The 72,089-nt window shown below is 44.0% G+C and overlaps 1 long non-coding RNA gene across 1 annotated transcript; it reads right to left on the bottom strand.

Moving 5' to 3' along the window:
- Positions 1-19,684: 19,684 nt before the first annotated feature.
- On the bottom strand, positions 19,685-55,633 carry LOC121292778. Its single transcript, XR_005946328.1, has 3 exons — positions 55,576-55,633; positions 28,572-28,800; positions 19,685-20,158 (listed from the first exon to the last, which is right to left on the bottom strand). It is a non-coding gene; the product is annotated as an uncharacterized LOC121292778 (long non-coding RNA).
- Positions 55,634-72,089: the final 16,456 nt, after the last annotated feature.

Genomic DNA, 72,089 nt, shown 5'->3' with positions numbered 1-72,089 from the left:
AGACTTTCATTATGTAATGAATATTATTGAATATAAACTGAATATTCCTCTGCAGTTGAATATGTGCATATTTATAGTCTAGGATAGTAAGGTGTTAACTTTGAGTGATTTGTCTGATAAGCCTTTAATTAACATTGAGCTGTACTATTTGAACTGTTTGATTCCTGACAGACCTCAGTGAGGGATGTTCAGTAATGGTATCACTTTTTCTTCCATTTCTCAGAAGAGCTCAATACCCTCCCAACACAGAGTATATAGGGAATCCTTGGAAATGAAGCTTGAGGACTGGAGAAGGACGAATGTTGATAGAAGGATGCATGAATATAACCCACGATTAACAGGCTCAGTAGGCCCAACATATCCAGCAGGTAAAACATTATGGGGCATCCTGAAAGGGAGAATGATGTAGTACCTAAAGCAACATTCAGCATGGCTTTATAGAATACATATGGTAATGTTACAGGATTTTAAAAATAAATAATACAGGACCATATGGGGCAAGAGCAGTGAAGTGGAAATAGTTGGATAGCTCTATCAAAGTGCCAGCCCAGACATGAGGAGCTGAATGGCCACCTTGTGAGCTGTAGGATTCAATAGAGGTAATCATCTACCCATCTCCACATCTCCCCCAACAACATGACTTTGTCATTTCTAGAATCTATTAGAATGTTACTTTGGTCTCAGGAACTGTGGTGAAAGGCTCATTGGCTATAATTTTTGGAAGGGCTCCTTCAACCCAAATATTTAAGTGGTAGTCATTAAAAACAAATGTCCCACCGCCAATGTTCCCTATTACACTTCCAAATTCATCCTAACACACTTCACTTTGCAGACAAGTTAATCAAGTTCACTGAGTGCAACTTTGTTAATTATTTCCCTCCTTTGGCTTTTTTTCCCCAACTCATCACATCACGTTTGGGGGCTTAATTTTTTTGGTGGGCCTTAAATTAACACTATTGCTTGAGATTGCTTGTTAAATTGATTGACCATTAAGGGAAATTGCACTACCAAAAATAACCTACATGAGTCTGCATCTGCAACTCATGTAATTCCAGATGGCGTGAGGTTTTGATGCCTTCAAGTGCTCCTCTTATCCTCAGTGGAATGTCCATAGTGATGGTCCATTCGGAATGTGGCTGTCACAAGTGGCAAGTAAGCATTTAGTTTTTGACTTCTCTTTTCCATATGTGTCATTAGTGCACATTTAAAAGGAGTATATTGAAGTGGTAAATATAATTGCTGCATAGATCCCACTCCTCTCCGGGCCTGGGTTCATTCAAAGCAAAAACAGAAAGTTCTAGGAACACCCTGCAGGCCAGGCAGCATCTGCAGAGAGAGTAATGCCTCAGTCGATGACCTGACACCCGCATTCAGAGTAGTTAGAGATTCAACAGTTTGTAAGTAAGTACAGATCCAGGGTAAAAGTGGGGTGGTGGCAAGGGGTTCATAGGTGGTGGAGAAGAAAGAACAAAAGGGATGATCATGCAAGGCAAAAGGGAGTGGTAATGGGATAATAAACAAAATAAGGACCAAAGGCATCATTCAGCTCCTCCAAGTTCCAGTGTCTCCAGCCTTGGTGACAATTATGGCTTCTCCACCCCCAGTAATGATTACTTAACAGGCGTTAATGCCCAAGGGATCCATCTCCCTTTACCCCCTCCTCCAGTCTATGTAGTTACACTGTGGTTAATTTCAAATTTTGCTGACCAGAACATATCGTTGTCGAACCCACTCAATTTTTATGCTATAAAGACTGGACGATTCTTTTCGTCAGATTACTGCTAAAAGGCAAAGTTGGAAATGCCTGTCACTATTACTGACCAATCAGTCTTAATCTCTTCTCCTATTGTTAATGTCTGAAAGAAATTGTCAACATTTACCCCGGGACGTCCCTCAGGAGAGGCATATAAATAAGTAAACCTCTTTAAAAAACTTATCAGATGTTTTGGTAACCTTGAATTCTTTCGACATAAATAAAATGGACTCGGCAAGTAAAGCACAGTTTTAAATGTGGATGGTCAAAATCTGAATTTTCATATTCACCTTTCTCAGAGTTTATCATGCTGAATATCCTCGTAAATTGGAGTCATGTTCAACTATATGGGTTTGATTAAGGACATTGTAATAAAGATTGGGCTTGTAAACAGATGCCAAATGACAAAACACTTCAGGAAGCATATGGCTCGTGAAGCCTCCCAGGCCATAGTTGGTTTTGTGCAGTGAAATACAACTTTGTCATTGACTAACTTCACAGTCATGGCAGGGAGCCACAACCTGTGCCCTGCAAAGCCCTTCAGGCACTAAAAATATCTGTTTTTCATTCAATAAGCTTGCAAGAGAAAATAAAACTGTCCAAATACACATACGTTTTTCCTTGTGAGTAGGCAGTCACCACATAGACCAATTTTCTGTGAAATCTTTGTGTGGTAAAGTAAGAAGAAAGCATTCCTCTCTCTTTGAAAGACAGACCAGCAAGGATCTCAGGGCCCTGGCAAATATTTCCCTTAATGGCTTGCTGCTGAGAATCAGTTTTATTTGAGTATCCAGCTGAACTATGATATTTAATCTTAATTCTCAAATTTTCTGGGCGGAATTTTCCTTGACTGCTGGTGCCGGGCGTGTTCGGTGGCGTGAGTGGACAATATGGCAAGAAGGCCAAAAATCAGTGAAACCAGTTTGCGATCGTCTGCTCAGCCAGTCGGTGGCAGGCCACATTGCCCACCATCGGACGTTGGGAACCTCATCGTACTGCATCTGCACATCATTGTAAGGCCAGCCCGCGGGAATCATGCCCCCTGCTGGATCGTCCACCTACGCTGGCGTGATTGCAACAGCATAAACAAGGCACTTGGTGGGCTACACTTTGAGAGGAACTCAGAGGTGAGTGCACAGTAATGTTGCGCAGCACTTGCGATGGTTGCATGTTGGACTTCAAGGTTGAGGTGACGTTGGGAGGGTGGGGGGTGCTGGGGGGTGCTGGGGGGTGGGGGTGGGTGGGGGGGCCAAGGGCTGCCCTGCGGTTGAGGCACAGTTCCTAGGGTGTGTCCAAGACTCCTAAATCCTCAGTCAGTCACAGATCCCTCATGTCTTCCAGGGTCCACAGAAGCTGCAGGGATGGCTCCTCGGGAACAAGGACTACCCGCAGAGGCCGTGGTTGATGACACCTGTGTGGCAGCCTCAGGCTGCAACAGAACGAAGGTATAACAAGGCTTATGCTGCAACTCACAGCTTGGTGGAGCAGGCCCATCGGGATGCTGAAAATGAGGTTCCGGTGCCTGGACTGGTCTGATAGAGCCCTGCAATATAGTTCACAGAGAGTTTCATGCATCATTGTCACCATTTACAACCTTGTACTGCAACAGGGAGAGGAGCTGGCTGAGGAGGAGATGGAAAGGCTGGAAGTCTCCTCCGATGAGGATGATGTCGAGGGGGATAAGAATGAGGAGGTCCCGAAAGGCGACGATGTCAGCAATGAGGCCCTCACACTGGTCGGATGAGGCAAGTGCACTCGGGAGGCCCACATAGCTGCTAGGTATGTAGACGGTGATGATGACATGCAGCGAGGAGATGCCACAGACCCTCACATTACATCTATGAACGTTTGAGTCCAGTCTGGCTTATGGCAGCGCAAATACCCTGTATGATAATGCTCCTTTCATGGAGAAGCAGTGGAGGCCCCAGTAGTTGCTGGGTTGCAGAAGGGTGATCACAACATGTAGTGAGGACACTCCATAGATCTTCACATAGCCTCTGTGAATCCTTGACTCCCGTCTGGCTGAGGGCAGCTCACTTGCGCTCCATAAACAGGGTCATATCATGGAGATGCAGCCATGAAACTTTAAGAGCACCTGATCTTTTGTCCGTCTTCAGCAGAGCCCTTCAGGAGCACAGTGTCACTGGTCACAGATGCTGAGGAGATGGGGGCCAGCCCCACCTTAAAGGTGCTGAGAGCACTCAGAGAGAATGACAGAACTCTGTGACACCTGCCCACAGCATTCTGGCCATCGAGGTGCAGGCATCAGTAATGTGTCCAGTGAGTGGGAGGCCAGACCATCACTTCAGACCGAAGGCTACAGAAAACACAAGGAAGAGGTCCTGGACTAAGACACCTGCCCTTTATCTTGTGCAGAAAGGCTTCACATCTGAGTGACATGAACACTGCTCATCAGAATAAGGAGCCATCGGCAGGGAGATGGGAGTTTATTTAGAATAGTGAACGTTATGTAAAAGTGATTCATGCCCTCACCCAGGCTGTACAACTACATCTTCTTAGCCTTCCTAACCCTGCTGCTACGTCTTGGTGCTCCCCGGACATCCAGTGGAGGTGGAGGCAGACTGCTGACTGCTACACCCTGCCTGTAATGACCTTGATGGGCATCACCTGGAGGGCCAAGACCTGGAGGACTGAAGCTGCAGGGGTGACAGGAAGAGGGGATCTAGATGGGCTGGACACACCCGGAGTCACCTGGGTGGATGGGCCAGGGTGTACACCTGCTGATCCTCCTCCCTATGGGTGCTCAAGGGCCTCTGGCTGACTCCTTGAAGAGCAGTGGAAGCTGGAATGTGATCGAACTGCCCTGAACCCCTCTCACATACAACTATGGCTCCAGCGATGGAGTTGAGCCTGCCCAGCAGTGCAGGAGACCCAGGCGGCTGTCATCCTACCAGTGTTGACCTCAGTGCGTTGGCATGCCGGCACTATCACCTCAGCCTGAAGGTGAATGGACTTCTCCATCGTGCCTTGCAATCTGAGGAGTGCTGCGGACATCCTTTCCTGATGTTCCCGAGCTTGCCTTTGCAGCTCCAGCAACTGAGACATGACCGAGTTCAGAGACTCATCACCTGACTCGGAGTCAGCAAATTTCTGGCCTCCAACAGTCCTCCGAGTGCTGGGGACTTGTGAATCAGATAATGCGATGTGCTCACCAGATTGTGATCCTAGGCTACTGTAAAGCAAAGTCCCGCTGAGGTGTGTGTCTCTGCGCTGGTGAAGGGTGTGAGTGAGCGCTGTGACAGGACTTCAATAACAGTGCCTTCAGATTCCTCTTCAGAGGTTTTGTCGGGGTTTGATTGGGGGCCCTGTGTCATGGAGTCCTTTGGCTGTCTCCCAGATGTGCCTGCAGTAGCAAGGGGAGATAATCAGTGCATGGCAGTGGCCTGTGAAACAGGACACATCATACACAGCATGGTTGTCAGATGAATGTGGCACTGATGGATCCTCACTTGGTAGAGCAGCGCCGACCTCAACGCGAGCACAGGAATGGTCCAGATCCTCATCAGCCATCTGGATGGGTCTGTTTTCAAAGTCCAAGAGGACTTTGATTTCAGGCAATCCTCCAGCAGTCAGTTCTCCCTCTTGTTGTGTGCCAACTGTTGTGCATGAAAAGAGATGGAGAGAGTGTAAACAAGATGCCTGACAGGCCAGGTGATAAGTATGCCTGGCTTGTGTGTGTGGTCCCATGGACAATGAAGTTGTGTGTGAGAGAGTGAATGGTGATTTCCCTTGAATTGGGTGTGTGATGGGTTTGTGAGTGCGTGAGTTGAGAGTGATGTGAAGAGTGAACTACCCTGGCAGAACGGAGGAGATCATTCATCCTCTTGCAGCACTGGGTGGCTCTCCTCTTTTGCAGGGCGTTGGCACTGACCACCGCTGCCACCATCTCGCAAGCCAGATTGGTGATGTTGCTGCCCTCCTGTGGCCAGAGCGGGATTAGAGGATATCACGGCGGGCCTCCACTGCATCCAAAAGAGACATGTCATTGAACCTGGGGGCTGCAGTCTTTTTGCCTTCTGGGGCCATGTCTTCCATGTAGCAGTCCTGGGCTGGGAGCACCGAGAGGTGTGCTCGTGGCTGCACTTTTAATATGGCGCCCAGTGTGATGAAGCAGCATGGTGATGACATGGTGGGCAAATGAGATCTCACCCGCCATCGAAATGGCACGTCTCCCGGGAATGCATAATTAATGTGGTGGGATTGGGACAATACAGCGTGAGAAGCCGCCATTGCAGCCGGCGGGTAAAACATCATTTATCCCGCCCACTACTGCACTTAGTGCAAATCTGGGACGATTCCACCCTCTTTCTTTGCTTCTCTGGCCCTTGAATTCTAACCTATGTCTAAAAACCTTAATGCCTACTATCATACTATAGTGATATAGTCAAACAATGGATTCAAAAGGAGAAATAGAATTGAAAAGTGGCCAACCCTGGTCCCTAACTTTCCTTCCTATGGATATGTCATCCTTAATGGTGTTCCCTCAAAAAGCCCTATGTGAATTTTGTTCTTTTATCATTTAATTTAGGATCCCAAGGGGAAATCAATTAATGATGTACTGCATAATATGTTTTATATATAGCTTCATTCCGCAGTCCAGCTGCTGCAAATTCTTGGATCAGATACGTTTATGGCAAGTACCGACATCTAAACCTTGAGGCTTTTGTCAGTCTGACTTTGACCTGACAAATATTGTTCAAAGGCTCCTATTTCTGACAGGTGCATGCCTTTAGGCTCTACCATATCCTTTGCATCACTTCAGATATTCAGTACTTAACACTTATCTTGGGTGGTGGTCAACCATAGGTCAACAGTTCAATTGGTCATAAATTACTTGACTTATGGACTATGCCAACCTTTCAGATTGTTCCTCTCTTTTGCTCCTTGTTTTCCTTGACTGGGAAATTCAGTAGGATGATTGCTCACGATAAGAATGATTGTATTCACATAATCATGACCTTTATTGGTGTTAAATTATATTCCCTTTTGCCTTAGGATAAAGTAACTCAGTTCTGTTTCCTTTTTTTCCATACTCTCTTAAGCTGAAAGTGCAACTGAAATGACCTGCAAAACTTAAAAGGCACTTGAACCTTTTTCTGCCAAGGCATCCCTTGACAGAAGGTTTTTAGGTGGTACTTGCAGTTAGCTGCTTGAGCTCCTTTTGTCCCTTCTATTTAAATGATACCCAGAAGTGGAAATGTGTGAATGTAACTAATTCCCTTTAGCAGCATTAGGGCTCCACTGGAATCCATCAATTATGCCTGGACATAACAGATCTGTGGCTATATTAGAATTCTTGTTCTATTTTAGAGCATTACAATGTCCAAAAATATTCAGGTAGGTAGGTGATGCCAGGAGTGCTAGATCCTGTGATAGATCTTGACTTTGTGCATAGTGTAGAACTGGTGATAGTGAATCAGCAACCTGTTATGCATCTCTCCAAATTTTTATTTCCATTAATTTGGGATCCTTTACACCTGAACAGACAGATAGATTGTTGACAATACAGCTTTCTCTCAGAACTACAATCAAGGGTCAGTATATGTTATATACTGAAGTCTTTGGTGGGGCTTAAGTCAAAATATTCATGACTCAGCTGAGAGCTGAACCAAGCTGATATAGATAGCATACAACCAGTGTCAAACTCAGTTCCTCAAGTCTCCCTTCATAACTGTAGTTTCCCATCTCTGACAGCAACCTGGTGGTCCAACACTGCATAATCTATACTATATGGTTTTAATCTCTGTTCTATAATGGAGCGCCCATAGCTGCACACAATTACTTAAGCTTCACACCTGACATTTATAATTTTATTCACCCTTTCAACAAAATTACTGCCTTCTCCCAACCATCTGATGTGCGATCAGTACATTTCATAACAGCTATGCTATTTCACAGTAATCAATTGTTGATTGGCACTTAATATTTTTTGCAGACATCATCCAACAATAATTTTGTTCTGTCTGGTGCACAGTAGCTTTGTAACTACATACAACCATGATGCTGAGACACCCTTGTCACTCAGAGCAATTCTTTCAATTAGTGGCACTGACTAGTTGTAAAACACATGAAAATAAATCAGAAACTGAAGCAGAGACCTCACTTAAAAATCAACTTGCATATAAATTGGATCGTAAAAAAAAACTTTGAGAGATCTTAAGACTGTGATCTACTGTTGGAGGTTCAGCTGATCATTATGAACTAGCCAGTCTTAACTTGCATCACTTACATGTAAACTGAACCCTTTGGGTGATTACGTCCTTATATACTGGATTGCCGTTTTTGTCTTGTAGTTCACTATCCAAGCAAGCTTTTGTAATAATATACAAACCTCTCAATATGTGAGGTCCGATGTCATACAATGCCTAATCTGTCAGGTCCTTTGTCACTACTGTTATCTTCAAAGAAAGACACTCCTGAGATCAAAAGAAAATGTCAACGCAAAAACAGAAAACTGATTTTATGTGAAGAATTCACCGTCTCGTACGTATTACAAATAATACCAGACGCTGATCATGGAATTTAAGGCAATTATCCAATTTTGAGGTTCATGTAATGAATAGAGACACCTAAGCTTTGTTCTCACAGCTTAAGGCGTCATCTCAAGCCCCTCAATTAACTTATCTCCTTGAGGGGCATTTCATATCTTTTGTGTGCGCTCGCAGGAAATCCATTATTTTTTAGGTAACAAGGAAGGTGTTGAAATTGTCCATAATATACTGTTAAAAATACCAGTCTTAGAACATAATACAATGCAGAACAAAGTCAGTAACAGAACGTTGTTAGATAAGAGCCGCAGTCAGAAATAGGCCTACTGTACTGTTGTCCCAATCCTCTAGCCTGTATTTAGTGACCCTAGTTCCAGAGTCCAGTGTAACTAAATTTGCCCTTATGTTTTGAGTTCCTAAATTTGGATTCTAACTTTTTGTCCTACTCTCTGTTGTGTCACTCTCATTACCAAATATGACTAGAAAACTTTCCTATGAAGCAAAGGGACCCTCAGACTTCACTATATTGTGGTCTAATTAGCATCTTATAATTGATCTATTGGCCATGTAGAATTGGATGACCCCAAACAATTTGACATTGAAGAGCAAATTTATATTTGGCACAATTATTATGATGGCTCCATGTCTTCATCCAGAGAGCAACTGTATCATAGTCCCAGCATCTTTATGTTGATGAGAAGAAAATAGAGCCAGTGCACTAACTATCTAATGAATCTCATGCTGGAATCAAACAAGCTTCCTTCCCCTTCCCCCAAATACGCCTCCATCTCTATTTGGAGTTGACAGAAATTCTGTTCCTCAAACAAGGCACAGGAGCAAGAAGCAACACAGGAGCTGTGCATTCAGGTGACAGCCTGGCCAGTGAGCCTCAGTTCCATCTGGTTTATGGATGAAGACCTGTGGACTTTAAAAGCCATGAATTTTATATCTACAGATCATCACTATTTTTGGATGATTTTTCTTTGTTATATACTTCCGGTGTAATGTACAGCCAAATGCAAAGCAAATCTCTCTGTACTCTACTAACAAAGATTTATTTCTTTAAATTCAAAAACGAGGGACAATTTTGACATGAGCCCTGAAAGCAGTGGCCACATTTGTTGCTCTAATTGTATAGATGGCCAGTTCAGGAGGTCAAAGTTTAACAGTGTCAAGCTGATCTATTGGTTATTGCCAGACTTATACAATAAAATTAGTTTTTAATTGGTATTTTTTAAAAACTGAAGCTAATAAGCTAAATGCCAGTGTTTTCACTGCTAAATAGTGCGATTGCAACAGTCAACATGGATCGTATTAGTTTGTGTTGAGCTGAATTTGGGAGATAGCGTTTCTGGTCACAAAGAGCACGATGATGTGAAAATCGGAAATGATAACATAGAAATTGTGCTGTAGCCATTTTGCGGCTGTAAGGTGGGCACCATAGGGTCCATTATGTCAGGTGGCGTGTGAGTGCTCATTCTCCGTCGCCTACCAGTTTGGCCAAACTTATGACTGGTTGTAACTTTCACATGCCACTGACTATTCTTAAGACATCACCTCTATCCAACCAGGATGTTAGAGTGAAAGCAGAAGAAATCGCGAAGCATCAAGGTAAAGCAAAAGCATACTTTGACAGGTGAGCCACATAGGAGAATTAGGTCAGATGACCAAAAGCTTGATCAAAGAGTTAGGTTTTAATGAGTGTCTTAAAGGAAGAAAGTGAGGCAGAGAGGCAGAAGGGTGTAGGGAGGGTATTCCAGAGCTTAGGTCCAAGGCAGCTTCTTTTTATTCATTCATGGGATGTGGGTGTCATTGGCTAGGCCAGCATTTATTGCCCATCGCTAATTGCCCTTGAGAAGGTGGTGGTGAGCTCTCTTCTTCAACCGTTACAGTCCATATGGTGTAGGTACACCCACAATACTGTTAGGGAGGGAGTTCCAGGATTTTGACCCAGTGACAGTGAAGGAACGGTGATATATTTCCAAGTCAGGATGGTATATGGCTTGGAGGAGAACTTCCAGGTAGTGGTTGCTCTTGTCCCTGCTGCCCTTGTCCTCCTAGATGGTAGTGGTCAAGGGTTTGGAAGGTGCTGTCGAAGGAGTCTTGGTGAGTTCCTGCAGTGCACCTTGTAGGTGGCAGACACTGCAGTCACTGTGCATTGGTGGTGGAGGGAGTGAATGTTTGTGGATGGGGTGCCAATCGAGCGGGCTGCTATGTCCTGGACGGTGTCAAGCTTTTTGAGTGTTGTTGTAGCTACACTCATCCTGGCAATTGGAAAGTATTCCATTACACTTCTGACTTGAGCCTGGTGGATGGTCGACAGGCTTTGTGGAGTCAGGAGGTGAGTTACTCACTGCAGGATTCCTAACCTTTGACCTGTTCTTGCAGCCACAGCATTTATATGGCTAGTCCAGTTCAATTCCTGGTCAATGGTAACCCCCCAAGGATGTTGCTAGGAACGCCCACCAAGCATGTAAAATTGGGGATGCATGGTGGTCAGAATTAGAGGAATGCAGATATCTCAGAAGTTTGTGGTGTTGGAGGAAAATACAGAGATAGGGAGGGGGTGAGGCCATGGTGGGATTTGAAACAAGGATGACAATATTAAAATCAAGACGTTGCTTGGCTGGGAGGTTAGTGACCACAGGTGTAATAGGGGAACAAATCTTGCTGTGAGTTAAGACATTGGCAGCAAAGTTTTGGATGACCTCAAGTTTCAAGGATGGAATGTCGGAGACAGCCAGGACTAGAGGTAACAATGGCATGAATAAGGGTTCCAACCAAAAATGAGCTGAGTTGCGTGAGGCTGAGCAATAATATAGAGGTGGAAATAGGTGGTGTTATTCTGAGAAGAAGGGTATGTGGGTCTGTGTGTGTGTATGTGTGTGTTTTGTGTGTGTGTATGTATGTATGTATGTGTGTGTGGATGTGTGTTGTTTATTGTGTGTAAATGATTTGATTAAGTTGGCGAAAGGTTGCTAGAGACAAGTTATCTGGGAGATTTTAAACAGGAAAGGATAGAGGCTTTAGGCGTGCATTTGTAATGAGATATTATGGTTGGTTTGAGATACAAGTAAATAGGTTGGATCTAACATTTGCATTCTTTAGGTAAGTTAAGAGTTTGTCTGCATATCAAAGAGAGGTCATAAGTGATTAAAAAAAAACATGTTTGCATCTTACAGGAGTTCCATGGTTAAATAGGAAGGTATATTACATTTTATTCACCCAAAAATAGAGACAAAATAAAAAAAATGAAAGATTTTATATTTGGAAGGATTTGAGTTTCAAAGAGATGTGAGAACAATGGAATCTGAGATGAAAGGGGGAGAAATGTATTTTAGAATTACTGTGGAGAGCTTAGGGGTTGACTATTGGCTGTAGTTGGCAGTTGGCTGTTGGCTATGTGAGGAAGATCTCCTGGAAACAGCTCTAGGCCAGGAGAAGGTACAGTTTGAATCAGCCATCCAGTCAAGCCAGAAAAATTTTGGGTTGCAAATAGCAGTCTTGTTCTGAAGTCTTGGATTCCACAGCAGAGTGGAAGAGAGTTTAAGAGATCATGTGGTATGCCTTTATTAAAGTTATAGCAGTTTTCCTTGGGTAATATTATTGGATTTTTATAGTTAAACATCTATGAAGGACTGTTGCCTGGAAGGTGTTTACTTGCATGTCTGACCAAATAGGGAGTTTTTTGGGGTAATGTTTTGTAAGACTAATTTTAACTGTCTAATTGTAATCTCGTGTGCTTAAGTTTTCTCCTCTTCTTGTTAATAAAATTTTATTTTTAATTTTTAAAATCCCAAAAGTGTTACTGGACTTCTTGCTGCTGAGATCAATACATTTTCTTCTCATTTTCAGAGTACAAAAAAAGGGCATGGCTCATAAGCCAAGTTTCCCTCTGACCTTTGAACCAAGTCTCTTTTCCTTTCAATTCTTTCACGGGTGTGTATATCACTGGCTAGGCCAGCACATATTCCCATCCCTAATTTCCCTGAGAAGGTGGTGGTGAGATGCCTTCTTGAACCACTGTAGTTCATGTGTAGGAACACCCACAGTGCTGCTAGGATGGGTGTTCCATGATTTTGACCCAACCACAGTGAAGGAACAGCGATATAGTTCCAAGTCAGGATGGTATGTGGCTTGGATGGGAATGTGCAGGTGGTGGTGTTCCCATGCATCTGCTGCCCTTGTCCTTCTACATGGTGGAGTTTGCAGGTTTGTAAGGGCTGTCAAAGGAACCTTAGCAAGTTGCTGCAGTGCATCTTGTAGATGGTGCACACTGCTGCCACTGTGTATTGGTGGTGGAGGAAATGGATATTCAAGGTGGTGGATGGGGTGCCAATCAAGTGAGGTGCTTTATTTTGGATGATATCAAGCTTCCTGAGTGTTTTTCGAGCTGCATTCATCCAGGCAAGTGGAGATTATTCCATCACACTCCTGAATTTTGACCAGTGGGTGGTGGACAGGCTTTGGGGAGTCAGGTGGTGAGTTACTTGTCTTAGAATTCCCAGCCTCTGACCTGATCTTGTAGCGACAGTATTTATATGGCTGTCCAGTTCAGTTTATGGTCAATGGTAACCCCCAGGATGTTGATAGTGGGGGATTCAGTGATGGTTATGTCATTAAGTATCAAGGGGAGATGATTTCATTCTCTCTTGTTGGAATGGCTATTGCCTGGCACCTGTGCAGCCTAAATATTACTTGCCCTAGCCTGAATGCCGTCCAGGTATTGCTGCATATGGAATGCTTCAGTATCTGAGGAGTTGCGAGTGGTGCTGAAAATTGTGCAATCATCAGTGAACGTCCCCACTTTTCACTTAACGATGGAAGGAAGGTCATTGATGAAGCCGCTGAAGATGGTTGGGCTTAGGATACTACCCTGAGGAACTCCTGCAGTGATGTCCTGGGACTGAGATGATTGACATCCAACAACCACAACCATCTCCCTTTGTGCTGGGTATCACTCCAACTAGTAGAGAGTTTTCCTCCTGACTCCCATTGATTCCAGTTTTCAGAGGACCAATGTGGGCTAGAGCAGAATGCTTCTGAAGGAACTCAAATTGAGCATCGGTGAGCAGTTTATCGTGATTTGATGGCACTGTCAATGACATTTCAACACCTTTCATCATTTTTCTAATGATGAAGGGCAGACTGATGGAGAGATAATTGACCAGGTTAAAGTTTTCCTGTTTTTTATGGACAGATCAGACATGGGGCAATTTTCCTCATCATCAGATAAATGGCAGTGTTTGACTGTGTTGGTTTATACACCTGAATGTGTGTGTGTGAGTGACTGAGTGTTTGTGTGTTTGGGTGCATGTGTGCATATGTGCACTGAGAAAACATAAGGCTGTCAGGTGCTCTGAACAAAGTGAATTTCTGATTTATATGACAATAAAGATTTCTTACAACATCAGTGAAGTAGCTTTGGAGTGACAGGCATAGCAGGCAGATGTAAGTTTCTGCACTTTCCTCTGTATATGATATTACTCATGGAGCCTGGGCTGCTTAGCTTAATAATATACATGAGGGGCTGAATACCTCAGGGACGGTGGGCAGGAGGGTTCCTTCTGGTAAGTACTATTAAGAGGCACAGTGCCAAATAAATGAATAACTAGGTTCCTGAACTGGCAGCCACTGTTTATGAGTTGATAGCACTGTTCAAAGCTTTACTTTTATTTGGGTGAGTGTGGTTGTTCGGATCAGTTCAAATTGGCAATTTTTTTCTCATGCGGTTGATCTTACAGTGAAGGACACTCGCTTTAACATTATGATAGCCTTTGTCTGCTTGTGCATCTGTACTTCTGCAAGTGAAATTGATATTGGCTGCATTATCTTGCTTGAGACTTCTGTTGGATTAGGAGAAACAAAAAGTTCTTATCACCAGTGTGGCAGTCAAAATAAGAGGGTGACCTTTGTAACAATTGACTGACCTGTATCGCAGGTGTCAGAGCCAGGCATTTCTAAGATAGGGGTTGTAATTAAGCTAATCACTTAACAACAATAACAATGGTCCTTTGACGTCACCAGTTTAGGTAACAGACCTCACTAAGGATTGGCACTCTGCCAGCTCGTTAGCCAACTGTTCCCACTTTGAGCCCTGCTTCCCAAACTAATCTGTTTGAATCCATAAATCTGTTTACAGATCAGACCCATAACATGCACTTGTCACCTATGTCACTGCAGCTAGCATATTAAGTATTAGATTCTTCTTCGGCAATCCCTTGGAATCAAGATGACTTGCTTCCACTCTGTCTTGATGGGCTCTGAGATGGCTGATAAGTACAATGCGCCACCTGCAGACTCTGCCAAATGCAAAGTAGTTGGTGCTTGAAGGGTTGGGTAAACTAGTTGTTTAAAGGTTTGTGCAATCCCTCTGACTCCTCGGCTTCACTTTTTCATGTTCCCCACAAAGTTTCACGATGTGTTTGGTCCCTCCCTCGATGTGCTTTCTCCATTTTGATCAATGACAAGTCAGGGTCTCCCATGAGTTGGCAGGCATGTTTCCATTTTTTAGGGATGCTATACCCGCTAAAGAGCTTCACTGTCCTCCTGGGAGTCTCCTGCCATGACTGAGTTCTGAGTAGAGTAGTTGCTTCGGGAGTTTGGCGTCAGACACACAAACAACATGTCCTGCCCAGCGCAGCTGGTTTTGAGTAATTAGCCTCTCAATACTTGGCTTGTTGCCTTGCATTAGGTCCAGTGCAATAGTCCTACAAGGCCATCAACCTTGTATTTTTCTATTATGAGCTTTGTTTACAGCTGGTGAGAGGGGAAAGGAAAGCAGGTTGATGTCTTATGTGCACCCCCTCATCAAAATTTTCAATTCCTGGAGTGGCTCCACTTTGGGGTTGAGTTTCTGAATGGATTGTTCTGATCATTCCACTAGCTCCAGGAGAAAATCCTTAGAAATCACGACAGAAATCACCTACACAATTACACTGGATTTACATGGCCTTCGGCTGATGTTACTCAGCAGAATTTCAACCCTTTTCTCTTTTGTGCGTCATCTTGGTTTAGTTGGTAAACAACTTGAAGGGCTATGTAAAAAGTGCGGTAGAATATGAATTGCTCTTGCAGAGAGCTGGCACTGACAGGATGGGCCGAATGGCTTATTTCTGTGTTGTAACCATCGTATGATTCTAGTAGTGCATTTCTGAGTTGGAAGGTTGTGGTTTGATGTTCAGAAGCAGTTCCTTACACTAATAATTTGATCTGACACTCTACTGCAGTACATTAGGTGACCTGCTCTGCCTTGGGGATAAGGAGTCAAAATTTTATTTGGGCTCATTTTCAGAAGGCAGTGGAGTGCTGGTATTGTCACTGGACTGGTACTCAAGATACCGAAGGTAATCCTCTGGGGACTCGGGTTCAAATCCAACTGCGGCAAATAGTGAAATTTGAATATTTCAATGGAAGATCTGGAATTAAATGTCTAAGGGTGACCATGAAGCCATTGTTGATTGTTTGTGAAAACCCATCTGGTTCACTAATGTCCTTTAGGGAAGGAAACCTGCCATCCTTACCTAGTCTGGCCTACATGTGACTCCAGACCTACAGTCATGTGGTTGACTCTTAAATGCCCTCTAAAATGGCCTAGCAAGGCACTCAGTTCTCAAGGACATTTAGGGATGAGCAATAAATGCTGGCGCAGCCAGTGTCGCCCACATCCCATGAATGAATATAAAAAGAAAGGTACAGACTTGGTGCTGTACAGGCTGCTCATGTTCAAACCAAGAAGCCTAGGCCTGCCCAAAATTGGGCCTCGGGCCTCATTAGCATTTCACATGGGAAGAGTTGGTACCTGCCAGGCTTCCACAGGCAGCCCATGCATAGGATTTAAAGAAAAAAATTTCACGGGATGTGTGCATCTCTGGCTAGGTCACTGTTTACTGCCCATCCTTAATTGCCCTTGAGTAGGATACATAGGCTATGATTACATAGGGTATACAGCACAGCAACAGGTCATTCAGCTCAACCAACCCAAGCCAGCACTTATCCTCTACTCGAGCCCCCCCTTATCTTCTCTCATCTACAGCTATCACCTAACCCTCTATTCGCTTCTCCCTCATATCCTTGTCTTGTTCCCTTTATATGTATCTATCATATTCATTTCAATCACTCCCTGTGGTAGCAAGTTCCTCATTCTCATCACTCTCTGGATAAAGAAGTTTCTTCTGAATTCCCTATTGGATTTCTTGCTGACCATTTTATATGAATGATATCTAGCTATGCTCTTTCCCACAAAGGAAACATTCTCTTTGTACCCACTCATTAAAATCTTTCATAATTTTAAAGGCTTCCAATAAGTCACCCCTTGACCTTTTTTCAAGAAAGAAAGTGTGGTAAAGTGAGGTACCCTGTCCCTTTAAGAAATTGCAAGTGTACTGATCATATAACAACACTGATGAATCACTGTACAGTGTGAGCAACTGGGAACTATAAGTCTAGTTCTGGAGGTTTGTGAGTGAGCACAAATGATCTGGGGCTCTGCCCTATGTCTCAATAAACCATCACTGTTTATTCTTACATCAGGCTCTCCCCATTATTGATTGCAAGCAGCAAATGATGAGAACATAGGAAGGCGTGCAGTTAGAGTTTGGTTGACCAATGAACTCATTTACCCAAGACATAAAAGAAAGAGACCCAGCAAGTTCATCCTTTCCTAAGACTTATACACCACATTTCTGGTATCACCATTGCAAATCTTTTTTTGCACCCTCTCCTGTGCCTCTATATCCTTTTTATAATTTGATGCCCAGAAACACATGCAGCACTCTCAGTGTGGTCCAAACAGATACAGACTTAGCTTAACTTCCCTACTTTTTCCCTACTATACCTTTAGAAACAAAGCCTAGTGCTTGTTTTTTCTTTACAGCCTTACCAACCTATGGTGCAACATTTAGTGATCGATACATTCGTACTCCGAGATCTCTTTGTTCCTGCACCCCACCTATACTCACACCTTCCAGGTAATATTTTGCAAAATGTACTACCTCACTTTTTTTTTATTCGTCCATGGGATGTGGGTGTCACTGACTGGGCCAGCATTTATTGCCCATCCCTAATTGCCCCTTGAACTGAGTGGCTTGCTAGGCCATTTCAGAGGTCATTTAAAGTCAACCACATTGCTGTGGGTCTGGAGTCACATGTAGGCCAGACCGGTTAATGTTGGCAGATTTCCTTCCCTAAAGGATATTAGTGAACCAGATGGGTTTTTATGACAACCAGCAATGGTTTCATGGTCATCTTTGGACTTCTAATTCCAGATTTCTTTACTGAATTCAAATTTCACCATCTGCCATGGTAGGGTTCGGACCTAGGTCTCCAGAGTTTTACTCTGGGTACCTGGAGTACTAGTCCAGTGACAATACCATTTCTCTGTGTTGAACTTCATTTGCCAATTATTTGCTCATTTCTGGAAGTTTTTTCCTGTAATTTGTTGCAGTCATCCTTAGTATTGACTATCACCTCCCCCCGCCACACCAACTACCACCCCCATCCCCAGTATGGCGACGCCTATGGGTGCCTTGCGTGTCATAGATGTTGGGCCACGTGCCTTGATAACTGTAGTCCAAAGGCATAGTCCAGAGTAGGATTGAGGGCAAGGGTGTTATAGTGGGCCCTGGTGACAAGGGTTGCTGGGGGAGGGTTTTGCAATGAATGTGGAGTCATCGAAATACTGATCCTCTTCCTGGTTCCAGTGGATGGTTGTCTTTCACAAATAGTTAAAAATGGGTTAAAAAAAAACACTTCCCCTTTATTGCTTAATGCAAAGAATCCTGAGTGGAACCACCCTGCAGTCATCTGAAACAAATCTTGCAGAGCGATCCTTCAACATGTATTAGATCCCTAGTTACCAAAATGGTTAGTGAAATGAGGAAATTTAGCTAAAAGGTTAAGTTAGAGAAGCTGGGGTTGTTCTCTTGGAGCAAAGAAAATTAAGGGGAGATTTGATTGACTATACAAGATTATGATAGGTTTAGATAAGGTAGTCAAAGAAAAGCTGTTCTCATTAGCTGACGGTACATGGATTAGGGAGTGCAGACTTAAAGTTTTGGGCAAGCATACAAGGGTATGTGAGGAAGAACATTTTAAAGCTGCAAACAGTAATGACCTGGAACTTGCTGCCTAAAAGGATGGTAGTAGATGAGGTGATCAATGATTTCAAAAGGAAATTGGATAGGCGCTTGAGGGAAGTAAACTTGCAGAGCTACAGGGACAGAGCAAGAGAATGGGGCTGTCTGGATTGCTCTGCAGAGAACCAGCATGGATTTGAATGGCCTCTTTCTGTTCCTTAATAACCCCATGGCTGTATGTGATTAGGGATATATGAATGTAATTTTATACTTTTATTCCACTTGTTTAGAATTATAGGATTCAGAATCATTAAAAGAAATTGTCCAATTTAAATTGGAAAATCTGGTCCTCTCTCATAAAGTTTGCTTCCAATGCTGACTCATTTTCTAACAATTCCTATTTGCGCTGAAAACCAGGGCAGCTCTTTAAAAAGGTTAAGTTGTGCATATCCACAGTCATCTTCCACAATGTTACATGTCATAAAGTTTCTTCATAGCCTGAGGCTCACATTGTTCTCAGCCCAATTTTAGATACTTTATTTCTGATTGATGGCCAGGTAAAGGACAATGAACCTGAGCAGCAGATTACACAACCTCAGCATCACCTTGGAAGTGCTCTGAAGGGCAGTATGGAGCTGGTAACTTTCCTAAGCTCTTGCAGAGAATTGTTCTGAACCATTTATCCTGGAAGACTATTACAGTAGTGTACTGCACTTCTGTGCTTTCTGTGGGGAGTATTATTGCCATCTTATTGCTGGTGCATTCTGTAATAACCCTGACCCTGATCATAAGGTGCCATCAGTTGGGTATATGCAAGGCTTATTACTTTCGGTATTGTCCTGCTATTTAGAAAAATGTCTTGCAATAGTGATTAACGCCCTTCAAAAGACATTTCACAGGGGCATGCAGAAAGAAAATGGATGGCTAAGCCAAAGGAGATTTTGGGTGGCTTTGGGGTGACCAATAGTGCAGCCAAAGTGATAGGTTTTAAGGAGTTTCACAAAGGAAGCGAGAGACATGGAGAGGCATAGGGGTTTAGAGAGGGAATTCCAGAATGTGGGGCCTAGAAGGTTGAAAGACCAGCTGCTGACTCTGAGGCAAAGAAAGAGATGATGTACACAAAGACAGGGTTGGAAAAACAGGGACAGTTTTGGGGAATTGAAGAGATTTTAAAGATGACATGGAGTGAGGCCTTGAAGGGATTTTAACATGTGTTAGGATCCCCGTGGATTTTAACTTTTAAAAAAAGAGATATGAACTTCCCAGTGACAAACACAAAGAATTGCATGACAAGGTTTCATGTTTTATGACTCTTACTGTAACAAACAAACTAAAATCAACCTTGACTAAACATTACTTGGTAGGCAACTAATGCACTTAACCACAGAAAAGTACTCCCCATTAACATCTTAACACCATCAAAAACTCCATGCCATACCGTACCCTCTTATTCTGCTGCCTTCAGAATATGCCCTCCTACTTTTCTCCTTCAGACTGTTCATCTTACTCTTCCCCCTTCAGGCTCTACCTTTGTATGCTGCCCTAGCTCCAGCCCATGCACAGAAATTCCAGACGTTGAGATTGTTTAAAGTTCCAAGCACCTCTTGGCTTTAACAGGGTCTCTTCTCCCTGCCCTACCAGGATGAATCATTCAGCGTCCTTACAAAAGAACACCCAATCTTCAGAACATAATTGAATGGACTTCCCTGGGAAAAGCACCCTCTGGAAGTTCCTTAGTCCTTTACTCTCCACAAGCTTTGTTTCTTCAAGCAGGAGTTCTGTCCACACCAGCAGGTTAACCTGAAAACAGTCCTTTTCCTCTATAATAATATAAAAGCAAAATACTTCAGGTTCTGGAAATCTGGAATAAAAACAGAAAATGCTGGAAAAAGCTCAGCAGATCTGGCAGCAGATCAGTGGAGAGAGAAACAAAGTTAATGTTTTGAGTCTGTATGACTCTTCTTCAGAGCTGAAGAGAGGCAGAAATGTCTTCTTCTTCTGCCTGAAATAACAGCACCTGACCTTAGCTTCTTGCCCAAATTTCTCTGTCTGACTGACTGAGCCTGCACGTAGCAAGAAGAGGTGAGGCTAGCATGAATGAGAATTTCAAAGAAGATGGCCAAGGCAGAAATGGAGGCAAGCAATGTTGCGGAGGTGGAAGTAAACAGCCTTTGTGATGAAGGGGCTAGATTTTACACCACCGCATTTAGACAGTTCTCTCTTACACTGTCCTTCAGATAGTGGCCTCCTATGCTACTCCTTCAAACTGGACCCTCTTACACTTCTTCAAACTGTGACCACCTGTACTGCTTCTTCAGACTGAGTCTGCCTACACTGCCCCTTGAAACTGGGCCTTCCTACACTGTTCCTTCAAACTGCATCCTCCTACACTCTTCCTTCAAACTTGGTCCTCCTACACTTCAAACTGGGCCCTCCTTTACTCCCCTTCAAGTGGGGTCCTCCTTTGCTGCCTCTTCACATTGGATCCTCCTGCACTGCCCCTTCAAACTGGGTCCTCTGAGATTCTGCCTTCAAACTGGGTCCTTCCAGACTGCCCTTCCAGGCAATACCATCTTACACTGCCACATCAGACTGTACCATCTTACACTGCTGCCTTAAGAATGTGTCCTCCTACTTTTTTTCCTTCAGGCTGCACCCCTTACTCTACCCCCTTCAGACTCTACCTTCATATGCTGCCATATCCCCTGCCAATGCATGGGAATTCCAGATGTTGAGGTTTTAGTTTCAGATCTGCCATTTAACTTCCCCTCACTTGCCAGGGAGATGTTCAGCTGATGAAAGCTTTGATACTTGTCAGCAAGTATCAGGGCAGGAAATAATTTCCATTCTTTGATGCTGATTGCAAACCATTGAAGATGAGACAATTAATTCTTGGCCAAATACACAGCACCAAGCATCAAACTGGGAAGAGAAGTCTTATAAAGCTTTGAATAGCTTCAATCAAAAGCATTTATATAGTGCTCAAAGAACTCTATAGCCTATACTGTATAGTTACTGTTATAATGTAGGAAACTTTGTTAAAATTAATAAACAATATATAAGGTTCTGTTCAGCCATGAGCTAAGTTTTATGACATGGCAGGTGATGTGTGTGAGAAAGACCAAATCCACAAGGGAAACTTGACCATGCTATCAAAATGGTTTTGCAAATTATATTTATTTCAAGGATATTTGTACACTGAATTCAGAAGTAATGAGTTCCCTGACACCTTTAGAGATTTTAAAAATGAAATTAAAACATTTATTAACAGAAGAAAAGATTTCAAGCACATACATAAGATTATAGTTACTTAACACTATAGCAAATCCCAAAATTCCTAATTAACCTGACCCCCAACTATACACCCCCTTTAAGGCAACAGCCCAAAATAGATTTTAAATTTAATCAACAAGCCAGCAAGTTTACCACAGCACCCACTCAACAGTGAGATTCCAGAGACTTTCCTCCACCTTTGGTTACTGGACACAGCAGGTCTCTGCTAAAGTGGCTGGAGGCTTCCCCAACGTTGTTTTATATGGTCCTTTTAGATCTTACATTGTCCCCCACCCCCTCCAAGCCTTCCATTCTCTTTATATATGTTTCTCTCTCTTTAATCTGTAAATTCTATTGTTCTATGTGTCTTTGGAAATTTACTTTTCCCATAACACAAAAATCTTACATGTTGCCAATATGGTCAGTACCTTTGGGAAAAAATAAACACGTTGTTTAGCCTTGCTTACCTTGTCAGTTTTAAACATCCTATCATCCCTTTGAAACATAAACAACCCCTTCACTTATCCAAAAATGCAAATTTCCTTCACAACCCACATGCTAAGCCCTATTCTGTGTTTACTCATTAGCATTTCAAATGCCTTTTACCCCTAACTTCTTTTGAAACTTTCAACCTTGCAGCCTATCTGACTCTAATTCAACTAAATCAGCTACACAACCATTCACATTCACACCCATAAATCTACTTACAATAAACCACAATAGTATAATGAAAAAAATGTTAGTTTCTTGACTTAAGCCTTTGACTTTTCACCCACTTCAGCACAATTACCACCTACTTACACCTCTGTAACCTTTGCTTCTACTACTATCTTCAGCTGAAATCTTCAATTCATGCCTTTGTGAGCTGTAGACTTGACTATTATCAACCTCACAGAATTGCGTCAACACAGAAGGAGGCCATTCGGCCCATCATATCTGCACCGGCTCTCCGAATGAACAACTCACCTAGTGCCATCTCCCCGTAACCCTGCACGTTCTTCCTTTTCAGACAACAGTCTAGTTCCTTTTTGATTGCTTCAATTGAACCTGCCTTCACCACACTCTCAGGCAGTGCATTCCAGACCCAAACCACTTGCTGCATGAAGAAGGTTTTCCTTATATCACTTCTATTTCTTTTACTAATTACTTTAAATCTACTCCCTCTCGTTCTCTACCCTCTTACCACTGGGAACATCTCTCCCTATCTACTCTGTCCAGACCCCTCATGATTTTGAATACCTTTATCAAATCTCCTCGCAACCTTCTTTTCTCTAAGGAAAACAGTCCAAACTTCTTCAATCTATCTATGTAACTGAAGTTCCTCATCCCTGAAACCATTCCCGTAAATCTTTTCTGCACCCTCTCCAAATGCCTTCATATCTTTCATAAAGCGTAGCACCCAGAACTGGAAGCAATACTCTAGCTGAGGCCAAACTGAAGTGGATTATAACCCTAGCCCTTTTTTGGGACTATCTCAGGTCAGGCATACTCCTTGGATGATTACTCTCACTTAAGGTTGAGAAAGACAGGATCAAGACACTTAACCTGATCTGAAGAACTGATCTAACTACCCCGGAAAGAAAGGACCACCAGAGAGTGTTACCATCATCCAGATAGCCTTTTAAACACATTTAGCTAGATTATAACAAGCTGGACATTATAAGGGTTTAAGCATCTCTCCTCAACAATATACCTCTCCACTGAAGAGTGTAGAAGGATGAATTTTCGAGTTTAGATACAGAAGATTACATGAGACAATACATTTTCCAAATTATGTAAGAGTTTATTAAAGAACTGAACATGCAATTTACTTTTGATGGTCACTCAATTGCAATATTGACAGTTTGAGGAAAAATAAGTATAATCTTGTTTCTAATAGAGAATCCAAGTTTTATTAACGTTACAGAGAGATATTTAAGATATCTATCAATATTTAAAGTCGTATTTACCTTAAATCCCCAAGTAGAAAGCTACTGAGTCTAGCAAGACACTTCACTCCAAATTAAGAGGGAAAACTATCATCACTACACTACAGCAGCTACCTTTACCTTGAGAGATGCTGGAGTGAATCCAATGAATCTAAAATTCCTACTGTGTAGTTCCAATATTTACACCCTAAATGAACTAAACCAGGAGAGAGCATGTTGAGCATTCATGCTGGACAACATCCTTCATTTTTCATCAACATCCTTCATTTTTCATCAACATCCTTCAATCAAACTGGATATTGAGAGGTGCAGACAGTGGTGACTTCTTTGCAGTACTCTGCTTCCTGGATTCAGTTAGCAAGTTATTTATTTTGGGTCATCCTTAGAGTTGTCCATTGTTTGATTGTAGTATTTTACAATTAATCAATGCCTTGCTGAGGTGGTGTAAAGACCAGTTCCTGTTTTATCACTTACTGGTAAAAATGGCTTTAAAATCTACATTTTAAAGCAAGCAGTGAACATTTCAAAATGGCAGAGCAACAGAGGTTTGTTAAGTTAGAAAACTGTTTAATGTATTCTCTGTGGATGAACAGGGAGAAGGAGGTCTATCTTTTCCTAGGCGGACTTTCATTTGCAGAAGAGGACTCGCGCTGATACCTTTTAGCCATTCGGCCCTTCGGACCTACTCCACCATTCAATATGATCATGGCTGATTTGTCTATCTCAACGCCATTCTCGCACTCTCTCCCTATACCCTTTGACACCGTTAGAGTCCAGAAATCTATCTATTTCCTTAAATGTATTCAGTGACTTTACCTCCACAGCCTTCTGTGGTAGAGAATTCCCCAGGATCACCATCCTCTGAGTGAAGAAGTTTCTCCTCATCTCAGTCCTAAATGGCCTACCCCTTGTTCTAGAACTCCCAGCCAGAGAAAACATCATCCCTACATCTAGTCTCTTCATCCCTGTAAGAATTTTATGCATTGCAATGAGACCCCCTCTGATCATCCAGTGAATTCAGACCTAGTTGGCCCAATCTCTCCTCATATGACAATCCTGCCATCCCAGGAATCAGTCTGGTGAATCTCCACTGCAATCCTTCTATAACAAGTATGTCCTTTCTTAGGTAAGGAGACCAAAATTGCACACAATACTACCAGGTGTGGTCTCACCAAGGCCCTGTACAGCTGCAGTAAGACATCCTTACTCCTCGCTAAAGTCCTCTCGCAATGAAGGTCAACATACCATTTGCCTTCTTAACTGCATGCTGCACCTGCATGGTTACTTTCAGTGACTGGTGTACAAGGACACCCAGGTCCCTTTGTACATCAACATTTCCCAATCTATCACCATTTAAATAATACTCTCCCATTCTGTTTTTCCTGCTGAAGTGGATAACTTTATACTTATCCACTTTATGCTGCATCTGCCATATATTTGCCCACTCACTCACCCTGTCTAAATCATCTTGAAGCCTCTTAACACCCTCCTCACTGCTTACATTCCCACCAAGTTTCATGTCGTCACCAAACTTGGAAATATTACATTTGGTTCCCTCATCTAAATCATTGGTATATATCACGAATAGCTGGGGCTCAAGCACTGATCCCTGCAGAACCCCAGTAGTCACCACCTGCCAATCCAAAAAAGACCCTACTGTCTGTTTCCTGTCTGCTAACCAATCCTCCCTCCGTGCCAATATATTACCCCCAATCCCAAGTGCTTTAATTTTACACACTAACCTCTTATGTGGGACTTTGACAAAAACTTTCTGAAAATCCAAATACACCACATCCACTGGTTCTCCTTTGTCTATTCTGAGTCATAGAAGCCTACAGCATAGAACAAAGGCCCTTTGGCCCATCAGTTCTGCACTGGTCAAACAAGTATCTAACTATTCTAATCCCATTTTCCAGCACTAGGCCCATAGCCTTGAATGCCATGGCATTGCAAGTGCACATCCAAATACTTCTTAAGTATTATGAGGGTTTCTGCCTGCACCATGCTTTCAGGCAGTGAGTTCTAGATTCTCACCACCCTCTGGGTGAAAAAAATCTTCCTCACATCCACTCTAAACCTCCTGCCCCTTACCTTAAATCTATGCCCCCTGGTGATTGATCCCTCCACCAAGGGGAAAAGTTCCTTCCTGTCTACCTTATCTATGCCCGTCATAATTTTATACACCTCAATTATGTCCCCCCTCAATCTCCTCTACTCCAGGGAAAATAACCCCAGTCTATCCAATCTCTCCCCATAACTAAAACTCTCCAGCTCAGGCAACATTATAGTAAACCTCCTCTGTACTCTCTCTAGTACAATCACATCCTTCCTATTATGCAGATTCCAGAGCTGCACGCAATACTCTGATAACAAAGGTAAGAGCCCATGGGATCCAAGGCAATTTGAAAAATTGGATCCAGAATTGGCTGAGTGACAGGAAGCAGAGGGTGATGATCGAGGGGTGTTTTTGTGGCCTAACCAGCATTTTATACAGTTCCAGCATAACCTCCCTGCTCTTATATTCTATGCCTTCTTAACCACCTTATCTACCTGCCCCACTACCTTAAGGGACCGGTGGACATGCACACCAAGGTTCCTCTGATCCTCAGTAAATCCCAGTGTCCTACCATTCATTGTGTATTCCCGTCCATTGTTTGTCCTGCACAAGTGCATCACCTCACACTTATCCGGATTAAATTCCATTTGCCACTGATCAGCCTATCTGACCAGCACGTCCATTCCTTCTTGTAATCTAAGGCTATCCTCCTCACTATTTTACACCCCACCAATTTTCGTGCCATCCGCGAACTTACTGATCAACCTTCTTACATTCAAGTCTAAATCGTTTATATATACCACAAATAGCAAGGGACCCAATACCGATCCCCGTGGAACTCTACTGGACACAGGCATCCAGTTACAAAAACACCCCTCAGCCATCACCCTCTACTTCCTGCCACTCAGCCATTTCTGGATCCAATTTTTCAAATTGCCTTGGATCCCATGGGTTTTTACCTGCATTATCAGTCTCCCATGCAGGACCTTATCAAAAGCCTTGCTGAATCCAAGTAGGCAACGTCAAATGCATTGCCCTCGTCTGCACACCTCTTCGAAAAATTCACTCAAATTGGTTAGACATGACCTCCCCTTAACAAAACCATGCTGACTGTCCTTGATTAATCCCTGCCTCTCCAAGTGTAGATTAATTCTGTCCCTCAGAATTGCTTCTAATTGTTTCCTCACCACTGATGTTGGACTAGTTATGTCCTCAAAAAACTCCAGTAGGTTTGCCAAACATGACTTCCCTTGCATAAATCCATGTTGACTTTATCTAATCCTGTTGATATTTTCTATGTGTCCTTTTATCACATCCTTTATCATAGATTCTAGCATTTTCCCTACTACTGATGTTCGGCTAACCGGTCTTTAATTCATTGTTTTATCCCTCCCTCCTTCTTTAAATAGCCGGATTGCTATTGCCACCCTCAAATCTGCCAGGACTGTTCCAGAATCTACAGAATTTTGGAAGATGACAACACAACGCATCCACTATTTCCATAGCCACCTCCTTTAGTACCCTGGGAGGTAGATTACGAGGCCATGGGGATTTATCTGCTTTCAGTCTTATTAATTTCTTCAGCACTATTATTTTAGTAATACTAATTTCCTCATAAAATTCAGAATGCGGCATCTCAAAATCCTTCATTGAGTTATTCCCAAAGTGCAGTGACTGCAAGCTAGGCAAGTGTACTAAATAGGTAACGTGTGGCCTCTTATTCACTATTTTCCAAAAGCCTACCAGTGGGTTTAACACTTGCATTACTAAGGTACAAACTGGTAGCAAAAGAAAACCCCATTAGGCTGCTTTAAAAGTTTTGTCTCCTTTTTTCTTCCTCCATGTGGTTACATCTGTTTCCAATTTTCCTGGAACAAGTTATAAGCTGGTTGCCGGAGACTACGGCCAGGATTTTGCCCTCGTCAGTCGGGCTCAGCAGGGGAGGGCGGGGGCGGCCGGGAAGCCGACTGCAGCCCGCGATCGGGGCCCGACCGCGATTTCACACTGGTGGGCCAATGAAGACCTGCCCAGTGTGAAACGCAGGCGGCAGCACTCAGCGCTGCCTGTCCAAGGGGGAGGAATGCAAATGCACGACTTCGTGCAGAGAGCTGCCTCAGGGAGATGAACGGTTATGAAAATGAAAAATAAAGAATAGTAAAAGGTTAAAAATCATGTCCCCTGATGTGATTCTGTCATATGGAGGGTGCGTGACTGACCCACTCGAGTGTGAAATGACGCATGTTGAGCGTGCCAACGTCAACGCGCAGCTGCGCGATAGTTCATTCAGTGGGCGGGCGCCGGAGTCGGCAGCAGCTCCACCGACAATTAAAAGGTCTGTTAAGGCCATTAAACAATCAATTAAGCTAAATTTTCTGCCTAATGGTTGGCGGGCAGACAGAAAGGCCAAGCAGGCTTTGCATTTTTTTGTAAACCTCATCCACGGAAGGGATGGGGTTTCCAAAAGCAAATAAAAATGAATGTTTTGCAATTGAGTTAATAACATGTCCCTGCTCATGTGACAGAGTCACATGAGGTGATGTATTTTATTACAATCTTATTTTCTTTATTAATTTTTTAATATCTCTTCATCTCCCTGAAGCAGCTCTGTGTCTCAGGGAGATTATGACGTGCTCACTTGTGTACGCGTGCAAAGTTCACACTCAGCCTGGTGACCTTCCTCCTCCCCTACCAACCCACCCCGCACAGGCAGCACTGCTTGCCCGCTTACCAAAATATCGCGAGTGCGCGATGACGTTGGGACGTTTGCTCAGTTTCATCTTGCGCCATTTTACGCTCATTCAGGTCCGGCGTGCACCCGCCCAACAAGTGTCATATTCTGGCCTACAGCTTGAGGGGTGTCACTCTGCATCAAACATGGCTAACCAGGAGACTCTTTCACCCTAACCACTTGCCACAGGCGTATTGGAAGGATTTACATGTTGATAATCAACCTGCTTGGTCATGTTATGAATGTACCTTCAGTGGCCATCAAGTCCTGGAGCGGGACGTGAACCTGAAGCTTCTGGCTCAGAGTCAGGGATGGTATCCAATGCGCCACAAGATCTTCCCATGTAAAAATATCCACGGGGGACATAAGACACTCATTTGCTTTTAAAAGAACCTGCTGCTTCCTTTCGTATCAACTGTGGCTCAATGGTAGCTCTTTTGCCTCTGGATCAGGAGGTTGAGGGGTCAATTCCAACACCTGTGAGTCAAGCACAAAATGTAAGTTGACACTCCAATGCAGTACTGTGGGAATGCTGTATTATCAGAGCTGCTGTCTTGTGGATGAGATTTTAAACTATGGATGTGAAAGATCCTATGTTACAGTTTCAAAGAAGAGCAAGGGATTTTCCTTGCTGTCCTAGCTAATTTAAATCCCTCAGCCAACCTCACCTTAATGGATTATCTGGTTAATACTTCATTGATGTTTGTTCTGTGCACAATTTTTGGCTGCAGTGTTTCTTACATCACAACAGTGACTACACTTCAAAAGTATGCCATTGGGAAAGGTGATGATAGGTGCCAAATAAATGCAAGTCCTTTCTTTTCTTGCTCTCCCTTTAAACAAATCAGCAGTGCTAACTTTCATTGCACTAATCACCTAAAGGTTTTTCACACATTAATACTTAGAAAAGTCAATCAGTCGCAGTAGCTGCTAACAACATCAAATTGTGCCTTATTCAGGTTAAGAATTAAACTGCAGAACATGCCATCGTGGTGGGGCTGTGTTACAGTTCACTCAGGGAGTGCAAGTTGCTGTGGCAACATACGTTTTTGCATGCATTTGATAGTCTGGAGCTATGGGTAGCGATGGTAGAGGTTCCAACCTTCTTTCCACAACATGGCTGACCAGGAATTTCCCCCACTCTTACTGTGTTGGAGGGATTTGCAAGTTGACACTCAACCTATTTGGTTGTGTTATGAATGCACCCCATTTGGCCACCAAGTCAAGCCATAGTAGAGTCAGTTTCTTTTTAACTGTTGTGCTGTGGCCTCATATCACCACATTTCATGCTCCAGTTCTGAGTAGATACAGTCCTCTCCAGTCACTGCCAATGTCATTCCTCGACTGACCAATGGGAAGATACATTTGTTTGAAAGGCCTGAATAGAGAGAATTTCATAAGTATCCTTGCTGACACGTTGCAAATCTTCCCCAGAGTAAATCAACAGAATGACTGCTGATACTGGATACATTGCTGGATCCTTGAATTGGGAGTGTAATACTGTAGCACGAGATTTACCCAAATGCACAGTGAGTTCCTTAGATTAATTTTCGCCGTTAGAAGGCGAAGAAGGTAGAATATGACATCCTGTTGGTTCTCAGAACCTGCTTGACAAGAGCCAGGTATTTTCTGGGGTATCATTATCAGCGCTACTTATATTTTACCAAAACAGTTTTTCTCATTTCTTTGAACCCACACCGTCACTGTTGCCTGCCACCTGAACAATGCATAGGATGCTGACAAACTTCATGCTCAGCAAGGTCATATATCAGACAGAATGTAACTCAAACCTCACCAGCAGAGAAGGCCATACTGAGACAAATTATGTATCATGTTAAATTAAAGATGCATCTCTTTCTACAGCAAGAGTAAATAGCTGGAGTCTACTTTTGTGTATATCTATGAATTATTTTGGTGTGCTTTGAGAAATGTTGCCTGGTGCAGTTTAGCATTATTTTTTCCCATTTGGCACAGCAACAAGTATTTGGAAGTTATAGAAGAAATATGAGAGGAACCCCCCCCATCCCCCTTCACTGGACCCCCCTCCCCCCCACCCACCCACTGTCCTTTGAAAGGTGCAAGGCGTAGACTGCATTGTATAGTCACTTCTTAAAAGTATAAGGTCACTATTTCTAGACTGAAAGAACATGAAACAGAACAGTATAGTACAATAACATATTTCATTTTATTTAAAACTGTAACTCGTTGCATTTCCATTTCCTTTTAGCACTGCTTTGATTCATTTTGGCGTATTTCCCACTCCTTTCTGTGGCACATCAATCTTGGGCTTGCACCACTGCTCTGTCAGAAACAGGAAAAGGTTCCTTGGTAGAGGCATCCATTTTCTGACCCACTGTTCAAATTAATCTTCCAGATGTTCTTTAGCCTTTCCCAATTAACCCTGTCAGCACCAACCATGGCTTGTGCATCCCCTTCACTCCACTATTGGTGAAGACCGTGCCTTCAGCTGTTTAGGCCCTAGACTTGGTAGCCAAGGGTCTTGGCCCCAGGCTCTGGAATTCCCTCCCTAACTCTCCACTTGGCTACCTCTCTTCCTTTAAGATGCTCCATAAAATCTAACCTTGGCCAAGCTTTTAGTCACCTGTCCTAATGTCTCCTTCTTTGTTTCGGTGTTAATTTTTTTGTCTGGTTACAGTCTTGTGAAGGACCTTGAGATATGTTACTATGTGAAAGGTGCTATATAAATATTAGTGGTTGCATTTTATAATTCTAGTCATTCTATTGAGTTCCCAGCTGCTTATACATTGGTTGATCCCTCAGTTAAATACTATACAGACTTGTTTTATTTGAAGTCGGTATATCCTCCACTCAGTTTTATGTTTAGTCATTTTACTAATAGAGCAGCCAAGATAAAATTATGAGAGATATTTTTAACAACAACAGCATCAAAAACAGAAAATATTGGAAAAACTCAGCAGGTTTGACAGCATCTGTGGAGAGAAAAACAGAGCTAATGTTTTGAGTCCGTAAGACTCTTCTTCAACTCTTCTTAAAAGTATAAGGCTATACGGATGCTGTTAGACCTGCTGGGCAGGATTTTACGTGTCGGCGAGCGGGAGTGCGGCCCGCTCGCCAACGCGTAAAATGATGTGTGGTGACGTTGGGGGGAGCTCCCAACATCACCGTGTCCCATTTTAATTTTCAGGAAGGCGGGGGCACAGCGAAATCAGCTGCGCGCCCGCCGACCTGTCAATGGTCAATTGAGGCCATTGACAGAGGCAATTAAGTAATTAAAGGACCTGCCCGTCCAACCTTAAGGTTAGCGGGCAGGCCAGGAGCCCCGGCGGGAATTGGAAAAAGCATGAAACCTCATCCATGGGCGGGATGAGGTTTCATGTAGCGTTTAAAAAATTTTAATAAAGTTTTTGTGAAAATTGTGGACGTGTCCCAACTCATGTGACATTGTCACATGAGGGTACATGTTAGGGAAATTTTGTTTTTTTTTTATCTTTTTGACGTTTACAGCCGATCTCCCTGAGGCCTCACTTAGCCTCAGGGAGATGAATGCGCTCTTTCGTGCGCATGCGCATAGCGCTTCTTGCCGGATATCATGTTGGGGGGACGCCGATCGGAAACACGCCTGTGCACGCCCACCATTCAACTTCCCAACCGAAGGGGGGAAAATTCAGCCCGCTGAGTTTTTCCAGCATTTTCTGTTTTTGTTTCAGATTTCCAGCATCCGCAATATTTTGCTTTTTATCTTAAGAGATGTTTTTAAACTGGATGCTGAAAATCTGAAGAAATCCTGGAATCGCTTGCAGAGTTAGCATCTGATAGCTAAGTTAGAATTATATTTTTGATGGGGCACTTACTCTTTAATAAACAATGGGGGAACTGCAGCTTGTTCATGCTACTGACCTGTCATTGTGGAATGCAATCCTTGTAGGCATTTAGGTTGACATGGCCCATACCCCCATTACCTGACTCTTGTTCCAATGATACCACAATGTACGTAGACAGACGACAGACAAAATAGGTTGATTATAATTTGTTCACAGGCATGGTATTAGACAAGGCAGAGGAAATGGCTATTTTGAGTTTATGGGTTAGCCACAATTGATGAGGGGCTTGAGGTCATGTTGGCGGAGCAGGGAGGTGCTATTGTTTATCTGTTGATTTCTTTGGCGGGCAGTCAGCAACCTTTCCTGCAAAGCCAGAGGACGTCTCCAAGGAGCTGCCAGCAAGTTAAATGGGCACAATTGAAGAAATAACCTTGGCTGATATTGTGACTGATACGTTATTTTCCAGGAGAGGTTGCTTCTTACAGTTGATTTGAACGGGAACTTTCTAAATTCTTACTTAATAGTGAAGAAAGCTGATGTTTTCCATTATCTGAAACTCTTATAAGTAAATTTTATGTTCTTTTATTTGATGACTCACATAGGTTTTTTGTTCTCTTCTGCACACTTTGGTTCGATGCAATTTCTGCCGTGTCATGGTATGTGCGAAAAATTTTGCTGTATAAGATGACTTTGTTGATTTAAAAAAAAAATTTGTAAAATATAGGTCTCACAGGTAAGGATGGCATTTATTGCCCCATTCTTGTCACCACATGAGAATGTGGTAACAGGCCTTCTCCTTGAACTGTTACAGCCCATGTGATGAAGAAACTCTCACAATGCTCTTACGGTAGGGAGTTCCGGAATTTAGACCCAGAGACAATTAGCATCGATTAATCAGTAAAAGTAAACACCAATCTGAAATGTAGCTACTTATATATTGTTAGTATCATTCCGTAGAGACTTAAAAACATGGTGCACTTTAAGAGCATAAGAAATATGAGCAGGAGAAGGCCATACTCCATCCTTCAATATTGAAAATGAATGATTTTGGGCTTCAGTTCCACTTTCCCACCCACTCCCTACTATCCATTGATTCCTTAAGAGATCAAAAATCTGTCTATATCAGCCTAAAATATATTCGATGATGGTGCAACCACAACCCTCTGGGGTAGAGAATTCCAAAGATTCACAACCATTTGAGTGAAGAAATTTCTCCTCATTTCAGCCCTAAATGAATGGTCCTTTATCCGGAAAGTATGCCCCCTTTCCCGGGGGAAAAAATGCCTCAGTATCTACTCTGTAAAGAATGTTTCAATGAGATCACCCCTCATGCTTCTAAACTGCAGCGAATGTAGGCCCAATTTTCCCAGTTCTCGATCGTCAAGGGACAACCTCCTCAACCCAGGGACCAATCTAGTGAACATTTGCTGTACTACTACCAATGAAAGTATATTCTTTCTTAAATATGCAGACCAAAACTACACACAGTACTCCTGTTGTGGTCTCACCAACGCCCCTTACAATTGTAGCAAGACTCCTGTACTCTTCAAGTCCCCTAGTGATAAAGGCAAACATGCCATGGCCTTTGCTTGCTGTATCTGCATGACAATTTTTTGTGTCCCTTTTATTAGTGCGCTCAAGTCTCTCTGTCCATCAACATTTACGAGTTTCATGCCTTTTGTGAAAGATTTGTGCTTCCCTTGGGATCCTGCTCTATTATCTTTGATAGGCCCTCCCAGGCCAAGAGTTATGTTGGAAGCATCACTCTAGCCGTTACGTAAACAAGATCTTTGAGAATACCTTTAAGATATCATTGCAAGCAGTGACTCTTCTTTCTTTTGTGCAGTCCAAAGTGTTGGCTGATTATATGCCTGCTACTAGCCACGCCTAACATTGCTCTTAGCCACTTGGCAAGTGACATGTATTAAAGACTCAATGGAACTACTTCCACTGAATATTCCTGCCCCCTCCCCACTCTCCACCTTTCCTCACCCAAACCATGGGGAAAGACATGAATTTTGCACCCTACTTCCTCATAGGAACACAATGAATGCCAAGAACTCCAACACACTGACAATATTTATAAATTCTTCACATAATTTAAGAACAGTAGGTTCTGCTTTGTAGGCAAGTATAATCGTGTCTTGTATTTATATGTTTAACAACACATTTACATTGAAGCAAATATTAAAAAGAAAATAATGTGCCAGCATCAGTGCAACAGAGTGGGAGGTAACAAGTCTCACTTCAAATTCGGATTTAAATAGGCTGTGTTTACTGCCCCCGAGGAATGAGACGATTCTTGTCTTGCTCATGCAAATGAAATCCACCCCTAATAATTGACTTTAATTGGTATTTTTGTCAACTGGTACTGTTTAAGTAGTGTTTAGTAATAAACGGACATTATGGGATATTGAAAGACAGGGATGATAATCCTTTACAGCAGGAGGTAATGTACCTTAATTAGCTGTGACATCAGTGACCCACCCTGTACAGTGCTAAGCTAAGCATTGGTGACCACTAAAATTTCATTGTGTGAATTGAGCCTAATTCTGAAAATGTGAGTAGGAGCTCAGGGAGCCTGAGCAACTCGCCTTCCGCTTATCAAAGGGTTGCATTAATAAAGTTGCAAAAATGTGTAAGAAGCTAAAGCTCAGTTTAGGTTCAAAATGCCCTTATCATAGGACCCTTTTACAAAGCACACACCCCAAAGAATCTAACAGTACAAACATCCACAGCTGTGACTTTATTACTTTACACCAGAGATTCTCGGCTGACACACCAGCATAATACTGAGGAAGTGCTGGTCAGGCTGTTAAAGGTGCTATACTTTAGATGAGACTTGAAACCGCATCCATATCTGTTCCCTCAGGTGGGCGTACCAGAGCACTGATAGTGGCAAGAGGCAGCTCACCACCATCTTCTCAAGGGCAATTAGGATGGGCAACAAATGCTGCTTTGCCAGTGATGCTCACATCCCATGAAAAGATACAAAAAAACCCCACAGTACTATTCGAATGGAAGAGCAGATCTCTCACCAACGAATATTTATCCCTTAACCAGGATCAATAAAACTGATTATCTGGACATTATCTCATTGCTGTTAGTGGGAGCTTTCTGTATGCAAGTTGGCTGTGGTGCTTCCTACATTACAACTGGGGCTGTGTTTCAAAAGTACTTCATTGGGATGTCCTGACGTTGTGAAAGGCACTACATAAATGTAAGTCCTTTCTTTTTTCGCTTTTGTTATACCTGTGGATTTCCCTTCCACTACATAACATCAACAGCTGAACAGACAACTGAATTCACATTATAAGATTAGCAGTAATGGGTTTGTCGGCATGATTATTGATAGACTCTCTTTCCGTAGTTCAAATTTCATTCTTCTCTTCCAGTATGAAATAATAACTTTAGGTTACCTGCAGGCACCAATATCAACTGCATATCAATCAGCAAAAGTAACACCTTGTTCTCTTGTCAACCTCACACAGAAAGCAATGAACGTGTAGAACGCACAATCAAGGAAGTTGGCATCCTTGGCACCTTTAAGAGCCCCCTCCCCATTTGGGGTGAGCAGAGAGTATCCTGAGAAGGACTGCTCAGTCACACATGCTGGTGCCCAGAAACAGCTTTCTCTCATCAGAGGTGTCCTATGACATTTTTTAATTCTTTCACAGGGATATGGCCTTCTTTGGCTAATTGCCCTTGAGAAGGTGATGGTGAACTGCCTTCTTGAACCCCTGCAGTCCATGAGGTATAGGAATACACACAATGCTGTTAGGAGGGGAGTTCCAGGATTTTGACCCAACAACAATGAAGGAACAGTGATCCAAGTGAGGGTGGTGAGTGGCTTGAAGCGAATTTCCAGGTGGTGTTCCCATGCATCTGCTGCCTTTGTCCTTCTAGGTGGTGGAAATTGCGGGTTTGGAAGGTGCTGTTGAAGGAGCCTTGGTGAGTTGCTGCAGTGCATGTTGTGGATGGCACATACTGCTGCCACTGTACGGCGCTGGTGGAGGGAGTAAATATTGGAGGTCATGAATGGGGTACCAATTAAGCAGGCTGCAGGGTTCTGCAGGGTCCTGGATGATGCTGAACTTCTTGAGTGATGTTGGATCTGCACCCATCCAGGCAAGTGGAGAATATTCCATCACACTCCTTACTTGTGCCGTGTAGATGGTTGACAGGCTTTGGAGAATCAGGAGGTGAGTTACTCTCTCCAGAATTCCCAGCCGCTGACCTGCTCTCGTAGCCACAGTAGTTATATGGCTAGTCCAATTTAGTTTCTAGTCAATGGTAACTCCCAGGATGTTCATGCATCTGGAGCCTTGACCAGATTCTCAGCCCATCCCCATCGCCAATCCTTCATTGCCACAGGACTTGGCTGATGGGCCTTGGTAGAAGACTGCGCATGATGTCATTTAACATGGGGACCTTGGGGCACCATCGTTGTCCACATGACCTTCATCGCTTGGTGATCAGATTTCCGTGACAGGTCAAACCATGATGACCGGGACCACCGTGCCACTGCAGCATTCTTCTGTCCTCACAGTCAGTGAGATGCACTCTTCCTTTTCCTGCACTTTTCCTGGCAACTCCCCCCAACCTTGCCACCGTCAGTGGTTTTACCAGGTGCGAGGAGCCCCTCATAGCATTGCTCAAGGGATTGCCAGAATGCATAAGCCTCTCCACCATGTCAATGTGACAATCCATGAAAAATTATCTAATGAGACAGTGAGTGTGGATGAGGATGAGTCGATAAGCAACAGAACATAGAGTGCTGAGGGTAAAGAGATGGAGTACAAGACCCTGAGGGATCTGAGATGCAGTGTAAAATGGCACTGAGGGAAATAAACTATCTTATGGTACTAAAGTTATAATCTAGAATGGTATAATTTAATTTTTGAATGTTGGTACTGGCCAGCTGGACTATAATAGTCTTTGTCAGCCCTAAGCATTCCCCTGCTCCTCAACTGTTTTGTGCTTTATCATATCCCCCAGTTAAACTGAAGGCTTTGAAACATCATTTAAGGCACTTATTCATTTTATCTTACATTTCTACACTACAGTTTTAATAAGAGAGCCACTCGTTGTCAGAATTGAAGTCTTTTGCTGATAATCACCTAGCCTGGGAATTTCCTTTAAACTCTTGGCAAGCAAAAGTAGGGCTCAACCTATTTTCATGCTGCTGTGCTGATCGCTGCACATTGATCAGTTCCAGCTGTGTACTCCTTACTGTCTGACATGTGTTCAGCACTTGTTGCATATTTTGGGGATTTTCAGAATGCAGTAGATGTCACTGAATCATATTTGAACATTTCAGACACACTCCATCCTCATTAGAACACAGAGCCAAGCATTTTGTGTGTCTTAATGAGGAGCACATTGCAAGTCCATAACAGGGCAGGATGAAGGAGCTAGAAGTCCGTGGTACAGTCTTATAATGAGGTTTGGATGAGTTTGATTTGATGGTCCAACCAGATGGAACATTTACAGGAGCTTTCAGCTAAGTGGAAGCTGGATTGGTGTTTTGATTTTTGTTTCAGGAAATGCAGTTACAGGAATCCCATTCATGAAGTGAAATGAGATATGAAATAATCAAACTTAATTTTCCGAAAGGAGCAGAGATTCCTAAAAAGTTCAAACAGGAAGAAGGCACTCCAAAATATAGACAGAAATGGCTGTAGTTAATGTAGCTATTATGGAAGACTCCTTCACTGTAGACATGCCAGGTACCACCTGGATTGACCATGAGAGTAAAGGTAAGTGGTTTGGTTCTCCTTAATAAAAATCCTTAGGAAAATACAACATTAATACTGAGAGGTGTGAGTGTTTTTGTGTGTGTCTTTGTGTACACATATGTACATTTGCTTGAACACTCAAGGCTTTCAGTGAACATGCATGCATGTGCTTATCCCTCTGCATGTGGGATTTTAGATGCACACACAGCCATTTCATTATGCACGCAAGAGTATGTGTTACATTCGCACACATGTATTTCAACTTCCCTGCATGTATGCACCTGTCTGTGTACTGAAATGCACACCCAATTGTTTTCGGTGTTCACGAATGCATGCGTGTGTGTGTTCCGGAAAAGTCAGGAACTAACTTACAGTTTTCAGGTCTTAAAGACAATTGTAATCGACGCAGATCTGTATTGTTTTAAATTTTCATAAGCAATTGCTTCCTTTTTCAAATAATTCTACTTCTCTGCAAATAAGTAGAGTGTTTGTTATTTAGTTCACAGGTAGGCAAGGTTCCAAAAGGCCATCAGTAAGCACTATTGTTCAATAACTCAAGTCTCTGGGTATTTATATGTTGCCCACAAGCAATCTATTTTATTCGGATTTGCCTTACAACCGCCTAGACTTAAAATTGTTGAAAAGCCTAGTAAAGTATTTATTGAAGTAAATAATTTAATTGGTAGTTTTCAGTAAGATGCTGTTTTACTCGTGTTGTGAATAACCTTGACACATTCGCTTAGTTAAAGAAAGAGCTCATACTTTTGAAGCCTTTATATGAAGGTTTATTTCAATATTGCATTTTTTAAGTTATAAATAGGAACACTTTGTGTTTAATAGTCAAGGGCCCAGATCTTCGTCCCCAGGTTGGGTGCATAGAGTCGGGAGATTTCCCAGCTTGGCAAGCTGACCTTTAAAAATGGCTGCCGGCGGGGGGGGGGGTGGTGGTGCTGGTGGTGGTGGTGGTGCAGGTGGCACTCCAGTGGCCTGAAATGGCAGTTTAGCAGTTAGGCAGATGACCCCGGAACAAGTGCAGAGGCTGCTGGGTGTGTAGGTGGGCTGGGCACAAGGTCACTTTGTGTTTGTGTTGGCACTGTGTTTAAGTAAAGAAAAGCCAAAAAACTTCCCTCCAGTTCTCGCCCCTCACCACCCCACTCACCCCCACACACTCCCTATGCCCCCTCTATGCCAAGCTATGCCAGTATGTACCCCCACCCACTCTCATGGCCCCTCATACCCCTTATGCCAACTTAGTGCCAACTCATGACACCCCATATTCCGCACCCACCACTCATTGGCCTTACCCCCTCCATGTCCACTCACCTAGTGTCCTTTGACACTTCATGAACAGCTTTGGCACTTCCTGGACAGCTTAACAGTTCCTTGACAAATTGACATTTCTTGGACAGCTTGACAGTGCCTCGACAGCTTGACAGTTCCTTAGCAGCTTGACACTTGCTGCGCAGGTTGACAGTTCCAATTAGTTTGTGCCTAAAAAGTGCGTAATCTTATTTAATTCTAATATTCCCAAAGGGTGCCTTACCTCTCCCAAAGGGTGCCTTATCTGTCCCGAAGGTGGCCCGGGATCCTATCCAAAAGGGTACCTTACATTTCCAGAGGGGTACCCTAGCTATTCACAGAATCCACCAAGTTCAGACCTCCTTCTAACCGGTCTGCCCTGCGCACTCCAGGATTCATAGAGTCATAGGGGAAAATTTTCTGCATGTCGGGCAGGCTGGTCCGGAGCAGGCGTGGGCTGGCGCGGAGCTGATCGTCGCCCACCATTGGTTGCGTGCCGCCATTTTATGTGGGCGGGCCAATTAAAGCCCGCCCAGCATGATGCTTGGCTGGTAGCGCTCAGCGCTACCTCTGCAGGCGAGGAGAGGAGGGAGAGTCTGGGCCTGTGCTCTTTCGCACATGCGCACGACAAAGAGCGCAGAAATCTCCCCGAGGCAGCTCCGGGCCTCAGGGAGATTAAGTACATTGAAAAAGTTCAGAAATAATAACTTTAAAAATTATTTAGACATGTCCCCTCATGTGACAGTGTCAGATGAGCTGGGGCATGTTTATGAATTGTGCAAAAATTATTTCCTTATTTAATAAAACCTTCGGGAAATCTCATCCCGCCCGTGGATGAGATTTCCTGAAAAATGCGAAGGCTGCTTGGGCTCATTGATAACTACTTTAATTGGGTTCTTAATGGCCTTAATAGGCCGTTGACAGTTCGACGGGTGCGCAGCCACCTCTGGCACCAGCCCACCGAACGTAGTATGTAAATGACGCGTGCTGACATCAGGACGCACGCCCGACCTCACCACGTGTCATTTTACGCGCCGGCGTGCTGGACCCGCCCCCGCACGCCAATGTTAAAATTCTGGCCATAGAGTCATAGAGTTACACAGCACAGAAACAGGCCCTTCGGCCCATCGTGTCCATGCCGGCCATCAAGCACCTATCTATGCTAATCCCATTTTCAAGCACTTGACCCATAGCCGTGTATGCTATGGCATTTCAAGTGCTCATCTAAATGTTTCTTAAATGTTGTGAGCGTTCCTGCCTATACCACCCCCTCAGGCAGTGTGTTCCAGATTCCAGCCACCCTCTGGGTGAACATTTTTTTCCTCAAATCCCCTCTAAACCTCCTGCCCCTTACCTCAAATCTATGCCCCCTGGTTATTGACACCTCAGCTAAGGGGAAAAGTTTCTTCCTATCTATCCTGCCTACGCCCCTCGTAATTTTGTACACCTCTATCAGGTTTCCCCCCCTCAGCTGGGGTTCAAAAATCGCACTTCAGTGGTGGCAGCTGATGATTTAAATGGCCAACTGCCTCTGCAAATGGTACATGCGTGAACACCGGCCTGACTCCAGCCCCGGACCCGCGAGGCTGGGAAATGCCGGATTCGGGGGCCGGAAATTAGAAATTTTGTCCATTTCTGGGATTTTCACCACGATGGTGAGCCTGGCATCCTGACTCCCTGAATTAGAATTTGAAGTTCAGACAAAGAAACTGATATGTAAGAACGTAGATTATACAGCACCACCTCAAGTTCAACCAGCAATACTTGGATCCATTACCCTCAAACCATATGAAAACCCAGACTAACAGAGATGGATATTTTATTCTCTCCAAAAGTGAATGAGCCTCTGGCTTCCTGGTGGTATTTTTTTCCTCTGAGTCAAAGGTGAAAGGTTTGAAACAAGCAGCACAGTGAGTGTAGTCTGGAATATGGTTTCTAAATATTGGGTTGGCTTTGCGTCTGGATGTTTTGACCACTGGCTCCGTGGTAGTATTTATGCCTCTGAGTCAAAAGGCTGGCTTTAGGCCCCACTCCAAGCAGAATACATCACTCCCTCCACGTGACACAAGAAGAGATTTATTGCCTCTAGCTCCAAAAGACCAAGACAAACAGACATTGGATTTATAGTTACTGTCAACCTAATGCAACAGAGCAAGAATATGTACGTCCCACAAACCTGGTCCAACAAAGATTTGAAATCTGCAATCTAGACCAAAAGAGATTGAATAGGTATCAGCTTCCAGACTAAGCTAATTGAGTTGAGAAGTACCTCCTTCCAATCCAAACCAACAGATATTGGATACATTACTGACTCCAAATGTTGAATTCATACCTCCAATAATCGCACGCCAACAAAGATTTGATAAGCACGACAGAAAATAGGCACATACCTTCCTTCAAGCTAAACCAGCAGAAGTTAGACATATATTGCCTTCCATTTCTCCCCAGCTTGAACCAGCAGAGACTTGATGGACACTTGCCTTAACTTGGACTAATAGAAAATGGAATTGCTTCTTGGGCCAACATAATATATAAACAGAAAATGCTGGAAATATTCAGCAGGCCTAGCAACAACTGCAGGGAGAGAAAATATAAGAGAATGTTTCAGGTTTGTGGCCCTTTGTCAGAACTGGCCAGAAGAGGTTCTGATGAAGGGTCATCAACCTGGAACCTCAACTCTGTTTTTCTCTCTACAGGTGTTGCCAGACTCACTGAATATTTCCAGCATTTTCTGCTTTGATTTAATATTTCCAGCATATGCAGTGCTTGGTTCTTGTATTAAGATCTAGATCTATTCCCTTTTCCCTAACCTGGAGTAGTAAGATGTGTGCATCCCCTCCTCTCCCCTCCCCAAGCTAGGTTAATAGTGTGGTAGCTCATGGCTTCCTACCGAATGGACTGACTGGATACATGAAATTTAGACTCAGAGAAATTTATACACACCCTGATCCAATATGAACAAGAATGGGATGTAAAAAACATCTTCATAGACAGTCAAGCTCTTGGAAACAGACAAGTAATATACAAAATAGATCTGTAAACAAACCATCACAAATGGAATATACAAAAGGTACTTAAAGTACAATGGGATATTTCCCATCTTGGTTGAAATAAATACCAGAAATTACCCTCCTGCCCTCCCTTCCACTAACCATCAGGTTGGCACTGATCAGGACTCAGGTACATGCCTACTCTTGTCCCACCAGACTGGATTATTATATGTTTAGATCTCCAAACAGACCACCAGGGATTGGATGAAAACCTTTCTCTTTGCCAAACCACCAGGAAAAAAATGCCATAAACCACTAAATTACCATTAAAAAATACAGGAGAGATGAAGTCATCAAGCCTTTTTCAGACACTCCCAGGGCAGGCACGGACACCTACTGAAGCATAAATAATGTTCTCCTTCTTCAAATGTATTCCAATATTCTTTTCCATTAGGAAACACATGTCTTCAAGTCCAAATGGAGTCAAATTGCTGATTTTCTTTCTGGGCTGCTTTACAGCAGTTGAAGCAGCTATTTTGGAATGGACTCCTTTCTTGAATAGATATGTTCCTTCGTTGAATATAAAATGGCACACCCTCTCTCCAATCAGGAGCAACATGCTGGCTTAAATGGAAGTTGCAAGTTCAAGCACCTTCTCTGCTTTATTAAAATGAGCTCTCTCCAGGGCTCGCTCAATGTGTTGGACTCACAAGAAACTGCTACAAATTATTTTGTACTTCCTGCTTCGCATTTGTGAAATGATATAGCCACAGCTGCAGGTCAGAGTACCCCTGCTGGGGAAGAATGCATGAGTTAAATTAGAAATAGAAAGAAAACAATGGTCATGATATGGGCCATGAACACTGATTGGCTATATCCCTTCAAGCAAGAGCTGGGCTTGTTTCTGTCTGGGGTAGTGATCAGTTCTTACAAGAGGAAGGTACTTGCTGATGTACATCAGTGCCACAGTGGTCTCCTGAACTAATTTTGATTACTTAAATGGGTCAAAGAGTAATTTTCCAGTTTTTTCCTCTTCTCGCCTCTCCCAGGAGATTACATGGCCTTTGGGTGGGTTTGGGAGTGTACATGTTGTGATGCACAAGCCATCACTAGGTGCTGGACTGGCCTGATGGGCTAATGGGTCTTTTCCTGCCTGCCATTTTATTCACCACTGTGTGTAATGATTGACGTCCTCCATCCTGTTACAAAATGGGAAGTAACACAATGAAATCCCGTCGTGTTCAATATGCCGGCATGGACAAAAATGTTTAGATACAACCAGGCTGGTTTAGCATGGGAGTAGTTGTGTCGAAGGTGACTAATTCAGGAACAAATTGGAACATGCTAAGGATTTCTTTACATTCGGACTTGGCCAGAAATTTATTTATGTCAGGTTTGCAGTTAATTGGATGTGATTAAACATTAGGAAATATTTTACCACCTACCTTGGGGGATTTAGTGGAGCAAGCTGCCCACACCTTAAAAGAAATGCAGCCTGATAAATACCTAAACACCTTAAAAGTTATTTATTAGTCTGTCTATATATTGGGAATAACTATTGTACTTGTGCCTAAAATGTGCTGGTGTTGCACCCTGCAGGAAATTGGTTGTGTTATTCTAAACAGGATTCCCTTAATGAATGTATCTTTTTAGACAGGTTATGGTAGGTAACATAAACCGCTGCCAAGATTCCACAATGAGAATGTCAGACTGCAGTGTCAGGCTGAATGCAACTCGGCCTGTGCCCAAGCCTTCAGGTAAAGGTCCATCACCTAGGCAGCCAAATCCAAAACCCATGATTTATGGATTAAATAAACCTAAAAGGAAATTCCTTACTGAGAGAAAAAAAGACGGAGACACAGTGAAAGAGAGAGAGAGAGAGAGACACACACACATTTACAGGGAGGGGCCTGTTCACAGCTCACAATGTGAGTAGGGGCCCAGTGTTTGGGTACGCACATACCAGGAATTGGAGGAGGCTCAACAGTCCACACCTGAGATCTGTCAGCACAGGAGATTTATTAATTTTAATAGGACTCAGAGGTAAGTGCCAAGAAATGTGTGCTGCAAATTAAAGAGAGTTGGCTAATTCTTCTAGGACGTTAAGCAGGACACTGCCGGCACTATGCAGGTATGACACTTGCAAGAATTTAAGTGATAACATCTTTAATAAAATTAATTAATCTAATTGTGATTGCTAATCAAAAAACTAGATTTCAGTGAACATAGCATTTAGTCAATTTTAGTTAGCCTGGAAGCCTGCATGATAGCGGCCCTGAAGTTATATCAGAGGATACTAGTAAATGGACACTGTCTTGTTGGTATCTTTCTTGGCTTAGTTGGAGACATTAGGGCCTGTTTCAAATGAATGGGTTAGCCCTACAACCCCTTGAGATTCCTGTGCTCCTCTAAGCGTGGTTATTTGTGTATCCCAAATTTCAATCAGTTCACCGTCGACTGCTGTGCGTCCAGTTGTCTAGGCCCTATTTAGGCACAACAGTTGCACCAGTGCAGCAGACCCTTCTGAGATGGGGTCATTTGTATAGCTGGGGCAGGCAGCCCGTACATCAGGAATGGGATTGGAGGCAGGAACCCAAGCTTCCAGACACTGATCTGGCCAAGGAATTGCAAGGCCAAGGAAAAGCCATAGAAAAGGTGGAGATGGTTGATTTTTAAATGTTCTGAAGGGAGCAAAGTGCAATAATTTCATGGGCAATCAATCTCTCCTACGAGCGATTACCTTTCTCTATAGGAGAATATATATTCTCTCTTGAGTATATTAGAAGGCCTAGCGCATGTTTCAGCTGGTGTGGGTTCTGTTCAGCCTATTGGATGGTACACTGGGCAAAAGCCCCAGGGTAACTTAAACATAATTCCAAGGCTCTTCCAGATGTGCATGAAGAAGGCTTAGCACCTCCTCTGTCATCTCCCAATTGGAATTTCACAGCTACATTGAACAGGATAGGAACCCAACTAATAGGGTTCTGCCCCAAATTTCATACCAACTTCTTGGATGATCCATCCATCCTTCCCCGTACTTCAGCTGAAATGTCAGGCCCAGTAGTTTTAAGCAGGTAAGCCCAAAATAGACACAAAGGGGAACAGCTGCTATGCTCATTGGTTTCTGCAAGTGCATGGCTTTAGCCAAAATCTTGGGCCTCATTCAAATGCACTGCAGTTCACCATTGGCTGGCCAAAAATTGACCAGCTCCTGCTTTGTTCTTTGGCAATTTGGGTTTGAAGGAGTGGCTGTGGTGAGGTGATGATGGAAGGGGAAGAGAATATGTGCCTAGAACAGGCTGCAAGCAGGCCAGTGTTTTTTTTTTGTGTGCGGGCCCAAGTGAAGCTGTCCTTTTGCTCCTAGTACCAGCAAAATAGAGAAAAAAAAAATCAGCAATTGCCTGTGCCTTTCAGGGCAGTTGTTTAGGCCACTCAATACTCAGTAAAAGTGGGTGAAGAATGCATGGCGCACACTTTGTCCATTAGTAACCAAGTTCAACAGTCAGCATCCTCCAACCAATGTAGGACCGGGATATGCATAGTTAAGCAGCCTTCCGCCTGTTTCGGGTGAGAGGGCTGCTTGCCCATTCAGAACAGCTAGTTGCTCACTGTTTCTGGTATCAAGTGGGCAGAGCGAGTTAATCTCCCAGCCCCAACTCCCTGAAGAGCCCCATTCCAGTGAACCTGAATACAATTTTGGTTGACTACCGCTTTTTATTTTAACAGGGCATGCTGATACACAAGCCACCTTTTATCCTTGCATGTTTGTGCAGTGTGAAGAGATGCCCCTTGTACCTGACTGGAAAGCAAAGAACCCATTGTCCCTGGATTTTCATTTTTTCTTTCAAAAAAAAACTTAGGTGTGGTGATGTTGACAGACTCTTGTCTCCTTGGGGCAGAAAAGTTGTTTTCCAGAAAGTTCTTTAATGTTTCTTTTGAAATGATTTAATTTGTGGTGTCGCATTTGAGATCTGACGTAAAAATGTTGGCTTTACTCTTGTCATGAAAGTGATATTTTGTACTAATATCGCAGAAAAGTAAGATAGGCTGCTGAGACATTCACAACAACCACCAGGCCAGCCTGAGCCATTTCTGCCACCTCAAAGATACTAGGGTAACTGATTTTCTGAAACACTGGCATTAAATCCCCTTTAAATGCAATGGTTGTCACACGTGTAGGTGAAATTTAATAGGATTGGGCACAAACACAATGGGCCAATTGGCCTCTTTCAATGCTTTATCATTCTATGATTCTTTCATTAGCTTCCTGCAGACCATTCAAAACTGTCCACTTTGTGCTTGGGAAGCAACTCTGTTTGTCTATTTATATTTTGAATGCAAACTGTTCCTATTAATGTGCTATTCACTGCACATTATTAAGATGCATGGAATGTGCCAAGCTTTTTTCTTATCGTAGCTAACCACGACCCCAGTGAACGGAAAATATTTTGATGTGTGAGAGCTGTTGAGTACCATGCAAAAGTGACCTGTGTTGCATCATGTCAGATAAATTTGTTGAGCACACCGATTTGGCACAAATCTAACACAGAGGGTTGGCTTGCCCCCATTAAAACAAAATAACAGTGCCTGAAGCGCAGATGGGTAAGATTGTGCTACAAAGCTAAATCTTACAGCATTCCCAGGCAGTCTACTCCAGAGAAAGAGAGACACCAAACCTTCCCAGTCTAGTAATGCAAAATATTTGTTTCACTTGGTGGTCTAAAAGTGGGTGGGGATACATTTGTTTGCCTGTGAGTTGATTTACTCATGAGTGTGGGATAATGCTGGGCATGTCTAATTTCCCTTGTGATCCAGATGATCTTGTGACTGTCCTGCGTTATCACAGGAGGATTTGGATTTACTGCTTCTCTTTCCAAATATCTGACCTTTCACACTCTCTGAAGAAGCAGTCAGCTCCTTCCCACTACGTCTTTTCTCAGGCTTCAGGTGGATGGATTGGACTGACCTCACACCTTGGCCAGAATTTTACATCCCACAGGTTGGCGCGTGCCCGACCCAAAAGGACCTGAAATAGCGCGAGATGAAGTCGGGCGAACATCCTGATGTCACCGCGCATTCACGCGATATTTCGCTCGGCGACTGCGCACAATTAAATGGGCAATTAAGCCCATTAATGATGTAATTAACAGCGATTTCACGTGGTCCATCCATATTCACGGTTGGCGGACGGGCCATTCTCCCAGGTGGCATTCACATATTTACTCAAACCTCGACCCAGGGTGGGATGAAATCTCCGTGGGGAAATAAATTAAAAAGATTAAAAATCTGGGGACTGGTTTTTTTTTATGAGGCAGGCTTTCAGATGCTTGATTGATGCTGCATGGGCTTATTTTGCAGCATTTTTGATGTGTCCTTTAACCTGTGGAGGTCTGCAGCTGTCTGCCTTCAGGGAGCTCTCTCACACCGCTCACCCGCACCTTCAGTTACGTCAGTGCCTGACCTCTACCCATCCCCACCCAGGCACCGCTGAGCATTTCAGCGCACGTTTCACGCTGACTGCCCTTTAATAGACCAGCCAATGTGAAATCGCGGTCTAGGGCCAATCGCGGCCAATGGCCTATTTCCTGTCCGCTCCTGGACCCGCCAATCGCACGCGCCCGATGACGGAAAATTCAGGCCCTTGTATCTTGCCTGCTGCTGACTAGACACAGAATAGGCCCGATGACACCTGTGGAGAAATTTGTAAGTGGGGGCGATGAGAAATGTGGTAGCGATCAGCCACACATTATCAGAATTTTCTCTTGCTCCACTGGGCCTCACTCTAATGCTAGCTCATTCTCAGCAGTGTCACACAGGGCCTCATTATGGACTAATACCAATTCAATCTTATTTAGAGTCACATTGAATGTACAGCACAGAAACTGGCCTCTTTCGGCCAAACTGCCCCATGTGGTTTATGCTCCATTTAAAACTCCTTCCACACTACTTCATCCAACCACTAGCAGTGTCATACCAGACCCACCAGGGCCTGATGTCAGTTCAGCTTCCGTGTGGTGAAATTGACCCCAATATTGCAAGTTGTTTGTTTCCCCAACCTCATTTATATGGTGAAAGCCCAGCATGTTCATAGCTGCTCATTCTCTCAATGCTCCTTCATGCAATCTCTCACTTCCTTCCCTGAAATGTGGGAAAAGATTCCCACCTCACCCATCCATGCCATTTCCTAATAGGATTGAAATTTCTAGTTTTATTGTTGGAGTTGGAAATATGAATGAGCTAGGATTCAAAGAAGTCCATAGGAAACCCAAGGCACCAGAGTGATTCCTCTAACATGTGCATTCAATGCAGCACCTTGGAATGCAGACATCCAAGCCATCATTTTACAATAACCTTTGCTTCTTTTTAAGGATAGACATATCCACTTATATAATGGCAAAATATTGCAGACGCTGGAAATCTGAAACAAAAACACAAACTGCTGGAAAAACTCAGCAGGTCTGACAGCATCTGTGGAGAGGAACACAGTTAACATTTTGAGTCCGTATGATGAAGAGTCACTCTGTTAATTCTGTCTTCCTCTCCACAGATGCTGTCAGACCTGCTGAGTTTTTCCAGCAGTTTTTGTTTCTATGTCCACTTATATATTGCTCTAATTAGGACAATATTCAGTAGTAAGTAATAAGTAGCAAGTAACTTGCGCTGCACAAGTGCCAGACAATGACCATTTCCAACAAGGGATAATCTAACCTCCTTCCCTATACATTCAACAGCGTTACCTTCACTCAGTCCCACAACATCAACACCGTGGCAGACATCATTGACCAGAAACTAAACTGGAGCAGCCATATAAATACTTAGGCTACAAGAGCAGTCAGAGGCTGGGAATTCTGAGGCGACTAACTCACATCCTGAATCCCCAAATACCTTCCACCATCTAAAGGCACCAGTCAGGAGTGATGGAATACTGTCTACTTGCCTGGATGAGTGCAGCTCCAACAGCACTCAAGAAGCTTGACACCGTCCAGGACAAGGCAGCATGCTTGATTGGCACCCCGTCCACATCATTAACATTCACTCCCTCCACCACCAACTCACATTGGCAACAATGTGCAAGATGCAATGCAGCAACTCACCAAGGATCCTTTGGCAGCACCTTCCAAACCTGCGACTGCTATCACCTAGAAGGACAAGGGCAGCATGGGAACAGCACTGCCTGCATGTTCCCCTCCAAGTCACACACCATTCTGACTTGGAACTATATTTCCATGCCTTCATTGTCACCGAGTCAAAGTCCTAAAGCTCACTTCCTAACAGTACTGGGCTGTACCTTCTCCAGATGGGCTGCAATGGTTCAAGAGGACAGCTCGCTGACATCTTCTCAGGGGCAATTAGGGATGAGAAACAAATGATGGCCTAGCCAGCGACGCTCACATCCCACAAAATAATTAAAAAATGGCATTTTTGTCAGCAATAAATACAAGTTGTGTGGATCAATAATTCGATAGTGACTCATTACAGCATCGCTTGAACAGCAGAAGGGAGACATACTGGTATTAAGTTAGTTCTGACAATATCAGCAGATTTTGTCTCTTCAGTACGCCGTTCATCCTCCCCACCACCAGCCTCCCTAATGCACCCCCCGACTCAGTTGAATACTCCAACTTGCTTCACCTCATTATTCTACCCACAAAACTGTATACTTACAGCCGGTAGAGTTTTTTTGGAATCACGATATAACAAGAGACATAGCAACACAAAAAGGATAGGATATAGGGACTTAATGTTAGGGGTGTAAAGTATAATCCAAGAGTTAAGGCTTGCAGTTCATATTACACACAGAACACTGTCAGGATTAAGAGAACAAGAGTAATATCAGGGGGGGAAATAATCATAAGAGCAGTGGAGATGTGAAATGCCATTAAAACCAAGAGGTGTGGCAGGCAATTGTGAGTGACATTCAGTTCTTGGAATTAAGCCACCTAGTCCAATTGAAAAGCTGGTGTCATGTGGGTGTGGACAGAAAATAGATTGCAATTTCTATTCATTTAAGAGGCACCTTTACTTAACAGGCTTTCAGTTAAGTCGAGCCTATTGTGCCTCTTTTTGTTCAGTTGTCTCAGCTCTTACTAATGCAAGTTCATCTCTCATAAAATTGCTTCTTTCTTACTGATTCTTTGGCAAAACAGAATTGGCCTCTTGAGGATTTGACAGTATTGAGAGTGTAATTTCTTGCATGGACAAGTCTGATATCTAGCACATATAGAAACTTGTATATAGGGACATAACTCCTCTTGAAACATTTTTCTGGAGATTGGGCCACCCATGTCTCAACTGTAAACGAGACTTTGACGAAGTTATCGGCGGCCAGGTTTGTATCTATGGCTGCCAACTCGAGGCTGGACGCATTTCTGGAAGTTGCATCACAGGACCTCTCACCTTTAACTGCCCCGCCCAGTGAAGCAGCCATTTTCTCCATCTTCAATATCTTTCTGACTAATAAATTAAATCTCAAAGAAAATGAAATAGCAGCCTTTTTTTATTTAATGCCTTATGATTTTTCTTCTCGATCACTTGCAGTAATGTCTAAGATACTAATATTCAATTGCTGGAGACACCAGGGAAAGAATTTTCCCCCCGTTGGGGGGGAGGTGTAGGAGCAGGCGCGTGCAGACGCACTTCCGATCGGTGCGCGCTGCCATTTTACGTGGGCAGGCCAATTAAGGCCCGCCCAGCGTGACGCCCACCAGAGAGTGCTATGCGCTCCTTGTGCGGGCTGAGGGGGTGTTCCCTCAGCCGAGAGTGTGCTCTTTCGCGCATGCGTGTGAAGGAGCGCACTCATCTCCCTGAGGCTAAGTGCCGCCTCAGGGAGATCGACGCCAAATTTAAAAATGGTAAATGTACAAAAATAAAATTTCCCTGACATGTCCCCTCGTGTGACACTGTCACCTGAGTTGGGACAAATCCATCACTTTTAATCAAACATTTATTAAATTTTTTAAAACCCTCATGAAACCTCATCCCGCCTGTGGATGAGGTTTGATGCTTCTGCTGAAGCCCGCCAGGGCTCCTGGCCTGCCCACCAACCTTAAGCTTGGATGGGCAGGTCCATTAATTACTTGAGTTAGTTTTTCAATGGCCTCAATAGGCCGTTGACAGGTCGGTGGGTGCACAGCTGATTTGGCTGCAACCCCGCCGACATGAAAATGGAAATGAGGCGGGATAACGTCGGGAGTTCCGCCCAACATCATCCAGGGTCATTTTACGCTTCGGCGGTGGGGGGTGGTCCCGCTCTCGGACCTAAATATCCTGGCCCAAGACAACCCTGGAAGGTTGGCAACCCTATCTGTAACTATTTCTCTTGAAAAATACCCTGTAAAAACAATCAGGGAGAAACGGAATGAAAAACAAACGTTTTCTGAATGTTTAAACGTTGTGGCCACCCGGAACTGCATGTGTAAAGTGGGGTCTTCCCATCCAGCCACGGGTTTCCCTATGAATGCAAATAGCGGGCTTAATTTGGAAGACAAACGCATGCTTTTGCTGCATTGGCTAGAGTATCCTTAACTCTGGACAACTGTCAAGAAGATGAGCTCAATTTAGGGTTGAGCCAGGAAGGAGCACTAAAGAAATATGGGTGGAATTTTACCTTCCACGGGCAGGCGCGTGCTCGACCCAAACAGGAGTAAAATCGCGTGAGGCGATGTCGGACAGGCCTCCCAACGTCATCGCGCGCTGGCCATGATATCTCCCTCGGTGCATGAGTGCAGCAGTCGGAAGAGCGCCCGCCGAGAATTAAACGGGCAGTTAATGCCCATTAACGGTGCAATCGTAAGCGATTTTTCGTGGCCCGCCCAATCTTACAGTTGGCAGCCAGGCCAATCGGCCAGGCGGCCTTTACATTCTTAATGAAGCCTCATCCAAGGGCTGGGTGAAACCTCGGTTAGGATGTAAAATAAAAGGTAATATCTGGATACTGTTATTTTTATGAGGTACGCTTTCAGGCGCTTGATTGTGCTGCATGGACATTTTTTTTTACAGCTTTTTTGTGCTTTGTTTTATTATTTGGAGGTCGAAGGCTCCCTGAGGCAGCTGACTGCCTTCAGGGAGCTCAGTGGAAGTGCTCATCCAGGCCGGCGGTGACATAGTCTCCCGCCCTCTTCCCGCCTTCACTCGGGCAGCGCTGAGCCTTGCAGCGCACGTTTCACGCTGACTGGCCATTAATTGGCCAGCCTGCATGAAATCGCGGTTGGGGACTGGTCCCGGTTGGGGGCCTGTTTCTTGCCTGTTTCTTGCTCCTGGGCCCACCGATCGCGCCTGCCCAACGATCGCAAAACCTAGGTAATTAAAGTGCAGATCGGATAAATCCCAAAACAGAGAAATCAGACCTCTTTGGATTAGTCTCAAAATTGTCCAGTTTGGAATCAGTTCACAACTGGCCACAACTATTCCCTGCACATTCTATGCAAAAGTAACAGCAGACTATTGCCATGGTTAACAAGTGAAGCTGCCTACTGTTTAATTGGATTCTTCAGAAATCTGAATCCAAATTTGGATTGGGACTTGCCCTCCCCCTTGAGAGGCATCCAGATTCCCTGGAAGATGAGGGAGAATTAATAAGATTTTCCATGTCTACTTAGCAGCTATTAGAGCACAGATCAGATATATAAAACCTGAATGCTTGTTCTATTCAGAATATTGTAGTTTCACCGCTGCAATCTTTGTAAATCTGGGTTGGACAGGGATGCAATAAAACTGTATATTCTTGGGCACCTGTCAAAGTGTGACTGCTGTATACTTCGCTCCTTTTGTAACAGTCGGATGGTTAGAAGGAATCACTTTTTCCTTCATTTGATTCACTTCTGAACATTTTCGTTTTCCTAGTAAGGGAGCCTGAATCTTTCTGCATGTGGACATGGACTGCTTCAATATTTGAGGGTCATGAATGGTCCTGAACACTGCAATTAGTGACAAATAACCCCACTTCTGACCTTATGATGGACATTGGTGAAGCAACTGGAGAAGGCTGGGTCTACAGTATTGCCCCCAACAAACTCATGCGGCGAAGTCCTGGGGCTGAGACAATTAGCCTCCAGTAATCACAACACTTCATTTTGTGAGAGAGATGCGTCCAGTCAATGGAGCTTTCCCCCTGCTCCCACTGATTTTCATTTTACCAGGATTCCTTGGTGCCACACTCAGTCAAATGCTGCCTTGGTATGAAGGGCAGTCACTCTCACCTCTCCTCCAAGGCTGTAATGAGGTCTGGAGTCAAGCGGAATAAAAAACAGGAAATGCTGGAACAACTCGGCGGGCAGAATTTTGCCCTCGGATGGCGGGTGGTTCCCACCGGCTCGGCGGCAGGCGAGCAGCCGAACTCCGATGCCGAAAAGGGGCCAGCCGCCATTTTGAGTGGGCGGGCCAATTAAGGCCCACCCAGCAGGTTTTCCTTGCCTGTGTTTGATCTGATGCCATAACACTTCATGGGGTCCAGAGTCAATGTTGAGGACTCCCAGGGTCATTCCCTCCCGACTATGTACCACTGTGCTGGATCTGTCTTCCCAATGGGACATACGTAGGGATGGTGATGGAGCTGTCTGGAACATTGGCTGTAAGGTATGACTCTATCAGGCTATTGTGTGACTGGACTATGGACAGCTCTCCCAATTTTGGGCACAAGTCCCCAGATGTTACTGAGGATATCTTTATAGGGTTGACTGGTCAGAGTTTGCCTTTTGTCCTCTCTGATTCCAGTGCCTAGGTTGATGTTGTATATTTTTATTTTTATTATAGCCTTTAGTTGTGGTTTTCAGAGGGCAGTCAACCACACAGTCATTTGTTGGTCTGAATGAGAGCAAACAGCAGGTTTTCTTCCCTAAAGGACATTAGTGAGCAACTCAACTTTTTACTCATGCCCAATACTTCCATGGTCACCATTTTAAATTTTAAAAATTCTTTATAAGATGTAGGTGTTGCTGGCAAGGCCAGCATTTATTGCCCATACCTAATTGCTCCTGTGAAGGTGGTGGTGTGCTGCCTTCTTAAACTTCTGTAGTTAATGTGTTGTAGGAACACCCACATTACAGCCATTAGCTTTTTATTCAAGTTTCATTTAATTTGACAAATTTAAATTCCTTACCAGCATGTGGGATTTGAACTCACATCTATAGATTATTAGTTCAGACCTCTGAATTACTAGCTCAGTAACATAACCACTATGCTACCACACCTCTTGATGCTTTAGCTGTCTGAGGGAAGTATATTGGCCTGAATATTTCAAATAGTGACTTCTCTTTAAACTCCCGCATCAAAGCTCACTTTGGTATCTAGTCTGAAGGACTGCGACCCTAACAGTCCAGCACTCCCGCTTCACTGATGGATTCATCCCTGCACAAAAATGTCAAGCTAGATTACATGCTGAAGTTCAAGACTGGAGGTTAGGACCACAACCCGCTGCTTCAGAGGTGAGAATGCTAATCAACGGAGCTATGCCAATGTTATGAAGAAGCTGAATTGACATGTAGTTCAAACTGAAGTATAACAAGGTGAATAACAATTGATTTTTCAGCTTGCTCATAGACTTAGGCTCAGTAACTGTCCTAAGGTATTTAACCAGACCACATAATCAAAAAAAAAAACAAAAAAAAAATTACCAGGTTTCCTTCTTGGTCACTCAGTAAGACATGTAACTGTTTTTACTGAATCGGTAAATGCATTGCAAAATCAACCGGGGCAATTTTGACTTTGGGCCACAGTATAAATGGTTCAGCTATCAATTAATACCTTTCCCAATTTTTGTTTCCACTGAAATCATTGTCGACTGAAGCTAGAGTGACCTTCATCAACGAAAAATGGAAAGGAAATCAAACATTTTTTGAAAGTATATATTTTTATTTCAGTGACTCGTTTGTATATATTCGCATTTACAGTATATTAATGGTACCAAAGCAATATACTTCAATACCAGTTGCTTCAAATATCACAACGAGAACCTCGACAATGAAAGGCAAAGAAAGGGCACCAGAAAGCCTCCATGTTGACCTACCGCACAACATATAGGGGAAAGAGCATGGAACAAACTTTCCTTCTATCAGTGCCTAGGCTTTATAGATTGCCTGAATGGAGCATGGGAAATTAGAGTGGTTAGGATTCCATGCTCGTAAGGATGCCTGGCTAACTTTGTTAGTTAATTTAAATGGATGAGAAATCAGGCAATATCCATTATAGCAGTGTTTCCCAAACACCTCTCTGGCCACGGAGCCTTTTTGACTTCCCCAGAGTATTGACAAAACCCTGAAGAAACATTCTTCTTATGTTGAAGAGTTAAACCACAATAACTTGATTGTTTTTGTGCATAGATACAAACATACAAAAACAAATTTATAGAAGTCTCTTCTATTTCTTATATGTGTACATGTGTTATAATTTAAAAGTTCTCTATTCAACAAAGTAATTAAGTCTTACCTTTTTGTCATTTTTAATGGGAGGAGTGATGCTGCTTCTTTTACTCATGAATTTGTTTAATACTAGGAGAGATACTGGAGAGCTGGACTCTCATATCAGACACAGCCACACACACTCCTCCCTCTCGCACACACACACAAATATCCCTCTCTCTTGCACACGCACAATCACACTCTCCCCTCTATCTTGCAAACACACACACTCTCAACTCTCTCTCACACACACACGAACACACTCACAGCCTCCCCTCTCTTTCTCACACAGACACTCACACCCTCTTTTCTCTCACACAGACATACACAAACACACACTCTCCCCTCTCTCTCACATGCACATGAAAACCCTCACAGCATCCCCTCTCTCTCACACACTCACTCCCTTTTTTCTCTCTCTCACACAGACACACACAAACACACACTCTCACATCTCTCTCACACACACCCACATACCGATACACGCACACATACAAGCGCATAATCTCCCCTCTCTCGTGCACACACACTCACACTCTCACCCCTCTCTTTCACACAATCACCCCTCTCTCACACACACACACACAGACTCACAGACACTCACGTACACCCACTCTCACCTCTCTCACCCACACATGCACACACTCACAGCCTCCCCTCTCTCTATCTCTCTCACACACACACACACACACAAACACACACACACTCCCCTCTCTCTCACATGGCTATGGACCTGTTTCTCCCCCCCCCCCACCCTTACCCCATTCTCCCCCTCGCCACACTCTCGCTCAAGCTCTGAGGCCCCCTTGCCCTCTCGCTCATGGACCGAGGCCCACTCTCCCTCTCGCTCCGAGGCCCGCTCTCCCTCTTGTTCCTGCCCTGAGGCCCACTCTCCCTCTTGCTTTGATGCCCGCTTGCCCTCTCCCTCTAAGGCCCACTCTTCCTCTTGTTCTGAGGCCCACTCTCCCTCTCTCTCCTGCTCTAAAGCCCGCTTTCCCTCTCGCTCCTGCTGTAAGGCCTGCTCTCCCTCTCGCTCAAAGGCTCACTCTCCCTCTCACTCAAAGGCCCACTCTCCCTCTCATCGGAGGCCCACTCTCCCTCTTATCCCTGCTCTGAGGTACACTCTGCCTCATGCTCTAAGGCCCTCTCTCCCTCTCACTCTGAGGCCCACACTCCCTCTCGCTCCGAGGCCCGCTCTCCCTCTCGTTCTGAGGCCCGCACTCCCTCTTGCTCTGAGGCCCACTCTCACTCTGAGGCCTGCTCTCCCTCTCACTCAAAGGCCCATTCCCCCTCTCGGTCCAAGGGCCGCTCTTCCTTTCACTCTGAGGCCCGCTCTCCCTCTCACTCCGAGGCCCGCTCTCCCTCTTGCTCTAAGGCCCGCTCTCCCTCTCGGTCTGAGGCCCTTTCCCTCTTTCTCGTTCATGCACCAAGGCCTGCTCTCTCTCTTGTTCCTGCTCTAAGGCCCACTCTCCCTCTTGCTCTGAGCCCCACACTGCCTCTCACTCCGAGGCCCACTCTCCCTCTCGCTCATGGTCCAAGGCCTGCTCTCCCTCTTGTTCCTGCTCTGAGGCCCACTCTCCCTCTTGATCTGCATTTCACTTGTCCTCTCGCTCCAAGGCCCATCCTCTCTCTCACTACAAGGCTGGCTCTACTTCTCACACCAAGGCCCACTTGCCCTCTCGCTCCTAGGCGTTCCCTCTCCTTCACTTCAAGGCCCCCTCATTCCAAGGCCCGCTCTCCTTCTCGCTCTGGGACCAGCTCTACCTTTGCCCAGAGTGTTGCTCTCTCCCTTATTCTGAGGCCTGCTTGCCCTCTCACTCCAAAGCCCGCTCGCCCTCTCACTCTGAGGCCCATTTGCCCTCTCACTCCGAGGCCCATTTGCCCTCTCACTCTGAAGTCCATGCTCTCCCTAGCTCTAAGGCCCACTCTACCTCTCACTCCAAGGCCCACTTGCACTCTCACTCTGAGGCCCATGCTCTCCCTTGCTCTAAGGCCCACTCTACCTCTCGCTCCGAGGGCTACTTGCCCTCTTTCTCTGAGGCCTACCCGGCCTCTCACTGTGAGGGCCTCTCACTCAAAAGCCTGCTCTACCTCTTGCTCTTGCCCTGGTGCTTACCTTGAAACTTACTTCCCCACTATTTCCTACTCATCCAAACACACTAGTGAGACTATCAGTAGCCAGTGCAGAGAGAAACCAGTGTCTGATTGGACCAGGCAGCTTTATGGCATTTTTCAAATGTATGTCAGTTGAATGAGTTAAATCCCGCATGTTGGGCAAGCCTGGCCTACTCCTACACTCAGTCCACTCTACCGCAGAACCCCTTTACATATCATAAGGAACCCCAGGGTTCTGTGGAAGACAATTTGAGAAACTCTGCATTATGGATCTTTGCTGTCTGATTGAGGTATTCAAAATCATGAGGTGTCTAGACAGACTAGATAGGGAGAAACTGTTCCTGTTGGTGGAAGGATCGAGAACCAGGGGGACGCAGATTTAAGGTAATTGCCAAAGGAAGCAATAGCGACATGAGGGCAAACTTTTCCACGCAGCGAGTGTTTGGGATCTGGAATGCATTGTCTAAGATTGCGGCGGGGGCAGGGTCGATTGAAGCTGTCAAAAGGGAATTGGATCATTATCCGAAAAGGAAAAAATTTGCAGGGCTACGGTGAAAAGACAGGGGAGTGGCATTCGGCGAATTGCTCCGTCAGAGGGCCAGCACGGACACGATGGGCCAAACTGCCTCCTTCTGTGCTGTAACCGTGTTATGCTTCTATGGTCTGAATTTTACGCTGGTCGGGCGTGGGTGATTGGCGGGCCCAGGAGCAGACACGAAACAGGCCCCGCACCACGATTTCACGCTGGCTGGTCAATTAACGGCCAGCAGCAGGAAAGAGGCGCTGAGAAAAGCTCAGCACTGCCGGTGGGGGCAGGAAGAGACCGGGTGCTGACATCGGGGAGAAGGTGGGAGAATGGGGTTGAGAAACGTATCAGCCATGATTGAATGGCAGAGCAGACTCTATGGGCCGAATGGCCTAATTTCTGCTCCTATGTCTTACAGGTGCTGGTGAGGTTTCCAGGGAGCTCCCTGAAGGCAGGCAGCTGCCTCGGGGAGCTGCAGATCTCCACAGAATAAACAAAGCAGCAACAATGCTGCAAAATATGTCCATGCAGCACAACCAAGCATCCGAAAGCGTATTCCATAAAAAAATCCAGTCCCCGGGTATCTCTTTTTATTTTATTTCCCCACAGAGATTTCATCCCGCCCTGGGTCGGGGTTTGAGCAAAAGCGTAAAGGCCGCCTGGCCGATTGGAAAAGTGGACGGGCCATGAAAAATCACTTTCGATTGCCTCCCTAACGGGCTTAATTGCCCGCTTAATTGTCCAACGGCCTTGCGTGCCCACCGAGCGAGATATCACGCGAGGGCGTGATGACGTCGGGAAGCTCGCCCGGCACCATCGCCCTGTTTTGCGGCCGGACGGGTCGCCAGCCCCCACCCCTCGGGACATAAAATTCCGGCCTGTGATTCCGTTCCGTGTACCGTGCCTGCTATTCGGTAAATCTGCATGTGGCATGATCCTCTGCGATGCTTCCACTCCATCCCGTCCGCTACTGACCATCTCACGCTGATGAACAGTGGCCTTAACGTCAATCCAAAAGATTACTTAAACACATTCAGGGCTCGAAAATCTGGGGCAGGAATTTTCACTCAGCGGATGGGCGCGCACCCCGACCCGCCCGAGCGCAAAATGGCGCGTGTTGGTGTCAGCCGAGTGTGCCGACATCGATGTGCAGTCGCGCGGTAACTCAGACGGTGGGCACACCCGGAGCCAGCAGAGAGCCCTGCAGACAACTAAAAGTCCTGTTAAGGCCGCTATTTAATCAATTAAATTACATTTTTCGCTAACGGTCGACGGGCAGGCGAAAAGGCCAAGCAGCCTTTGCGTTTTTTTGGAAACATCACCCACGGGCGGGATGAGGCTTCCAAAAGCAAATATAAATAAAATAAAAACTCAAGTTTTTCATGAATAACATGTCCCTGCTCGTGTGACAGAAGGAACATGTTTCATTGCGTTTTTATTGCTTTCATATCTCTTCATCTCCCAGAGCTAGCTCTGTGCCTCAGGGAGATTATGAAGCGCTCGCTCGCGCAAAGTTCGTGCTCGGCCCACTCAGCCCCACACAGGCAGCGCTGCCGCTCGCTTTTCACGCTAGGCGGGCTTTAATTGGCCCACCAGCGTGAAATCACAGCCCGGTGCCAACCGCCTGCCACATCTCGACCCGCCGAGCACCCCCGCCAAGGGCAAAATTCTGCCCATGGAACTTACTGCCCCTTCTCCCACATTTGTGCCAACGAGCATCCATGTTGTAGGACTCCTTAGATTTAAGTTGACAAAGTATATGAAAATACTGCTGCCATATTAGAAGTCGTCTCATATGTCCTGCTATATAATGACGCCAAGTGTCTGGTATGCTGCCAAGCAAGTGACTGTAGTTTTTAAAGCCATCCTTTTTTTTTCCAATGAATATAATTCTATGGCACAAACAATCTTGAATAATTGGTGTGCGAGGGGTTATATCCAAATAAAAGGGGCATTAGAATGTTGGCTCAGTTCCCAGATTAACAAGGCCAGGTCCTCTGGCAAGTTGTCAGTGTTTTCAGTCTGGGCTACAGGCTCTGATTCAGTGTATGCTCATTTCTGAACATCTTCTCCCTAGCTCTTCTTTAGTTAGCATAGTTTTAATATCTATCTATTCATCCATCCATCTGTCTGCCTGTCTGTCTGTCTGTCCGTCTATCTATATATCTACCCATCCACCCATCTGTCTATCTATCCGTCTATCTATCTACTATTCGTCTGTCTGCCTATCTATCTATCTATCTATCTATCTATCTATCTATCTACCTATCTATCTACCTAATATGTTTAAAAATCTCATTATCTTAATATGAAGGCATTTAACATGACTTCACTTACTAAAAACAGACAGATGAATTATTGCCAACATTCTGCCAGTATTGCTCTTGACCTGATTGATGGATGTCCTAGATTGGCCAAGAGTGGTTTGCCTGCTGATTTCCCTGACCTTCTTGTGGGGACCTGACTGGCCACCATTCACTATTTCCCCTTGGTAGAACATTTGAGGTCAGGAATTCACGGTGAGGGATATTACATTGTCCTTCTGGTGCAGCTCCATAAAAGGGTCTTGAAGAGCTGCCAACTTTCAGAGCTGACGATTGTCAGATCTTTGGGGAATTCATTCATTCACGACGGTACACATATTCAAATAGGTGAGATCACAATACCAACCTCATACATTACCTCTCCATGTGTTAAGTTATCATAGCTAATAGCAAAATCAGGCATTGCTACTTAATCAAATTTTGCATGTGTATGAAGTAACATAGAAATCAACAGCAGGTCAATCAGCATGTGAAATGTAAGAAAACTGGTCCATACAGGCCTACTACTTCCTCAATATTATGCCACATATGGACCATACAAAATTGATGGATAGTGGAACAGGAGAAGCATAATGAGTACACTTCTTCAGAGTGTCAGAAGGAAGCATTCATTAAAGTAATTTAATAAAAGTTCATGGAGGCAGCCTGATTGGGGATTTGAACAAAGAACATTCCACATAGCCAAAGAAGAGGCAGGCATTGTTTTAGCCTACACTGCCAGCATAGAGTCAATGGGCTAAATGGCCTCATTCATGTCGTAAATGACTCTATGACTTGTTCCCAGCATCAATGATGGACAATATGATGGTAGAGAATGAGTAGAGAAGGGAAGCATACTCAAAAAAATGTCACTAGGTCAGAACAAGAACAGGTAGTAGTCCTAAAGCGTGTCATCAATGTCCCTCTTCTTTCTTTCTCTTTTACATGAAGCGTAAACAAGAAGGAACTGTTTCCAGTATCAGGAAGATCAGTGACCAAAGGATACAGATTGGAGGTGTTGTAAGGTGTTGGTTATTGTTTGGTAGGTCTGAAGAAGTCTTCGTAATCATACGTAGATTAACTGTAAGTCTCTATTGATTCTTAGAGCTATTTAAAAGCATACAGTAAAGGGTAAAAGCTAAGAGCTGTCTCCATGCTTGCTGGCACACTCTGTCCAACACTCAACTGACTCTGAATGCGGGTCATGTGCTTTGTTATATGTATGGGCAGTACTGTATTCAGTCCCACATTAACCCTATGTATGCCAGACCCTTACACTACAGAAGATAATTGGCAAAAGGAAAATCAGAGACAAGGTGAAGAGGAATATTTTTACACAGCGAGTTGTTGTTACCTGGAAAGCACAGCCTGAAAGGGTAGTGGAAGCAGATTTGAATTTTTAAAAGGGAATTGGGTTAAATAATTAATGAGGAAAAATTTGCAAGGCTACATAGAAAGGGAAGGGCTGTGGGACTAATTGGTTAGCTCTACTGAAGGGGCAGTACACACACATTGGGCTGAATGGCCTCATTTGGTGCTGTGTCATTCTATGATTCTTGATGCTGAACGACCTCTTGTGCGGTACCAGCATTTCTTTCTGTCAGAGCTGCAGCATTCACAGGTACGTACACATGTGAGACGTGAAGCGAAGCACCCATGTAAGATGCTTTTTCTGTGAATATGTAAGGAAGTTTCACTCACTGCAGACATGTGCTAAACCTGACGTAGGATCTATTAGAACTGTCACTCAGCAAGTAGGAGAACACTCTAAATTCCCACATTGTGATGCCTCTCATTAATGAGATTGAATCCCTGAATTGAAAACTTACCTGATTCCCATGTGAAGGTTTGTAAAATGTAAGTGTTGACTTGTTTGTGGGGAGTGAATCATCATACTGGGAAGATGAGTAAGTATTAGCAATCTCCAGGATATTGGCTCAAATCCATGAAACAAAGGAGTGTGTAAGAATGAGTCAAAGCTTAGTTATGACAGGATGGTGGCTGTGCAATTGTAGTGGAATACCCATAATAAAGTTTCAGAAATCACCCATTTTCACTGTAGGTATTGCATAACTGGTAGGCATCAAGAATAAATTTGTCACTTCTTTCAACATCAAACTTGCATTTACAGTAAAACATCCTAAGACACTTTGCAGGAACATAGACAATAAAAAAAAATGGTATATTAGGACAGATGCCATACATCTTGGTCAAAGATGTAGGCTTTAAGGAGAGGTCAATTAAAGGAGAGGGGAAGGGGAGAGAGGTGGAGAAATTCCAGAGATAAGTGCCGAGACAGCTGAAGGCACAACTACCAATGTTGCGGTGATTGAAATCGGGGAATGTGCATATACTATTGGACTAGATCCTTTGTTTTTGCTAATTTCTGTGTTCATGGCTGGACATTAGATGAACTCTGGAATTTTCCCTACAATTTCGTTGTCCTTTAAACCTTGCCTCAAAAGGACATTCTTCTTGCATCTTTGTGACTCGTCCTGTGCAAAAAAGAGCAAGATGCTGAAGATGTAGGGCAGAATTTTCCATTTTTTGGAATAATCAGGTGGAGTGGTCAGCTTGTTTCCTGCTGGTCGGAGGGGCCGGTTCTCATGCCCGATTTTATGATTGAAGGCTCATTAGTTATGCATCGGCGAGTTGCTAGCGCCATGTCTAAGCAGCGACCAAACACACATTCACTCTCTACAGGCCAGGTGTGTGGTGTAACACAACCAGGAGAAGTAAGCCCTGTGCACCATGTTTCAGCCACAGCTCCAGGCTGCCCGCAAGTGCCAAGATGTCCTCTTCCCAAGGGATGGCAGTAGGAGAGCAACTAACCTGACCTCATCAGCCTGGGAAGAGGTCACCAGGGAGGTATGTGCCTGTGGTACACAGAAAAGGAATATGCTACAGTGCAGGAAGAGGATGAATGACCTTGTCTGCTCCACCAGGGTAAGTCTACCTTCTACTCAATTTGGACTCTGTTATGACCAATCCCCAGGCGAGATCCCCCAATCTGTTAAATTCCTGAATGGAACCCATTATTTATCTCTACCTTTCAGCCCTTTTAGTATTCGTTCACCCCACCCCCACTAGAGCTATCTGTACCTTGTCTGTCCTGCTTTTCTACTCTTTATTTGCACATTCCTTTAGATAATATCACCACCTTCAACACCTCTTTGTTCTTTTGTCTGTGTCATCTTTTGGTTATCTCCACCTATTACTGGCTGCATGTCCCAACAAACCACCCCCCTCCCCCCTTAAACCAGCTTATATTTCACCCCTTTCCTATTTTTACTTAGTTCTGTTGAACGGTCATGAAACATCAACTGTGATCTTCTCCACCGATGCTGCCAGACCTGTTGAGTTTTTCCAGGTATTTCTGCTTCTGTTTTTGAGTAGGGTCTCATGGAGCATCTTGCGTATGGCATATGTCCTACTACTGTATTCCCTGAATGGTATGATCCCTCTTCCCTTCTCACAGTCCCCTATTGGTAAAAAGCTCAATCAGCCCAACCCAAATGTGAGCCCAAGCCCCAGCGTGTTATCATGTCAAAGCACACCATGAATTCGGTTTACAATTCACTCTTCAATTCAGTCTTCCCTTGTGCCCTGTCGTACTTTCCTCAGCTGAGTTTTGATCTCCATGTTCTCATTTGGAAAAAATGAGGATGCCCCTTGAATGGGCCCAGGACTCCAGCCATCGACTCCACCCACATAGCCTCAGAATCCGCCCCAGGCAATTTTTTTCTAAAATTATTTTTTAACTGTATCATTCCATCAGGCATTCAACATGATGGTGCTGCACTTTTACTTCCAGACCAGGCTCCAACCAGACCCAATCTTCCTGGAACCCTACAATGTGCAGGTAGACTTCCCTCGCGTCACCCTCCTGCTGCCCCCAGTAACCCTGGAGCCCATTGTCATAGTTGTGGACATTCCTACACTCCCCCTTGAACCTATCACTATAGGTGTCCCTATGCCCCATGTGGACCTCACCCCTCCCCATCTTCAGGCTGTCTTCACCATGAAATTCCAAGACCTGCCCCCCAACCCCAGTGAGATCTCTGATTACCCCTCCCTACCCCCATCTTAGGTGTTCACCATTTACAGGCTACAGATGTCTTCACTGACCATGACAACATCAGTAGCCTAGTACTGAGCCCTGCACCCCCAGGGTCCCCATGTGTGAGGCACTGACCACACCCTTCTGTGTATGATCCCCATTGCACAGATAGGCCTTCGCCCTCCCTGGATCGGGACCATGACGTGCGAGATATGCAGAACCCTGTAGCATGGCTTGCACAGCCCATGGCTGCCATTAATTTTTCATTCCATCATTGTGGCCCACAGACCCCCAGGACTGCCTTTAATCTCTCACACCAACCATATGACCTCAGTCTCAGGACTAAACGACTGACTGACACTTACCCTCCCGGTTCCTTCAAACCACCCCCTCAGCCCATCTTGAGTTTGTGTGCACCCCCTCCCTCTGGTACAACACTAACCCCAACCCACACCCACTCATGCCTCTGTGCCTACCCTTCCACATCGGGCTCCAGTTCCCCCTGCCCCAGTAATTCCATAATTCCTCTGCATGCCACCCTCCTCTCCTTTGTTTCTCATAACCCTACCCGCCCCCAGTCTTTCTTCTGCCTGCCATTCCCTCCCTCCCTCCCTTGGTCCTCTGAAACTCAAACCACCTCCCCATGTTATGACTCTGCCTATTCCGCCCTCTCCCCGAGTCTGGTCTTGCATGGTAGGGTGCAGCCCTGCCAGCGTCCCACACCAGTCTCTCCGAGTGTAGTGCCCTGCCTGTGCCCGCACCAGTCTCTCCGGGTGTAGTGCAGCCCTGCCAGCGCCCCACACCAGTCTCTCCGGGTATAGTGCAACCCTGCCTGTGCCCGCACCAGTCTCTGCTGATCTAGTTAGTGCAGCCCTGCTGGCGACCCACACCAGGCTTTCCAGGTATAGTGCAGCCCTGTTAGCCCACCCCACCCTGGTCCCGCCTGAGAGAGCAGCATTGCCAGCGGGAGCCAGAGAGGAAGCGAGAGATGGCAGCAGTGCCGTCTCAGGTAGGCTTACAACATTGTACGCAGCTCGAAGTTGCAAGTGAAGTGAAGGTGGGCAGGCGCACACCACTTTTACCTGATTGTTAATCAGGCCAATCTACTTACCCGCTGACGTGACACTAAATTAGGAGGGAGAGTGTGATTCCGGTGACGTGTGATTTTAATGAGTATTCATGACAAGCTGTTGCATGCAAATCAGTTCCCAACATGGATCAGCGGGAAAGCTGACCTCTTAGCTTGCCATGAAAGTCCTGAGGGGAAAATTCCAACTTATTTTCCTGCCGGCAAATATCTGACTAGCCTCAGGTCCAATTTTGCATTCCCACTCACCACCATTCCCGCCACTGGTGGGAGCAGAAACTTCCTCACATACTTGTTGAAAATCAGGGTATGAGGGTTAGAGACATTTAATGTTTTCATTTCTCTTGAGGAGGTAAAAGAAATTACTGTTACTTGAAACAAGGGATCATCAGAAAGGATTCAATCACAATGTAATGCTACATGGACAGAACAGGGCTAAATGGAAGAATGTCCTTTGCTCATTTTGCGTTTTCTTATGTAAACGTTATAACGATCTTTCCGTCACCTTAAGGAAAATGGTTCCTGAACGTTGATGATATTTCTACATCCAAAGCATTGATTTGAGAAATTAAAGTTATGTTTTGACTTTTCAGATGCTGTTGAATCTGTGATAAAGCATTTTCTATTTTTATTTTACACTGTACACATGTTCATATGGCCACCAGCAGAAGACAGCTCCTGTGGTTGGGTTAATTTCTGTCGTTTCCAGTTCAGTGCTCAGAGTTCAGGGCGGATTATAAATATAAAAAAATTGTAAAATATATTCTCCCGAGAAAACACTTATGTATATAACATACACCCATATACACAGGTAATATTAAAATGAAGTTTGTCGCAAAAAGTTAATCACCTGAGAGGAACTTACAGTGAAATATTTGTCATTGCATGCTGACACAGATTATGATGCACTTCTAATTGTAATATACTTAAATCTATGTAATACTTAGGAGACTGAAAGCAAAGCTTTTGCCAGTTGGGACAATCTAGTAAAGATGAAATGATCCCAATTATTAAATCATTGCCATTAAGCAAAATGATACAGGACCGATTAAAGCACATCGAGGATTAATTGATACTTTAGAAAATATCCTTCTATTGAAGAGTTATCCATTTATTTGGATTTCGATTGGTGTCAATTTTAATTTGATTTTTGGGCCCATTTCATTTATTGAAAAATAAAAGAAAAATACTTATCTGAGAATTGAAATGGCTGTATAATTTGCAAATTGTTAAAATATTGATTGTTAGAACGTCAAATAACCATTTGAATAACAGAACTATAATCATCCCACTGGAACGAGAGCAAGTGAGACACAGGACAGAAAGATTCAAGTTCATTACAAAACTTTAATCCTACTTTTATTAAATAACATGCAGGTATACCGCTGGTAACATCATTCTACTGGCTGGTTAGGGAAATGATTTTTTTTTAGCTGTCATTGCTACAAGAAAAGATGTACAACATACTGATTTTACTGCCTTCATCTCAAACTTGCATACAGATCAGACCCCAAGAATGCATTGCAGTGAAAGGCATGGATGTTGATATCTGCATGACCCACTACACACATTCATGTCATTATAGAATCATAGCCCCAGAATTTCCTGGAATTCTTTTGTGTAACTACAGCGTTAGAGCTGATTTGCATCAGGTTTTTTCTGTTTTTATATTACCAGCCAACCTTCTCTCACACTCTACTTTCCCTATTTTTTTAGTCATTAGTTTCTGATTCTTAAAATCTAACCAGTCTTCTGACCTAATACCAATCTTTGCAGATTTGTGCAAATAGATTTGTTTCTTTCAACAAAAATGCTTCTTTCAACTTGATATGATCTTTAACTTCTCCACTTATCCACGGATATGTAGATTTCTCAGTCTTTCATTCTCACTAGGATAAATCTTTGTTGAGAATTATTAAGTATCCATTTAAAAGTCTGCCACTGCATTTCTACTGTCCTACCTTTTAACCTGGTTTCCCAGTTCACTTCAGCAAGCTCTACCTTCATACTCTTATAATTACCTTTATTCAGGTTTAGACACTAGTCTTGGACCCACACTTCTCCCCTTCAAATTGAATGTGAAATTCTATCATGTTATGATGACCATTAAAGAGGGCTCCTTTATCATGAAGTCATTGATTAATCTTGTCACATTGCTTGTTACCAGATCTAGAATAGCCTGCCCCTTGATTGACTCTAAAATGTACTGCTGTAAGAAATTGTCCCAAGTACATTCTGTGAACTCATTTTCCAGGCTACCTTTGCCAATCTGATTTGTCTAATCTACATATAGATTAAAGTCACTCATGATGATTGTAGTACCTTTCTTGCACACCCCATTTATTCCTTCCTTTATACTCTGTCCCACAGTGTAACTACTGTTACTTTATATTATTCTCACAAGTGACCTTTCCCTTTCCTGTTTCTTATCTCTACCCAAACTGATGTAAAATTGAGCTAAGGTCATCTCTCACCACTGTACTAATAACATAGTTAATGTCAAGAACTACCCCACCACCTTTCCCTAGCTTCTTATCTCTTTAAAATGTTAAATATCCTTCAATATGCAGGTCCCAGCTTTGTCACCTTGCAGCCATGTTCTGTAATGGCTATCATACATCTGCATTTCTAACTGTGCTAACAATTTATCCATTTCGTTATGAATGCAGCACACATTCAAATATGAAGCCTTTAACTCTGTCCTTTTTCCATTTATACAATCTCTAGCATTACCTGCAAGTGCACTCTTACATTTGTATGTTCTGTCCCTTCCTACCACACTCCAGTTATCATTATGCAAATCGCTACCCTGCTCTATTACCTCATTGTTTCCCTTTGAATTACCACATCTTCACCTACATAATTCCTTCCTCCCACTGTTTAGTTTAAAGCATTTTCTACTGCCCTAGTTATATGACTCACCAGAACACTAGTTCCAGGACAGTTCAAGTGACGCCTGTCCAAACGGTACAGTTCCCAATTCTCCCATTACTGGTGCCAGCGCCCCGTGAATTGAAACCCATTTTTCCCACACCGGTCTTTGAACCATGCATTCATCTCTCTATTCATATTTTTCCCACATTAATTTGCTTGTAGCACAGGTAATAATCCAGAGATTATTATCTTTGAGGTTCTGCTTATTTAATTTAGTCCTACTTGCTCAAAATCCTTAATAACAACCTCTTTTCTAGTCCTATTGTAATGATTGTGTGAGGGGGAATGACCTGGCTCCACTTCTATTCAGCTCCCTCGGTTGGTCACTACAAAGATTTTAATTTTTCTTTTTTCCCATAAATACCTTTTCCAGTCCATAGGGAGAATTTTCTCCCCATCGGAGGGGTTAGTCGGGAGCGAGCATGGGCAGGCGGACAACTAATCGCCACCTGCAATCGGCTGTGTGTTGCCATTTTACATGGGCGGGCCAATTAAGGCCCACCTAGCGTGAGGTGCACCCGGAAGCGTTGAGCGCTCCCTGTGCAGGCGGGGGGAGTAGGCTGAGTCGAGGCATGTCCGTGAAAGAACACAGAGATCTCCCTGAGGCACAGGGCTGCCTCAAAGAGAATTGTTTGATTTGTAAACATTTTAATAAAGAAAAAGAAATGTTTAAGACTTATCCCCTCATGTGGCAGTGGCACATGAGCTGGGACATGTCAATGAACTTTAATAAAAACTTTCATTCAATTTATAAACACTTCATGAAACCTCATCCCGCCTGTGGATGAGGTTTCATGATAAATGCGAAGGCCGCTTGGGCTCTTCGCCTGCCCTCCCGCCGACCTTAAGGTTGGACGGGCACCTCAGTTAATCACTTTCATTCATTTTGAAATGGCCTTAATAGGCTTTAGGCAGTTCGGCGGGCGCGCAGCGGAGTGAACTGAGGATCAGATTGACCGCACGGTGATGTCAGGACACATGTCCGACATCACTGCGCGACAAGCAGGGCCCGCCCCCATTTGCCAACCCGAAGATTCTGGCTCATAGGTACTTATTTGTTTATAAGGAGCCAATCAAACCAGAATCTCTTCAGTCAAATAAAAAGTAAGTTTATTAATTACTAAACCCGAGAAAAAATAATAAAGATGCGACGACTCACACACACACATATCAGAAGTAAGAAAGTTAGAGTCCAATAAAAAGTTTAAAGAATACATGATTAAGTCCTTTGCTTCATCTTTGAGGTACAGATTGTTGAACATTACAGCCATTTGAAGTTTCCTTTAGAAGTCTGGAGTTGATTTGGTTCAGGTCTGCACTTTGTTGAAGACACTCTTTTACCTTCAGAAAGAAAGAGAGAGAGAGAGAGAGAGAAAGAGAGGGATATTTACTACTCTCTTCCATCAGTGTTTATAGGTGACTGTGATGTTTCTTTCTCTTTCTCCTCTTCCTGATTCTACTTGGTAGAACCAGCTATTAAAACTCCTGTCTATATATTCCCAGAAAGGAATTTGATTAACATGTCTTGCAGTCACTGTTGAAAACCAAGTAATCCCATTTTTTGATCTTTTTATCTCCAAAACCTTTTACACATTTCAAGATAGAAATCAACAGGAGTTGGGGTTATTTCATCCTCCACAGGGGGTTTTGAATTTCTGATGAATATTTGATTGGTGAGCAGTCCCCATTGACTTGATAGAACTACAGCTTATCAAATTCCAGCACTGCATTTTAATGCCCCTTTCAAGAGAATCCCAGCCTGAAGTGGACCTTGACATCCCTCCAGGTGTGAAATTCCATGCAAAATGCCTGCAGTGCAATTCATATAGAAACTTTCCAGAAAAGTGATCAACTTACTGTATCAGACATCAGGTGACTCATGGCAGCCATTTTTTTGATCAGTGTCTTTCTTGTATTGTTTGAAAAAACAGGTCTTCCTTAGCAGCTCAATGTGTCTGTGGTTAGCTGGTGAAGTTGTAGGTAGATCTCACTCAGTCACAGTTTCCTGTAGTTGTGAAATTATCTACATCACTGGTACCAATGTGGACCATGGGAACTGGATTCCCCCCCACCCTCCCACTGCAAGTTTCTCTCCAACCCAAGCAGATATCCAAAACCCTGGCACCGGGGCAGGCAACACCTTGCCTTTTGCTCTCGGTTGCAGAGAACTGTGTCTATCCCTCTGACTATACTGTCCCCAACTACCACAATCTTCTGATTTACTCCTCCCATTTGAATGGCTTCCTGAACCATGGTGCCATGCTCAGTTTGCTCAGCCACTCTTCAGACCCTGCTCTCATCCATAGAAGTTGTAAGAACCTTGAACCCTTTGGACAATGGCAAGTGTTAGGAAATAGAGATAGTTTAAGCAAATTATATGTGTATTTGGGTGTTAGGAATAAGGTATATCTTTAAGTTTAAGTTCAATTTATTTATCTTTTTCTACTTGTGGGGTAAAAAATGAAACCTGGGATCTTGTTTCATTTTTGAGTGGAGACAGCAGGTCTAAAGCTTTGCTTGTATACCTGCATTTCTAATGAGTTTTATGACTGCTGAAGAGAAGTTAAAGCAAACACAAGAGTAGAAAAAACTGTGTTGTTGCCTTGCAACAGGGTCCAGAGAGGGACACACACACATGCACACACACACACACACACACACACACACACACACACACACACACATGGAAAAACAGCAGATTGAGTGCATTTGGTAGAAAGTACGAGAACAGGAAGGACATGAAGAGGGACAGATTGAAAGTCCCAAGCTAAAGAAGGTAGGTCGCAAGGCCGAGGAGTGAACAGAAACAGGAGAACGTTCCAAGAAGACCTTCTAGTCAAAGGTCCTGGAAAAGGTCCTGTTAAGCGAACTTAAGAGTAAGGGTCAGGGAAAGGCTTCAAGCTGCAGGAGGCAGAGTCAAAGTGCCACTTTAGAAGCCATAAGGTCCAAAGAAACAACTGAAGGTCTGTAACTCTTTGCTATGGGCATAGAAAGCAGTGGTGTACTGTTGAAGGCTGAGTCAATGAGAGAGAGCACATGGAAGAAAGCTTGAATGCATGTGGTGACCAGGGGAGAGGAACATCAGAAGGAGATTTCGAAACCCTGGAGGTGAACCGTTGCAGAATGTGTCTGAGGGAAAGCATCGGTTTGGGAGAAAATTCCAAAGCGAGTTCTTGGAGAGTCGAGATCGGAAACTCTCATGAGAAAGAAGGGGTTCAGTGAGACTGGTTGGCTCATGGTGTGACAAGTGTCTGGGGGGAGCTGATGAGAGATTTATAGTATCTGTTTGGGGTCCATCTGTCACTTTGTTTCAGGGTGTTGTGTGTCTGACCACAGGTCATCAATTGGTTTACATGGACTGTGTACTTACTGTGAACATTAGAGTATAAGATAGTTTTTGTAACTTGTGCTAGCCTTACAAATCTGTATATACATGTAAAGATATAATTGTGTGTGAAGGAGTAATGTAATATAGTTCATCTTTTCTTGTTAAATAAATATTTTATTCTTTTGTTAA

The sequence above is a fragment of the Carcharodon carcharias genome, chromosome 20 (assembly GCF_017639515.1).
Source record: "Carcharodon carcharias isolate sCarCar2 chromosome 20, sCarCar2.pri, whole genome shotgun sequence".
NCBI lineage: Eukaryota > Metazoa > Chordata > Chondrichthyes > Lamniformes > Lamnidae > Carcharodon > Carcharodon carcharias.
The sequence above is the reverse complement of the archived record's forward strand: the minus strand, read 5'-3'. Positions and strand labels throughout refer to the sequence as shown.